General features: G+C 45.6%; 1 protein-coding gene across 1 annotated transcript; it reads right to left on the reverse strand.

Moving 5' to 3' along the window:
• Positions 1 to 23,736: 23,736 nt before the first annotated feature.
• LOC138289729 (streptococcal hemagglutinin-like) lies at positions 23,737 to 39,986 on the reverse strand. The gene is made up of 2 exons (XM_069230195.1): positions 39,972 to 39,986; positions 23,737 to 25,281 (listed from the first exon to the last, which is right to left on the reverse strand). Exons 1-2 carry the CDS (start codon positions 39,984 to 39,986, stop codon positions 23,737 to 23,739), a joined length of 1,560 nt encoding a protein of 519 aa, XP_069086296.1.
• Between the last annotated feature and the right edge of the window lie 32,103 nt (positions 39,987 to 72,089).

The raw sequence follows: 72,089 nt of genomic DNA on the forward strand, positions 1-72,089 counted from the left end.
TGCCCCCTCAGAGAGCACCCGCTAAACCTCCCATCCTCATCCAAAATCACACCATTCCCCTTTTGCACTTAGGAATATTGTTGTGATCTGTCAAGCGCCTCCATAGGTGCCCAGTTAGGACCAACAAATGAGCACACCACCTCTGACCTGCCGACCTGATTAACACTCTCACTGTGTGAGGAGTGGGGTGGGGCCTTGTGCTGAGAAGTACCTACCTGGCACTTTTGCCCCCACACCGCCCCAAGCCCTCTCCCTAAAAAGAAAATAAACGAACAAAAGCTTGCTGATGTTGCTGGTTTTTAACACCCAATAACCCCCTTCGCTGCCAGGCCTTTTTCCCCTCCTGTGCCAAGCCTGTTTTGGCTATTTGGGGTAGTCCGCGCTTAGGTGTTCATAACTTTTTGTCCACATAAACTACCCATGGCAAATTTGCATCCTTTTTACCGAAATCCTGGGGATTCTAGAGGTACCCAGAGGTTGTGGGTTCCCCTGGAGGAGACCAAGAAATTAGCCAAAATACAGCTAAAATGAATGCCTTTTTAAAGAAAATGGGAAAAAGGGCAGCAGAAGAAAGCTTGTGGTTTTTCCATGAAAATCGCGCGAACAAATGGTTTGTGGTGCTAAAATCAACATCTTCCCAGCCTTTAGGAACAGGCAGAGCAGATTTGAATCAGAAAACACCATCACAATTTTAGCATTTTACTGGGACAAACCCCATTTTTACTATTTTGTTTGTGCTTTCAGCCTCCTTCCAGTTAGTGACAGAAAGGGATGTGAAACCAATGTGGATGCCGGACAGCTAAACATTTCTGAAAAGTAGACAAAAGTCGGAATTCAGCAACTGGTGGTTTGTGTAGATCCTTCAAGGTTTTCCTACAGAAAGTAACAGCTAAAATAAAAAAAATGAAATTGAGGTGAAAAAAGAGCAATTTCTTTCCACATTTTCTTCTATAACTTTTTCCAGCTATGGCAGATTTTTTTAAGCAATACACGGTTACGTCTGCTGGATTCTTCTGGTTGTGGGGATTTTTTGGGCTTGTAGGTTCATCAAGAACACTAGATGGCCAGAGCCAATAAAGGAGCTGCACCTTGCAGCGGGTTTTCATTGTATATGGGGTGTACAGCAATTCATTTGGTGAACTATAAAGAGTGAAAAATAGGTATCAAGCAAACCTTTGTATTTCCAAAATGGGCATAAGATAAGGTGTTGAGGAGCAGTGGTTATTTGAACATCTCTGAATTCCGGGGTGCCCATACTAGCATGTGAATTACAGGGCATTTCTCAAATAGACGTCTTTTTTACACACTGAATGTAAAGAAAGACAAGGGGCAATAACAAAAAATGTTCTATTCTGTATTCCTCCAAGTCTCCCCAAAAAATGGTACCTCACTTGTGCGGGTAGGCCTAATGCCTGCAACAGGAAACACAACATGGACACATCACATTTTTGCATTGAAATCTGATTTGTTTTTTGGCAAGTACCTAGCTGTGGATTTTGGCCTCTAGCTCAGCCGGAACCTATCAAACTTTTGCATTTTTGAAAACTAGACACCTAGGGAAATCCAGGATGGGGTGACTTGTGGGGCTCCCACCAGGTTCTGTTACCCAGAATCCATTGCACACCTCAGAATTTGGCAAAATAATTACTTTTTCCTCACATTTCAGTGAAAGAAAGTTCGGGAATCTGAAAGGAGCCACAAACTTCCTGTACCTCACTTGTGTGGGTAGGCCTAGTGCCTGCAACAGGAAATGCCCCAAAACACTACGTGGACACATCAAAATGATCAAACACAAAACTACCTATTTTTGCGGGGGACACCTGCATTATTGGTCCTGGGCTCAGCAGCCATCTAGGGAAACCCCCCAAACCCAGACATTTCTGAAAACTAGACACTCGAGGGAGTCCAGGGAGGTGTGACTTGTGTAGATCCCCCAGTGTTTTCTTACCTAGAATCCTCAGCAAATCTCAAATTTAGCTGCAAAATCACATTTTTCCCACATTTCTTTGTGGGATCCCCGCACCAGTGCAAATTTCCTACCACCCAAAGTTCCCCTCAGGCTCCCCGTAAAAATGATACCTCACTTGTGAAGGTGGCCAAGTGCCTGGAAGAGCCAAGAACTTGTCAAAATTGAGGGAGCACCAAAGTGGGTCCAAAAGGGCAGTTTAAAAAAAAAAAAAAATGTATGCTGACAAGTGGGGCAGAATTTTTATTGGTGTAGATGTGACAATGCTGGGTGGTAGGAATTTTGTGGATTCATGCAGATTTTGTTAAACCAAAGCCCAAAATAATCAAAAGACCCTTGCTTGCCGTGGGATAAGATGTTTTAGTGTGCGGGGGGAGCTGAAAGACTGTTCCCCCTCAGTTAGGGTGGGGGCATAACTATGCCCATACTAGTTGGTAGCCACCAGCCCACTATTTTTTTTTAATTCCCTGGCATCTAGTAGGCTTTCTGCCCCCCCCCCCCAGGGAGTGGATCAGGGGTAACTGCCCTATCTGCCCACCGGTGGGCAGAACAACTTTGTCCCCATTCATTCAGGGTGGGGGTATGGCCCTACCCCCACCCTCTTTTTCTGAAAACAAATCTTCACTGGTCTCTGGTGGGCTTTCTGCCCCCTTTGGGGGCAGATGGGCCTTATGAAAATAGGGCAGAAATGGCCTAAAAAAAATTGCTCCCCAGGTGAGCGACCCTTGCCTGATGGGTCACTCCCCATCTGTAAAAAATAAAAAATCCCTGGTGCCTGGTGGTTTCTGCCCCCCTTGGGGGCAGATCGGCCTAATTAAAATAGGCCGATCTGTACTCAAGGGGTGCAGAAATGGCCTAAAATAAATTTGCTCCCCCAAGGGATTGACCCCTGCCTAAGGGGTCGCTCCCCTTGCGTGAAATTGGTGCAAAAAAAAAATCCCTGGTGTCTAGTGGTTTCTGCTCCCCTTGGGGGCATTTTGGCTTAAGAAAAATAGGCAGATCGCTCCCCTTCATTGTAAACAAACAAAACTTCTGGTGTCTAGTGGGCATTTGATGCTCAGAAAGACATCAAAGGAAAGGAAAGGCATTTACTTTCCTTTTATGTCTTTCTGCCATCCCCCACCCCCCAGATAGGAAGAGAAATGGAAGCATTTCTCTTCCGATCGCGCTGGAAGCTGAGCTTCCAGAGCGATGGGGGTGGCCTCTGATGTCACCGGGGGGGGTTGAGGGGATCGGGGTTTAAGGTGAAGCAGTTCTCCTTCCATACCTGCCCTGAGTTGGGTGGGTGCTAGGCTCTTGGGGGGAGTGCTAATCCTGCTTCAGAGGACCGGTACCAGGACATAATGGTTATGTCCGTGGCACCTGAATGCTGCACCACCGGATGTAATCATTATGTTCTTGGTGGTGACGGGGTTAATGAACGTTGGCAGTTTAAAACCTCAGAAAACAAGCTGAAATCCACCACTTACAGTGTTGTTTTTCAGCTTGTTTTCTCAGCCAATGTGTGATATTGTCTCCTCGCCGGTGACCCTGTGATGGGAGCTAATATGACGTGTCACACAGTGGCACTGTGTGAGTTGGCAGGTACAGCTACCTTCCTCATCCCAGGAAAGCAGAGCTGGCTACTCGGATACCCCTTCTACACTGATAGACCATACCCTGACATGTCAAGCCCCTCTAATGGTCAATGAACACATTCATACTTTCCCTTCTCCTTGTAGTGAAGACACTCACTTCCAACCGATCCACCACCTACTTCTGCTTCAGCAACGTAGCCTTGTCTGTCGTGCTAGGTGATGTATGAATCCAAGCCACTAAGGTGGGAGACCTGAGGCCGCCCGAGCAGAAGTTGGGACAATGGTGGGACTCAGAGGGGCTTTACACCACCGGATTGTGCATTGATGTAATTGCACAGAATATGTATGTGGTTTTGAGAAAGTGGTTCATTAATTTGAGAAGGGTTGATCCCATCAACTTCAAGCACTGTCTTGGTAGGTTACCACACAGCCAAGTGAGAAAACTCTGCTCTACTCCTGGCAGCTATGGCAGAAGCCGCAAGCTTTAGCCCAGAGGAATATGTTGCATGTTCGAGCAGTATCTGACATTATTAACGCTGAGAAAAACAAGAAACTGTCCAGTTGTTTCTCCCACACAGGATGGAGTTCTTCCTTAGATTTTTATGTCCCTGGCACAAAAAACAAGGCTCATGGCAGAGAAAGAAGTGCAAAGAAAAGGGGACATGTGAGAGTGAGGAGAGACGAAAGGAAGAAAAGTGTTTGGCCAGTTACAAAAATGTAACTTAGATACATGTGCTGCGTTACCATGAGGAGGTCCATCTCAGCAGGTTGGATGGTCCTGGAAGACTTAAATCTCTTAACGTTTCCTCTTTATACTCTTACAAGGTTTGCTCTCCACCTACCGAGGGATAGTTGGTGGACCTACGTGCACTCTATTCAGGTTTCTGCTATTTTTCCTACTTTAAAAAAAAACTTATTAACCACCTAAACAAGATGGGCACGATAGTTGAGAAGATGTTACGTCTAGCTTTTCCTTTTATAGACCTCTTAGAATCTGCCCAGAAATCTTGTCCTTAGACCCCTCCATTTCCGTCAGGACAATAGCAAATGTGGCTCTGATTCCACCTGTTGATCACCACACAAGCAGATATTGGATACATTTTTATTTCTTCTTTTCTTGATCTCACTGTGGGTAGCCGGATGTGCACCCTGAATATCAACCCACAGAATTGTTGAAACACAATCTCAAAGGCGGAATATAAAACAAATACCGACAGATGCGTCCAGCTCCACATATTTCTACCTATGAGGTACACATATCTTCAAGGTATGTGGATGTAGAGTTACTTATAGGAACTCTGAACTTTCCTATATGCAGTTATCCTTCAAAATGTTGTCCCTCGATATTCTGTCCTTGACTTTCTTCCACCACAATATTGTGAGGGTAGATATTCAGTAGTATAATTTGAGGTTGACAAACCTTTTAGTATCTTACTGCGCATGGTCAGGAGGAAGCCATGGCTCAACCAGAAACTCACCCAGAGGAAGTAGGCTGAAGGATGCAGGAGAGAACCATCTCCTTTCAAAGCTCTTCCGCACTATGGTCAAACACTTCACACCAAAGTACATTTTTAGTCAATGCTAGTTTTCTTTTCCTCGCTTCAGCTCCAATATTCAGATGCACTATGTCTTGCTGCTGATTTACGGATGACTTGGGGGGCATATTCGATGTGAAGCCACTCTAGCAGTCCAGGTTCCTCTTTGATAAGTTGGCTGGATGGTCAGATAAGAAGCTATCATTTCAGAGGAGTGTTTGTCTTTTATCTTATCTCCTTGTTGGGTGCTTCTCTTTAAGGTATAATGCCTTGCCCACCTCCTATCTGTAAAAGATAGTGCCTCACGACCACCACATCCCACCTCCAGAGGACCTGATGAGGTTCAAGAATCAAGCGCTGTAACTTGTTTCCAGAGTTTCCGTTGTGCGGCAGCTACTTGGCTGCAGTGAATAGCTGACCCTAAATCTCAGCTCTAGATGTTATTATGGCACCACACTTGGCTTGATAGGTTTTTCTACATACTTGAGCATTTTGAAATGTATTTGGTCTCACACCGCTCAACAATATGGTGATTCCTATATATTGGAATTATTATTTTTACTAGTGGGTCCCATAAGTAAAACCTCTGACTTGCCTTGTTTGACAGCCCCATGGTAGGGTTTGGGTAGCTGGTTTTGGATTTCTCTTTGCTGTTGATTATTCTCAAGTTCTTGAAGAGCTCTCCACTGGATTCAGCAGCAGCCAGAGTGTGTTCCTAGTTCTTGTTAAAAGGACTGAATCATCGGCCTACGGCAGTGCTTTCATTTGATGGCCTCTGTTTCGTCTCTCGGTACATCCAGAAGGTCACCGGCGTACAGGATGAATAGCAGCAGGGCTAGCAAGCATTGTTCCTATATTCCAGTGTTTGTCTGGAAATCTACCTTTAGAGTCACATGAGTGGGTGGTGTAAATGTACCCTGTGGCCAATTTGTCAAATTCTATTTTCATGCCACTGGGGTGCCTCCTGCACCAAATGACCATGGCTTTACTGAAAAGTTAAAAAGTTAACAACACTAACTGGCGGTAGCCACTTTTACCTCAGATTATAGGGACATAGTCAAGTGCCATGAGACTGAACAGCTGTATTCCAGTGCGCAGGACTACTTAACACTAAAGCCCATCCAAAATGTGCAAGAAAACTAGGGAGGGAGGAAGACCACACGGAAAGGCAAACTTGCTAAATTAGTGCAGAAGCATGACTGACAGTCAGAGCAGCCTATCCATTGGCAGCAAGGCTGATTGTTGAGCAATTGTACATAATGTAAAGACAGAAGTTATCATACCCTTTGTCTCTAAAGAAACGCAATAATAAAAGACAACTTGAGGGCACACATCCCGGGTATGATGGCGACTGTAGATCATCGTAAAGATCACAACTGTGTGCAGTTAACCAGAGGTGATAAGAAGAGGTTATGCGACTCTGTAGGGTTTAAACAAAGTTTTGAAGAATAAGAAATCTGATTGGGTTCTGCAGCAATGGTCCGAGATATTGAAAGCCTCTGAAGCTAGAGGTTGACAAACCTTTTGGAATCTTATTGTACCTGGGCTACCAGGAAATCACTGCTCCCCCAAAAACTCATTATGGTATTTGATTTAAACTCTAGGAATGATCTGAACCCAATGATAGTTGAAGGTGAGCTTCAACTTCTAACATACCAGCTTTTAATTCTGTTGTCTGCACCATTTCCACTGGGTGAATCTGGACAGCCATTTCCAAGCCAAAAAAGTGGGAGGGTCCCTTGTTCTGATAAGGTACCCACAGATCTGTACATTTGTACCTGGGGTTGTTCTATTTTGTTGTTATTTAACGTGATCCCAATGGCTTTATCCCACTTATGCGGCTGGGTTTGAAACTTCTTTACTGAGGATGCTACAGTGATACAGAGACTTAGCACCCTATTAGTTTACCTAATAGACAAACTCAATGTTGGAGGTTGTTCTGCACATGATTAGAGACATGGGTCATGATAACTAAGGGCCTGATTAAGAGTTTGGGGGATGGTTTACTCCGTCACAAACATGACAGATATCCTGTCTGCCATATTACGATTTCCATAGGCTGTAATGGAATCGTAATATGGCAAATGGGTCCGCCAAACTCTAAATCAGGCCCTATGATTTCTCTGACTATCAGGTGGGGATTTAGAAAACAGATCACCGCAGCGGGCAAGTTACATTTATTGGTGGATAACAAGCCAACCTTAAAGAAGAGTCCATTCACGACAACATACCAAAGCATCTTTAAAGATGGTTCTTGGAGCCACGAGGGTTCATTTCAATTTCTTAGGGCCTTGTTATGAGTGTGGCAGTCCGAAGACCACCACACACACATTGATGGTCAGACCGCCGCACTCCAGGTGGTCCGACCACCCAATTACAGCTTTGGCAGGCTGACGCGGCTAAAGACCGCCGTCCCCACCAGGATCATAGATCCCTACGGGGTGATGTGGTCGGGCTTGTAACAAGCCATGGCAGAGATGAACTGAGCGCCGCCTGGCTGTTTACAACCCCACTTTCCGCCAGCCTTTTCATGGTGGGGACCCGGCCGCGGTGGAAAGCCAGTGCCAGGGCTCCCCCTGCCCGGCACCGTCGGAATGCGCACTATCTGCATTGCAGACAGTGCGCATTCCAAGGGTGCTGGAGTGCTAGGATATTGGCCTCAACTCAATTAAAGGAGCTGAGGCCAACATCCTAGCACTGATGTTGCTGGTCAGTCCAGCTGGAATGTGTATTAAAATGTTCCCACTGGTCAGTCCAGCTGGAACATTGTAAAACATTCGGGGTGATGCCCCATGAGTATGGCGGGCCTATGGTGGGACTGCCAAACTCATACTGAGCCCCCAAGTATTTTGATCCATGTGTGTAATTTTACTTAGGTGTGGGAGGGGCAAGTGGGCAAATTACGAATACTTTTTCAGAATCCTTGCGAGTACATAGGGGTGTGTGTTGGCCCCAACACTCTTTACATGATATATTACGTGGTGGTTGGTTTTGAAGATTGTGCTAATGATGTACCAAGGTCAGGGGACACACAATTGTCTTCTTACAGTTTGGGGTTGATACACCCAGAGTTTCTCAAACACCATCTGGACTACAAAACTTATTGTTTATTGTAAGACAACTAGGCATATTGTAAAGCCCAAAAACAACAAGTTCATGAGCTGCAACCAAATAATTCATTCTGGAAAAACTGACACTGAATGATGCTCCGCTAGAAAAGGTGAGAGATATTGATTATCTAGGACTAAGGATAAGTGCTTGTTCGAAATAGGATAAGCAGATCTCTAAATGCAATACATTACTATTTCAGCAGACTAGGGATACATTGAATTTTGCAAAAAAATTTGGAGGAAGGTCAGTGTCAGCAGCACAGGTCTCAAGTGAAATTATCTGCTGCGCATGGGACAGGAATTTGGGAGTACAGCAACATGTTTTTTTGGTGACCTCAGACAAAAATGTTTTTGGAAGATTGCCAGAATATTACTCCAGGCTTTGAACTAGGTCTGAAGAACATCAGTGCTTTGGTATGGTTCAAACCAGTATTTTATTGGGTGCAAATTTGAAGTACAGTGGGACTGGCATCGCTCAAAGAAGCATTCAGATAGGCACTGAGAAAAAGGATTACACTTATGTTAGAATTACTCAGATGCAACTAAAACAAAGTATGTATTGTAATATTTCCAATAAAAATATGTTTGCAGCGTCAAGGATGATGCTGATGTTGAGTGCGTGGTCGGTCGGTGAGGGCAGAGCGCCAGAGGGCTGCGAGCCGCCAGGAGTCTTGCCAGGCATGGGGGGTGGAGCCCAGAATGAGGACCTCAGTCTTGTCAGAGTTGAGCTTGAGACAATTGTCTTTCATCCAGGCGGCGACTGCCTTCATTCCAATGTGGAAGTTGTTCTTGGCTGCTGTTGTTTTGTCGGCGAGGGAGAGAACACCCTAGTCGGTAATGAGCCTGATGTAAAATTCTTGACTGATATTTTGACACTAGATTCATTGACATACATTGTGATTTGTGGGAAACTGTGAATACTTTATCATTACTTATAGTTTAAGGAAACAAAGGCACACTTTTTTCTGTCCATTGTTCTGCAAAAATATCTATCACTGCTATTGAAGAACATATTTATTTACACTACCAGGTAAGTCTAATGCTAAGCAAAACTATCACAGCTCAACAGCTGTAATTTGGAATTTCTCTATTTTTGCTTCCAGCATCTAAAGTTTGATTAAGACACAAACAAAAGCTTCAGTTTCCTATGTCTCATAACAATATTGTTATCACAGTTAATGATTAAGAGTGACACTTTCTGATGTTCTTTAGCCCAAGGATCTACAGCTCTGGTGTGTAGAACTTCATAAGGGTGTGCTTTGCATTTTATTTGTAGCAGTAATCAAATAGTAGTGCTGTAATTCTTTGTGAAATATTTTTTTATTTTGTATAACTTATGAATTGATACCTACCCTAACTAAACATATTTTGCATTGTAAGCAAGCTTGAAATGTTGTCCAGACAGGGCTTATTGAGTCATGGGGTAATCTCATGTTTGTCAAACCCAGTGCCAGAGCGCATTGGATTTTTTTGTTAACAAAATGTTAAATAGTCATTATGAGATCATTATACGTGGAAGTGGTATGCTTATAAAGAAGGCCCTGTAGGAAAGAAGGAGGTTTTTAGATAGTAATTTTTCTGTTGATGCACAATGTCCAATTGCCTCAAGTTTGGATACATGAGCCATGCATCACAAAAGATTCTGAATGGCTTACAGAAAACAGTTGTTCTCAATTTTATCATTCGTACCTCTGGCATACACTGTATCTATCGTCTGCATCCAAAATTACTCTCTTTGGGAGAATAGGTGCCAAAATCTCCACCCGTTTGTTTTCTCCTCTTCCAATATCTGAGACTGACCTAGTTGACATTGTGTTTTCCTCTAACCAATGCTCTGCAAATTATGTTTTGGATTCTTTAACCTAAAATGCTTTTATGTTGAAAAATGTCTTCTTGGCTTTCAGATTTATTTTTCCAACATGACCCATTTCGCATATTTCATGAGGTAAATACAGTCTGATCTATAACATGTTCTATGCTGTTTTAATCTGATTTTTTTCAGCAGTTTAAGAGGCTGTGTCCATGGGCCTTTCACGATGTTTCAGCAAGGAACACAACAATGAACACAGTTCAAATAAGGACAGGGTAGTTTCTTGTGGTGTCTGCTTGTATTTATACATCCATGATATCCATCTGTCTCTTAGAAACAAACATTTGATGTGTCTTGACCAGGTGTTTCCATCCTTCGCAATTCTTGTTTCTGACTTTGTGTCTTCAAAAATATGTTTTCTTTCAAACATCTTATGCAAAGATTTGCACAGACAGGTGCTGATAACAACCCCATAGTTGTGATTGATACCTGCAGCCAGAATTACTCAGTTATTCAAATGAAACTGAAATAAACTATGTATTGTAAGAATTCAAAAATAATACATCTTAACTCTAGACTAAGGTGAAATTTCAATGAAGCCGGCATTAGGAAAATCTCTAAATTAGCCCAGAATGTCAAGTCGTGTAAGTCTAGCGCAGAGGGACGTGGAACAATGTGAATGTCACCCCTGGTACTTGTGTTCTTGGTGCTATTTTTTAGAGCAAAATACATTGTTGCGTCCAAGAAAATACAAGAGAATGCATTTCATGCTAAAATATAGGGCAAAGTGCCATATATGGATGGATCATAATCAGGCATGGCAAGAAAGCAAATTACCTAAATTGTGCACACCCTTACATAACACCTAGAAACTCTTGTCCTAGTAGCATTAGTCTAGTTCAATACCTCCTTAATGACTTTACTGACTGTTTTTTTATGTCCGACAGCGTCGGATGACAAGATGTCCTGCTTCTAATAATGTTGTTCTTCCAGCACATTATGAAATACTATGCGCAGAACTAAAGAGAAGCGACCATGAAAGTGAGAGAGAGGAGCGACAGCCAGGAATACTGACTCTCTCTTGGTTCAGGTCTTTTGGTCGAGGTTTTCCCAGGTTGATGTTCTCACACAGTCTAGGTGACACTAGAATGTAAAGGAAGCACACGGATCTCCATCACTATGAATGGACATGAATGTATGCGCATTAAGAAGACGTAACAACAGGATGCACTTATTGACCTAATGGCGGGCCGCCGGGAACTAAAGCCACAATGCGCGGGGATGACAATATTATGGATATTAAGATCCCAGGTCACTCGCAATCCTGGAATTAAGGTAGGTAAAGGGAACAAGGACAAACAACAACTCCAAAATATAATTCATGATCAAGGTCCTTAGAACAAGCAATAGTCAGAAAATGAGGGAACCGTAAATGTGAGAGAACACAAAAGGTGAGAGATGAAACTATGGTGAACGAACTAAGGGCCTGATTTAGAAATTGGCGGATGGGTCACTCTGTCACAACGGTGATGGATATCCCATCTGTCGAAACCTAAATCCCATTATATTAGATGGGGTTTAGATTTCGGCAGATGGGATACGCGTCACCATTGTGGCAGAGTGACCCATCTGCAAATATCTTAATTAGGCCCTAAGTCGGTGATCAAAAACAGCAATACAATGCGGTAAGTTTCACTTCTTTGTGAAAGTTAACATCTTAAATACTGCAGCTTCCAACATTGTCCTGGAAGTCCCACCCCTTGGTCTCTATTCAGTCTAGGACTCTCAGAGCCCTTGTTCCGTCCCTCACTATCTTGTGTGACAATGTTCCACATTCTTCTCTTCCACATCCCAAGAGAAAAACCAAGACCCAGAAGCCTCTTGCTAATTCCTGACATGTAAGTCAGGTCAACAACCACATGTCCATGTTTTCTTCTACCTTTTACATAATGTAGTTTTGGTAATACATGAATAGTTAATCTTATGTGCATTGAGTATTCTGTGTGAGTAGATTTCGAGTACTCCTCTACGTATTTAGGCAGGGGCTTTTTTTAGACCCGACTTCTGCGATTACAGATTGTTCTGGTGGATCATTCTAGTTCATATGTATTTTTGAAAAAAGATAAAAAACAGTATATTTGGATACATTTGCGTTAATAAGTTTTTGTATTTTAATTTATCCATTTATGTTTGTCCATACTGCCCAATAATTTGTCTATAATATTTCTTTATTCACAGGTAAGATACCTAAAAGTAGAAAAACGTATGCCCTAAACATGTTTGATATTTATCGTTTCATTGAAGGTGGTTTTCATGATCACGGCTGCTGAACATTTAAATCTGTCTTCATGGTAATATCATTCAGACTTTGTGTAAGCAGTCATGCGGTCTTTTAGTTACACTCTGTCTTCTTTGGTTCAGTGCCTGGTTCACTTTCTTCAGATCTACAAGAATCAAATTCTCAGATAGATCCAAGACTATGGCCATGATTTAGATATTGGTGGAGAAGTTACTCCGTCACAACGGTGATGGATATCCCATCCACCGAAATCTAAATCCCATAAGATTTAATGGGATTTAGACTTCGGCGGACAGGAAATCTGTCACCGTTGTGATGCAGTAATTTGTCCGCCGAAACCTAATTCAGGCCTTGTAAGACTCGTTAGAGCTTCAGAGGTGGATTTCGACTTGCACTCCTTATATTCATGTGTTATTCCTTTATCGTTGAGAAAAATGTTTCAATCTGAGTGCTTTTCATGTGTCCTAAAAATTAACAGAGTAGGAAAAATAATGTACTTTTTTAAAATTATGACAATTTTTAATCAGAAGTATTAATCACAAGTTTCTTGTCCTGCTCCTTAAGGCTCATGGCTTTTTCCCTTTGGGGTGGCTCGTTTCTCTTGGTGAAGCTTTAAGAAATTGTCCTGCAAAGTACTAGGGGGCATATTTACAAGAAAGTAGCGCATCACTCCTGATGCGCCACTTGTGTTGCGTCAAAATGCCCCCCTTATGACACCATGTGTGCATCATACTTACAATATGGTGCACCATGGCGCACATTAGGACAATAGAGTCAAAAGTGTTGATGCTATTCTGCCGCTTTACAGTATTAGAACCACAAATTATGGCACTAATCCCTGCAAAGTCAAGGGAGGCCCATAGAAAACAAGGGCAGCGTCACTTTAACGCCACAAAGGAAGCTAAAAATAGTTCAGTGAACGCTTGTAAATTTCACTGGGCATTTTTGCGGGCCTCCCTGCACAGGAACACCCCCTTGCATACATTATGCCTGGTGCAGGCATAATGTGGCGAAAGGGGTTGCAAAGAGGGCCAATGCATGCATTGCGCCTCTTTGTAAATATGGCACCGGGAAATGGGCTCCTTAACACCACATTAAGGTAAAAAGATTATGCTACAAGAGGCGCTAGGGGCTTGTAAATATGCCCCAAAGTTGGTTAGTTGCTACTTGAACAGTAACCTGAGGCCTTGGCTCTGCTATTGTCGACTGGGTACACATATTTTTGTTTTTGCTTATGCTTGTCTATGAAGTTACACCACTTTATTTTCAGCTTCTGTGCCTATTGGTCACCCAGCACTCTGGATTTATGGATATTTCTGTCTATATGTAGTCGTTGAAATAGTTTTTTGATTGCATCTTCACTGCTTGTATCTCTCAAGGTGGAAAAACCTCCTGTTGATATATTCCTTATTGGTTAGTATTCCTGCTAACTGTATACTATATCAAATGTATAGTCTAATGTACCCCTTTTAAAATGGCTTCATTTGTGTTGATCAAGATATTTTCTGCTTGCATCAATCGTTAACATTTTAGAAGAAATGGGTCAAACCATCATTTGATCTCTAAGGTTTTCAGTGTCAGATTGGAAGGATACATTAACTGTGGCCAGTTACTCAGTGGCTCCTTAATTTGGGGCAGAGGAGTGACGACACAGCCGTGCACTGTAGAGTAGTTTATTATTCGCCATATTGGCCAGGGAGAAGTTGAATTAACTAAACGCGGTACCCTGAGAGAAGGTGTTCATTTACAATACCTGAGAGTTAATTGCCTCTTTACAATTGTGTTCCTTGTTCAGGTACACACAAGATGGAGCTTATTCTCCACCAATGTTTAATGGTCATTGTTTTAGATGTTCTGTTCCTGGTGAAGTCTTTCCATCACAAAAAGAATGGAGCAGTTTATACATGTAAACAAGAGTACATGGAAAGGTTGCAAGTTAAGAGAAAAGAGCACATGGTTAGGTGTAATGTGTGGGACTGATTACATTTATAGTCAATCAGGAACAAACGTATTGATTGCTGGAGAGTATGAGAAAGGGTGTATTTTATAATCAGCCTAGAGCATCATCCCACGAGATGTTGAGAGTTCCTGGCACGAGCCTATGCAAAGCTGAACCTAGATAATGACATCAGATCTTCAAGCGCTCTCTTGTGGTGTTGTCTGCCAGGACACTCAGCACTTGGCAGCGCCCTCATCTTCCTCGCACTGAATGCTCAACTTTCTTAGGGAAACCTATCACAAAAACATCATCTGCTCGGTGATATAAACAAAGAAACCAGCATAAAATGTTTAGTTTTTCTAGATGTGCAGTATTAGATGTTCAGCCATAGTGCTTTAGAGGTTGTTGGGCATAATTACCAAAAAATCAAGCAGCCCAGCACGGCGCAGCGCGGCACAGCACAGCACGTTACCTTGCTGCGCTGCGTGATAAGGAAAAGGGCAAGAAAACATTGTCCAGCACAGTCCTGTCTTTTCCCTGCACTGGCGAACAATCTAGCACCCAGCGCCGATGGAGGCACCCTTGCACCACGGTGCAAGGGTGCCTGCATTGCAGATGCAATTGTTTTTGGGCAGGAAGTTGTATCTTCCTGCACAAAAACAGCCCTGGGAAGCATTTTCCTCTTCCTGCGCGTCCTGCAGAATGCAGCAAACATAGAAAGAGGAAGTAACGAGAAGAAATAAAGATAATTCTCCTCATTACGGCTCTCCTGGGGAGGCGCTGGACTCTAATGCATTCCCAGGTCCACCAGTAATGGTACATCTGGGAATGTGCCAATGTCCATGGATGGATGCATGGGAACACCAAAACTCCACACATGGAATGCCTTTCCAGGGCAACTTGTGCTGCATTGCGTTACTCTAGATTTATCAAGCAAGGTGGCCTTGCGTGGCTTTATAAACCTAACTTAAGAGTTGTGTCAATCTTGTGCCCATTTGTGGTGCAAAAGCAACACAACTCTTTGTGTTAACTATGCCCCTGCGTTTGCAATCTCGACAGGGAGGCACTGGAAAGAGGCGCGGTGGCGGCCCAGGCTCAGGCAGCCAGGAGCAGACATGTGCGATTTGCGCAGCCTCCTGGCTGTCTGAGCTGAACTTTGCTGGGCTGAGGAGGTCTCGGCTGCTATGGGCGTGACCTCCTTGGTTCAGCAAAGGTGCCTCGAGGCCCTTCCCTGGGTGACGAGGAAAGCATCACCCATTGACATTCTCCCTGGGCGCTTCAGGTTTAAGCCCTGAAGCGCCCAGGGCGAGTGTCAATCAGTGACACTTCGTCACAGAGTGGGGGGGGGTCAGCAGTCTCACTGACCCCATCCCACTCTGTGACGGGGCTGGGACTGCTGCCTTCCCTCATTGGCTGAGTCAGCCAATGAGGGAAGGCAGCAGTCCCAAACCTCTGGGGACCTGAAGGTACGTGTGTGTGTGTATGTGTGTGATGTTTTAAATTGGATGTTTGGTGCGCACGTGCATGTTTCAGTGTTATGAGTGTTGTTAATGGATGTGCATGCGTATGTGAAATAATGAGTGTGTGTGATCTTTTCAAATGAATATGTGGTGCGTGCGTGCATGTTTGAGTGTTATGAGTGTTGTTAATGAATGTGCGTGTGTGCGTGTGTGTGAAAGAATGAGTGTGTGTGTGATCTTTTAAAATGAATGTTTGGTGTGTACGTGCATGTTTGAGTGTTATGAGTGTTGTTAATGGATGTGCTTGCGTGTGTGAAAGAATGAGTGTGTGTGTGTGTGTGATCTTTTCAAATGAATATTTGGTGCGTGCGTGCATGTTTGAGTGTTATGAGTGTTGTTAATGAATGTGCGTGCGTGCGTGTGTGTGAAAGAATGAGTGTGTGTGTGATCTTTTAAAATGAATGTTTGGTGCGTGCGTGCATGTTTGAATGGCATGAGTGTTGTTAATGGATGTGCGTACGTACATGCGTGTCTGTGTGTGAAAGATTGAGTGTGTTTGTGTGTGTGTGTGTGTGTCCCGCCCGCCCCGCTCCCTCCTAAAGCTGCCGGCCGCCACTGAAGAGGAGCCGTTTATTGATTTAATAATGTTGAATTTAAGGAACACCTTGGCGATAAGGGCAACTCCCACTACTATTTTCACATCACATTTGGCTGATATTGGCGTGAAAACATGTTAGGACCACAATTCACATTTTCATGCATAATCACACTTAGGTTCAAAACACATTTAGGTGAAAAATCACCCTGTGTGCGACAGGCAAAATGTTTATTAGCACAAATCAAATATTGAAGTAAAGCCAAATGTAGGTGAAAAATCCTTTTTAAGAGCAAAATTAAGTGGAGTGTGGAAAACCTTCTAGGAACAGAAACCACATCAAAGTGTAAATTCATCTTTTATGCAGCATCACCGAGAGTGTGGAACGCCTTGTAGGAGCACAAAAAGCAGTTTGTGAGCAAATAACTCATTGGGATACAAAGGCAAAATCCCATTTAGGTACAGGATCAGCCTTGGTGCAAAATCTCTCTGGTGCAACATCCCCAGGACTGTGGAAATATGTTCTATGAGTCAAATTCTATTGAGGAGAAAATTCACCCTTGATTTAAAGTACCCATGATTAAGGTGTCGCATGTAGGTGTAAAATCACATACAGCTGAAAAATCAGTCTATGAACAACATCAACTGAGTTGTGAAATCACTTTCAGGAGCACAAATCACATTTAGAAGCAAAAGCACAATTAAATGCAAAATCATGTTTAAGTGCAGATCACAGTTAGAATTAAAATCAACATTGATGCAACGTCACTAAGAGATTGGGAATACTGTAAGAAGCCCTTAATCATATGTAGGAAAAAAACACTCTTGGGTGTAAAATCACCATTGTGTAACATTAAGAGGAGATTGTAAATGCTTGTAGGTGCAAAATTACCTTAAGGGGCAAATTCACATTTATACAAAAAATCAGCTTGGTGTCTCCATCAACAGGAATGTGGAAGCACTTTAAGTGTAAAACACACTCAAAATGAAAATCACATTTGGGGCAAATTCATCTGTAGTGCAACATCAGCAGGAGCACACATCAAATTTAGGTGCAAAATGAATGAGTACAGAGAACAAATGTGGTACTAATGTGCCACATTAGGTGCGAAATGGACACTTTATTATAACATTGGTTTTTATTGATGGCACATTGATATTAAAAATCATTCTTGATACAAATAAATCAGTGTTGTGGTGTCACCTTCTGGAGCAAAAGAAAAAATTACATTCAGGTGCAAAATCACAGTCGCTGCAACGCAAGCAGGAGCATGGAATCTCTTTTAGGAGCACAAATCTCATTCAAGACCAAAGGGAGAATTAAATGCAAAATCATATTTGAGTGCAAACTGACATTTAAGTGCAAAATCACCATTGGTGCACCATCACGAGGAGCGTGAAAACTATTGAAGGAACAAAGATCACATTCCAGTGAAAAACACATTTAGCTGCAAAATCACTTTTAGGACCAAATAACATTTAGGTGCAGAATCACTTTTAGGACCAAATAACATTTAGGTGCAGAATCACGCTTGGTGCGACATCAACCGTAGAATGGTGATGGGTTTAGGTGAAAAAGCACTTTTAGGTGGGAGAAACATATTTAGCAACCCAAACATATATAGATGAAAACGGAGTGCCCTATTACGAGTTTGGCAGTCCGAGGACCACCAAACCCGCGGTGGTAGTCAGACCACCGCACCCTGGCGATCCGACTGATGCTGCCACTGCCAGGATCATAGATCCTGACGGGATGGTAGCGGTCAGAGTCATAGCCATCCATGGTGGCGCTGAGTTCAGCGCCGCCGTGCTGATCAAGAGTCCTCTTTCCGCAAGCCTTTTCATGGCAGCCTTCAAAATGATGCACTCTTATGGAGTGCTACACTGTAAAATAAAACAACCAGGCAAGACAAGCAGCAACGGGAAGGAGGTGGCGAGAGGGACAGGGCAAGCAACAATGGAATGCATGCCTGGTGGGAGGAGCGGATAGAGACAGCCTGCAAAATAATGCACATGTATGGAACTATAAAATAAATATAAAATAAAAAAGACACCTCTGCAAGCATGTGTCCAGTGGAAAGACACTGGCCACAGACAGGAAGCTGCACTTGGCCCATGCTCCAAAGAACCCTACATGGACAGCAAGAGATCGGGAAAGCAGGGGGCACTCACCAATAAAAAACAAGGAGGCGAGAGTGACATCAAACCCAACCAATAGTAAGTAAAAGTAACTAATGGGCAGGCGCTAAGCCGTCTTCAAGTTTTTTTTGTTTGTTTACCGCAGACTAATAAGCAAAAGCTAAACAGGCTACAGTTGTAACCTCAGTTGATCCCAAGATGACATGTCAATCAGTTACTGAGCTTCAGAATATCTGCTCTTCAGTTCCTTACTGTTCTCTGTGGGCTTTATTGGCACAGGAAATGGTTGCTTGTGGTGTACAAAATGACCATTTGTGGCTCTTAGTCGCAAGACAATTATCAACACTTTTCAACCAAAAGGAGTTGGATTTTAAGGTAAAGTAGGTTTTCGCTACCATGACATCACACCAACGCACACAGCATTTGCTGTCTCAGGTATGTATTAGATGCGGGCTGCAGTTTCCTAACTTTCATGACAGGCCCATTATAAACAAGGAGTGGGCAAAGTTTTATCTCGTGTGCAGCTCGCCAAATCGCGAGCAAGAAAACTGAGCGCTAGACTGCCTCTCGGCTCGCGTTGAGAAAGCCTTCGCTCGCATTGAGAAAGCTGCAGCTCGAGTAGAAATTCTACTCGAGCGGCAGAAAGATGTAACGCTACCTGGCACACTGCGGGCCGCCGCTCACGCTGATTCTACAGCGTGGGACAAGCGCCCAGGGCAAAAAAACAGCACGAGCAGCGGCACGTGGTGATTTCCGCAGCTCGCGGAACTCTGCGGAATCACGTGGAGTTTTTAGGTAACTCTGCGGAGTTCCGTGGAGTAGAAGTCGAGGGCTACACCCACCCTTACAAGCACATGACTGGGGTTCATCACAGAAGGGTTCCAGCCACAAAGGATTCGGACACTATGGAAGACCCGACTGCTAGGCCGGCCCACGACAACCGGCCGGGCTGTTGAAGATGTCACGATACTCGCGATACAAAAGGCGCTGACGGAAACCTGGGACTAGGAATGTGCTTTCATACCCTCCCCTGGCCACCAGAGGCTGCGGCTTCTGTTTCTCAGCAGTCAACAAAGTGCCTTTTCTTGAGCGCTCAGAGTGCCAACAATCAGAAAGCCATTAGTAGGCGCTTTCACAGGCTGGAGGCCTCTTGGGACTTCCCTGTACCCAGGGAGGCCTGCCAGGGATAATATCCTCGCAAACCTCGGACTTGCAATGCGAGCCTAACCACCACCACATGTGAGAGGGCCGGGGAGCCCAGGAGGAGGGGAGCGGACACGAAAGGAGGGGGCAGGATGTTTGAGGAAAAGGGAAAGTTGTTATAGAGCTGAAGAATGATGGATTTAGGGGGGCTGGGGTGGGAGGGTGGGCCCGCCTGGAAGCCTTCCAATGCTGTTTTCACAGCTGGTTTGGCTTCTGGCCTGTTGCTGCAATAAAATAACATCCAGGGCGAGCATTAAAAAACGAGAACTTGGTACATCATACTTGGCAGCCCGGCCCCATAAACACCTAGTTATGCTGATGGGAACCTGAGTGGGAGAAGGGCGGGGTGTGCAGAGACAGGGGTAACCAGGAGCAGCAGGTCCAGAGGGGACAAGATGGCTCCCAGGAGGCCTGGCACGGGGCGGCCAGCTGCATGCCAAGGACTTATCATAGCCTCACTTATTTACTGCACAACACACCTTCCGGGTATGAGCAAATATATCACATCAGAAATATCTACTAGGTGAGGGTGAAAGATCCAGGCCCACTTCACTGAGGCTTAAGTGCAAGCTACTACTTTCTGGTATTCACAAAGGAAATGTACTACTAGTAATTCTACTAGAAGTAACTTAACTACTAGGAAGTTTACCAGTAGTAAAGCTATGAGTAGTAAGTTACCTTTGCGACCACCAAAAAGTAGTAAACTTAGACTTAAGTTTAAGTTTACTAGTATTTGGTATTCACAAAAGTGAGCTACTGGAAACTTTACTACTAGTAAGTTTACTAGTAGTAACCTTACTACACAGAACTTTACTACTAGCAAGTTTACTACTTGTAATTTTACTAGTAGTCACTTTACTGCTAGTACCTTTACTACTGCTAAACTTACTAGTAGTAATTTTACTACTAGTAAGTTTACCTATCAGTAAAGGTATTAGTAGTAACTTACCTTTGTGAATGCAAAAAGTAATAAACTTACTCGTAACTCTAGGTTCATCTTTGTGAATCAGGCCCTGAGTGACTAAACAGGATAGTAGCCTATGTCTTGCAAGGTGCACACATCTCTCTATCACTCATGCAACAGGTATAAGCCCATTGAGCAGTTACACATTTAAGTTGGAATCTGTCATGGAAGCTCAGCAGAGATCCCTGTGTGTGAAGCAATGGTGGGGTTTTGGCGAGGTAGAGTTTCAGGTGATCTGTCTATGACGTTGTGATTTAGGGTTCCTCTTTAACCCCAGGATTTTGTTGAGATGGAGCTCACCATGTCAGCGCACTGTTATGAGGATGCTGTCCCCCTAGGACTAGAACCCGAGACATGCAGATAGCTGCAGGAGGTGGAATATGTGGCCTCTAGGTTACATGCACATCAACCCACTGAGATGTCCCCGTGGGAGTAGACTATGTCATCTGCAGGAGAGCCACAGGCCTCTTCAGCAGGTATTGTCATCCACACCTTTATGAGTAACTTCAATCTTTACAAAGATCACCGCAGTCGGTGCATTAACCCACTGAGCTGTACCACAAGGGTTGGAAGCAGAGATGCATCACAGACCTCTTCAGCAGGTATTGTCAGAGATGCATCACAGACCTCTTCAGCAGGTATTGTCAGAGATGCATCACAGAGCTCTTAAGGAGGTATTGTCAGAGATGCATCACAGACCTCTTCAGCAGGTATTGTCAGAGATGCATCACATACCTCCTCAGCAGGTATTGTCAGAGATGCATCACAGACCTCCTCAGCAGGTATTGTCAGAGATGCATCACAGAGCTCTTCAGCAGGTATTGTCAGCGATGCATCACAGACCTCCTAAGCAGGTATTATCAGAGATGCATCGCAGACCTCTTCAGCAGGTATTGTCAGAGATGCATCACAGAGCTCCTCAGCAGGTATTGTCAGACATGCATCACATAGCTCTGCAGCAGGTATTGTCAGAGTTGCATCACAGAGCTCTTCAGCAGGTAGACTTCTTTATCAGGTATTGTCAGAGATGCATCACAGAGCTCTTCAGCAGGTAGACCTCTTTAGCAGGTATTGTCAGATATGCATCACAGACCTCCTCAGCAGGTATTGTCAGAGATGCATCACAGACCTCTTCAGCAGGTATTGTCAGAGATGCATCACAGACCTCCTAAGCAGGTATTGTCAGAGATGCATCACAGAGCTCTTCAGCAGGTATTGTCAGAGATGCATCACAGACCTCTGCAGCAGGTATTGTCAGAGATGCATCACAGACCTCTTCAGCAGGTATTGTCAGAGATGCATCACAGACCTCTGCAGCAGGTATTGTCAGAGATGCATCACAGAGCTCTGCAGCAGGTATTGTCAGAGATGCATCGCAGACCTCTTCAGCAGGTATTGTCAGAGATGCATCACAGACCTCCTCAGCAGGTATTGTCAGAGATGCATCGCAGACCTCTTCAGCAGGTATTGTCAGAGATGCATTGCAGTGCTCTGCAGCAGGTATTGTCAGACATGCATCACAGAGCTCTGCAGCAGGTATTGTCAGACATGCATCACAGAGCTCTGCAGCAGGTATTGTCATCCACACCTTTATGACTAACTTCAGGCTTTACAAAGATCACCGCAGTCGGTGCATTAACCCACTCAGCTGTACCACAAGGGTTGGAAGCAGAGATGCATCACAGAGCCCTGCAGTAGGTATTGTCAGAGATGCATCACAGAGCTCTTCAGCAGGTATTGTCAGAGATGCATCGCAGACCTCTTCAGCAGGTATTGTCAGAGATGCATCACAGACCTACTCAGCAGGTATTGTCAGAGATGCATCGCAGACTTCTTCAGCAGGTATTGTCAGACATGCATCACAGAGCTCTGCAGCAAGTTTTGTCAGAGATGCATCACAAACCTCTTCAGCAGGTATTGTCAGAGATGCATTACTGACCTCCTCAGCAGGTATTGTCAGAGATGCATCGCAGACCTCTTCAGCAGGTATTGTCAGACATGCATCACAGAGCTCTGCAGCAGGTATTGTCAGAGATGCATCACAGAGCTCTGCAGTAGGTATTGTCAGAGATGCATCACAGAGCTCTGCATTAGGTATTGTCAGAGATGCATCACAGACCTCCTCAGCAGGTATTGTCAGACATGCATCACAGACCTCTTCAGCAGGTATTGTCAGACATGCATCACAGAGCTCTGCAGCAGGTATTGTCAGAGATGCATGACAGACCTCTTCAGCAGGTATTGTCAGAGATGCATCACTGACCTCCTCAGCAGGTATTGTCAGAGATGCATCGCAGACCTCTTCAGCAGGTATTGTCAGACATGCATCACAGACCTCCTCAGCAGGTATTGTCAGAGATGCATCACAGAGCTCTGCAGCAGGTATTGTCAGAGTTGCACCTGCAGCAGGTATTGTCAGAGTTGCATCACAAAGCTCTGCAGCAGGTATTGTCAGAGATGAATCACTGACCTCCTCAGTAGGTATTGTCAGAGATGCATTGCAGACCTCTTCAGCAGGTATTGTCAGACATGCATCACAGACCTTCTCAGCAGGTATTGTCAGACATGCATCACAGAGCTCTGCAGCAGGTATTGTCAGAGATGCATCGCAGACCTCTTCAGCAGGTATTGTCAGAGTTGCATCACAGAGCTCTGCAGCAGGTATTGTCAGAGTTGCATCACAGGGCTCTGCAGCAGGTATTGTCAGAGATGAATCACTCACCTCCTCAGTAGGTATTGTCAGAGATGCATCGCAGACCTCTTCAGCAGGTATTGTCAGACATGCATCACAGACCTCCTCAGCAGGTATTGTCAGACATGCATCACAGAGCTCTGCAGCAGGTATTGTCAGAGTTGCTTCACAGAGCTCTGCAGCACGTATTGTCAGAGATGAATCACTGACCTCCTCAGTAGGTATTGTCACAGATGCATCGCAGACCTCTTCAGCAGGTATTGTCAGACATGCATCACAGACCTCCTCAGCAGGTATTGTCAGAGATGCATTGCAGAGCTCTGCAGCAGGTATTGTCGGAAATGCATCACAGAGCTCTGCAGCAGGTATTGTCAGACATGCATCACAGAGCTCTGCAGCAGGTATTGTCATCCACAACTTTATGACTAACTTCAGGCTTTACAAAGATCACCGCAGTCGGTGCATTAACCCACTCAGCTGTACCACAAGGGTTGGAAGCAGAGATGCATCACAGAGCCCTGCAGTAGGTATTGTCAGAGATGCATCACAGAGCTCTTCAGCAGGTATTGTCAGAGATGCATCGCAGACCTCTTCAGCAGGTATTGTCAGAGATGCATCACAGACCTTCTCAGCAGGTATTGTCAGAGATGCATCGCAGACTTCTTCAGCAGGTATTGTCAGACATGCATCACAGAGCTCTGCAGCAGGTATTGTCAGAGATGCATCACAGACCTCTTCAGCAGGTATTGTCAGAGATGCATCACTGACCTCCTCAGCAGGTATTGTCAGAGATGCATTGCAGACCTCTTCAGCAGGTATTGTCAAACATGCATCACAGAGCTCTGCAGCAGGTATTGTCAGAGATGCATCACAGAGCTCTGCAGCAGGTATTGTCAGAGATGCATCACAGAGCTCTGCAGCAGGTATTGTCAGAGATGCATCACAGAGCTCTGCAGTAGGTATTGTCAGAGATGCATCACTGACCTCCTCAGCAGGTATTGTCAGAGATGCATCGCAGACCTCTTCAGTAGGTATTGTCAGAGATGCATCACAGAGCTCTGCAGCAGGTATTGTCAGACATGCATCACAGACCTCTTCAGCAGGTATTGTCAGAGATGCATCGCAGAGCTCTGCAGCAGGTATTGTCAGACATGCATCACAGAGCTCTGCAGCAGGTAGTGTCAGAGATGCATCGCAGACCTCTTCAGCAGGTATTGTCAGAGATGCATCACTGACCTCTTCAGCAGGTATTGTCAGAGATGCATCACTGACCTCCTCAGTAGGTATTGTCAGAGATGCATTGCAGACCTCTTCAGCAGGTATTGTCAGACATGCATCACAGACCTCCTCAGCAGGTATTGTCAGAGATGCATCACAGAGCTCTGCAGCAGGTATTGTCAGAGATGAATCGCAGACCTCTTCAGCAGGTATTGTCAGAGATGCATCACTGACCTCCTCAGTAGGTATTGTCAGAGATGCATTGCAGACCTCTTCAGCAGGTATTGTCAGACATGCATCACAGACCTCCTCAGCAGGTATTATCAGAGACGCATCACAGAGCTCCGCAGCAGGTATTGTCAGAGTTGCATCACAGAGCTCTGCAGCAGGTATTGTCAGAGTTGCATCACAGAGCTCTGCAGCAGGTATTGTCAGAGTTGCATCACAGAGCTCTGCAGCAGGTATTGTCAGAGATGCATCACAGACCTCTTCAGCAGGTATTGTCAGAGATGCATCACTGACCTCCTCAGTAGGTATTGTTAGAGATGCATTGCAGACCTCTTCAGCAGGTATTGTCAGACATGCATCACAGACCTCCTCAGCAGGTATTGTCAGAGATGCATCACAGAGCTCCGCAGCAGGTATTGTCAGAGTTGCATCACAGAGCTCTGCAGCAGGTATTGTCAGAGTTGCATCACAGAGCTCTTCAGCAGGTATTGTCAGACATGCATCACAGAGCTCTGCAGCAGGTATTGTCAGAGATGCATCAGAGCTCTGCAGTAGGTATTGTCAGAGATGCATCACAGAGATGCATCACAGAGCTCTGCAGTAGGTATTGTCAGAGATGCATCACAGACCTCTGCAGTAGGTATTATCAGAGTTGCATCAGAGCTCCACAGCAGGTATTGTCAGAGATGCATCACAGACCTCTGCAGCAGGTATTGTCAGAGATGCATCACAGAGCTCTGCAGCAGGTATTGTCAGACATGCATCACAGAGCTCTGCAGCAGGTATTGTCAGAGATGCATCAGAGCTCTGCAGCAGGTATTGTCAGAGATGCATCACAGACCTCTGCAGTAGTTACTCACACACGTGGGATTTCAGTCACCTTTTGATTGTACAAAGTCCCGTTTGTACCACCTTCGTCTACGTCCAAGCTTCTTCCCTTCTTTCTTTTTCCTTTATTCACTTCTCTCTTTTGTGTTCTTTTCCTGTAGCTATATTGTGTTCTGTCTGCTTGATGTTCTCACCTCCCTCTTATTTTGTGTTCTCTTTGTTTTTCCACTTCTGTGTTGCATTCAGTTTTTCCGAGCTTTGCATTGAAACGGTATGTACATTGTAAGTGTGGGGTGAATGGGTGCCCGGGGTTGAAAGGAGGTTAAAGGTCATCGCAGGTGATTGTGGTGGGTATAAAAACCCATGCACAAGTAAGTTTAGAGCGAGTTCTCCTGGTGGGGGCAGCTTGAGGGGGAGTTTTCTTTAGGCCACTGTAGTCACGTGTGCTTGTGTATGTGACAATGATGGGTTAAGGGACCAATGCAGTCAAAGTTTTACTCCATATTTATCAGTTTTTGTCCTTGTGCCTGCTTCCTTGGACTGATGGTTGGTCACAGGAGCTGGGAGGGTGGGCATAGAGTTCGGATACTGGGGTGCAGGGGAAGGTTTACTAAAATGCTGATTTATTGTCCCAAGGGTCTACCTGTCATCTTAAAATGTGATTCTGTTGAAAGATTTCACTCTTCTGGATCAATCAATCAGTCGGTACTTGTATAGCGCTGCTAATCACCTGTAAGGGTATCCAGGCGCTTGGTAGCAGGAATCAGTCAAAAAGCCAGGTCTTGAGTCTCTTCCTGAAGTTTTCCAGTGAGGGTGGTGTCCAAGCGCCATTCCAGGACTTTACGGTGAGGTGGAAGGAGGAACGTCCTCCGCTATGGCTTCGGCAGACGTGTGGTGTCTGTTTGAGGGTGATGGTGGTGGAGCCGACGCCTCTTCATCACATGTGAAGCTAGCAGAAAGATTTTGGGTTTTCCAGTCTTCCCTGAAGCCCTTAAGAAAGCTGTGACTTCCCCCGTGATTTCTGGGTGGTAGTGCCCCAGGCATAGTGTGAGGTTGGTTTTTGGTCTTTCATGCGCACTTGACTTGTCAAGTTCTTTAAGAAGCTTACTTCCTGCATTTTTGGTGCCATCCACATTTGAGAAGGATTTGGTCCATGCATTCAACTGAGTTCACCTTGCAGAGACAGCCTGGGCGTAAAGTCCTCTGCCCTCTGTGGCTTCACTCCTGAGAGTCCAAAGGTTGAAATCTTCCTATTGCAAAGGGTCTGGACTCATCCCTGTCTGGCAGATTCTTCAGGGAAGGCTGAGGTTGTAGGTGAAGTTTGAATGCCTTGATCTTGTTCTTGTCATTCTTTCCAGCCAAGGTCTAACTACTGTTTTATTGATCGGGTTTTGTGGGGTACCAGCCCTTGAGGGGTTCAGTGGGCAAGGGACGACTCATGTGGACACCCAGTTTCCTTGCTTCCTGTGCTGTTTGCTCTTTCTTGATAACTCTGTTGTCTGGATTGACAAATCCCTTCCAGGGTTCGTCAATCAAGTGGGATGAGAAGCTTTGCTGCACTTGGCCGCATAGATTATTCGTTTTTTACGGCATTGTAGCTCAACAGGTGTCAATGCAAAGTCTGCTTGGAGAGCTGCTGATCGAGGATCGCTGGATCTGAAGCAGGGGTGTCCACAGTTTACTCTGCAAGCTGTCTATCCCTGAGGTGATCTCCATTGCTGACAATGCTTCAGCTTTTTAGGTGGAAATCAAGTCCATTTTTAGGTGGCAGCCACCATACAAGACTTTCAGAAAATTGACCTGGGAATGCATTTTGTGGTTTGTAACTCACACTTTCTGGCTTCCCTTTTGATGGCTTTATTTGCTTTAGGCTCCACATGTTCAGTTCATCCCCTGTTGCCTAAATCGTGTTTTCTGTATCCCTCCACAAACTTGCTTTCTGTAAATAGGTCTTTAAATCTTGTTCTTATCTTGTCACATTTACTGTGCATTCAAAGACTGAGGTCAAATGCCAGGCACTGTCTTGCAAAGGCGCTTGTTTACTTTTCTTTCTCTGGCTTCAAAGTGAGAGGATTTAGGTGACAATCTTGCTGGATACTTGTGGTAGGAAAGATATTTTTAGCACACAACTTTTAAATGAACTGTTTAAGTTTTTCAGAATATATCAGAATTATGAATGCACAAATGAAGCACATTATTTGTTATTTCTAAAGCTAGTTGGAAACAAATACCTTAATATGATCCAAACAAATCATTAAACTAGGTGATGCAATTTTCCACACATTTTCATCTGTGCACTGTATAGTTTTATTACGAAAACTGTATGTCTGTGCAAAGGTAATGGTCATTTCAATTGAAAATGTGTTGTCTGTATTGGCAGTGCGCTATCACAACATGAATACTCCACTCTACGCCACTCCACTCTACACCACTCCACTCTACTCTGCACCACTCCGCTTAATGTCACAGCACTGTGCATTGCTCCGCTCTACGCCACTGCACAACCATGCTATGTCTCTCTACTTTGCACTGTACTACGCTACTCTACGCCAATGCACTCTTCAACTCTTCACCACTCTACTCTACACCACTGCATTCTTTGCCACTCCACTCTACACCACTCCAGTCAATGCCACACCAATCTACTTTGCACAACTTCACTCTTCACCACTGTACTCTATGCCACTCTGCAACACTGCACTTTACGCAACTGCACTCTATGCCAATCCACTGTACGCCACTCTAATCTAATCTGTACCACTGTACTCTATGCCACTGCACTCAACACCACTGTACTCTATGCCACTGGACTCTGCACCACTGTACTCTATGTCATTACACTTGATGCCACTCGTCGCAACTGCACTCTACCCTGCATCACTCCAACCTATGCCACTTCACTGTACTCTGAAACAATCTACTCTACGCCACTTTACTCCACTCTGCTCCAGTCCACTCAAGGCCACTGCAGTCTACACCACTCTACTCCTAACCCCTGCACTCTGTGGCAATGCACTCTACACAACTGCATGCTATGTCACTTTACTCTATGCCAGTGCACTGTACCTTGCATTACTGCTCTCTACCCCACTCCACTCCACACCAATGCACTCTGCAGCACTGCACTCTCTGCCACTACACTCTGCACTACTCCACTGTGTGCCACTGTACTCTATGGCACTGCACTGTGCACCACTCTACTTTTAACCTCTGCACTCTGTGCCAATGCACTCCACACAACTGCACGCTATGTCACTTTACTCTATGCCAGCGCACTGTACCGTGCATTACTGTTCTCTACCCCACTCCACTCCACTCTACACCACTGCACTCTGCAACACTGCACTCTCTGCCACTCTACTCTGTGCCAGTGTACCCTATGACACCGCGCTGTACCTTCCATTACTGCTCTCTTCCTCACTCCACTCCACTCTACACAACTGCACTCTGCAACACTGCACTCTCTGCTACTCTACTCTCTGCCAATGTACTCTATGACAGTGCACTCTACAGCACTCTACGTTTAACCACTGCACTCTACGCCCATTCCCTCTACACATCTGCACTCTATGCCACAGCAGTCTAAGCAACTGCACTCTACTCTGCATCAAAGTACTATACAGCACTGCTGTCTGTGCTACTCTACTCCAATCTAGACCACTGAACTCTGACACTCTACTCTTAAATGCTGCACTCTCCACCACTGAGCTCTACGGCACTCTACGCTGTTCTACTGCACTCTATGCCACTGCACTTTATGGCACTATACTCTACTCTGCACCACCCTATGTTGCTCTACTCTGCATCACTGTACACTACTGCACACTATGCCAATGAACTGTACAATCAACCCTACTCTGCACTCTATGCCACTCATTCTATACCAGTCGACTCTCCTCTACGCCACTGCCCTCTGCATCACTCAACTCAATGCAACTCAATGCCACTGCACTCTATGCCTCTCTGCTGTACTCTGCACTCTATTCCACCGCACTCTATACCAGTCTGCTCTACTATGCACCACTCCACTCTGCACCAGTCTACTCTACTACACACCACTCTAATCTACACCAATGCTTTTTGCAACACTGCATTGTACACAATTGAATTCAATGCCACTGCACTCTGAAGGGGAGAATCCAAATGTACGCCACCCAAAAGAATTGTCAGAGTTTCCAAAGGAGTGGTCTTTATTGATGGGAAAGGTTGGTGGAGTAGACGGGACTTAGTGAAAATGTCGACGGAACAAGCCCATATTTTACTACATTCTAGACTTGATTACGGTCAAGGTGGTCGTGATCAAGTTGAGTGCTCTTGGTGGATTGGCACGCATGACGGTAAAGGGTGGTTCGTCTATAATAGAACCGTCTAATGCTTCAAATGTGAGACCCACTATCTGTACTGATAAGACCCTGCACACAGGTCTCATAGGTGCAGAACTGAATAATGTACAGGACCTGATGTTGCAATCTTCAGACCCGTACGCAAAATTTACTTACCTGTCAGATTCACATGCGTTAACTTTGCTTCCCACATACCTTTAGCATGTAGTTTGTTCTGCCTATTTACTATATTACTTTGGTTTCATTTTTTTTTTTTTATTTGGGCAAAGAGGGGGAGATGGTGTAGCATCATACTAATGCACATACAATGTATGCGTGACGATGATTCCCTGTAAGAATGTTATTTATTCAAGTTTAACTTGAGTTCCACCTTCTCGGCTGGTACCCTGCGGTCGCTGGGTTCCACTGGTTAGCAGTTGGAGCTGGGTGTCCTTGGAGTTGCTGGCACTTGAAATGGACTCCCTTTTACATGGAATACGCCTGGATATTTCTACGCGCCTGTCACCACCTACTTTCCTGCCAAGATGAAGCATAAAGCAGAGGTGGTCATTCTGAGGTCCTACAGATTGTAGTCGAGTTTTTATCAGAAATAAAGAAGTGACACAATTCTAATAATTATTGAGTATATTTATAAGTAAATAAAATACATCCTGGAGTACAGCACAGTTCTGCAACTGAAGCCAAACTCAACTCAGTTCTTACAAACAGAGATTTTTATACACTTGGTGGGCACCTAGGTTCCACCTCCTTCATACATTTACAATTAACAAAGGCCCTCCATAATTCTTTAAACGCTATCTGACTGCTTGTTACAAAAATACAGTTATAACAGATATAATACATATATATCTTTCTGTGTACACAGTGACCTTCGATCCTACCCTTTGAACTCTATCAGTATGTCCTCTCTAGTTTGTCTCCCACTTACTGCCAACCTTGAAACACAAACATCTAGTGCGGTGTCTCCCTTTCAGCCTGTCATGATTTACCCCTTCTCCTAACCCTGGTATCAGAAAGTGGCTCAGACTCTCCTTTGTGTATGCGTCCTTCTAAATTATCTGTGGCATGCGAGGTCGGACTGTGACTGCTTTTGAGGCCTGTACGTATCATACACACTTCTGCACATTTGTTTTCTATGTCGTGTATTGACCAGAGTAGGCTTTCTGACGTTTTCTTGAGGCCTATTACAAGATTGAGCTTGACAGTGCTGAAGAGGCTCCTGGGAGTATAAAGCCAGGACCACGACTGGAGTGCTAACTCTGGTCCCCTTGCATGGTGTCTTCTGGCCACCTTGTCCAATTGTAAGTCTGCTTATGAGACTGGGCATTTTTTAAAGTTCATTGTTAGTAGCATAGGCCACTGAGAGATCTCAGTGCTCACTGCATCCACTATGAAATGACACAAGATGAGGAAACCTAAATGCTGTCATTTACTTTTCTTTGTCTGCGTTGTAAGTTCAGTGAGAGTCAGAAGCAGAGATCTGAAGTAGGCACGGATAGTGAGTCTGCATCCCTGCCTGCACTGGACGAGTTTAAGGTGAGAGGTGTTAATATAGCAACACAACAGGATGATGGACGGAGTCTTGAAACTTCTCAGACCCTCACCCCCAGTGTCAGATCTGGGTTAAATTCATTGTTCTTTTGCTTGCTATCTATCTATCTATCTATCTATCTATCTATCTATCTATCTATCTATCTATCTATCTATCTACCTGTCTCTCTCTCTCTATCTATCTATATACAAATCTATATATCTCTATCTATCTGTCTGTCTCTCTGTCTGTCTATCTATCTATCTATCTATCTATCTATCTATCTGTTGGTCTGTCTATCTATCTAACTATCTATCTATCTACCTGTCTCTCTATCTATCTATCTATCTATCTACAAATCTATATATCCCTATCTATCTGTCTGTCTCTCTGTCTGTCTATCTATCTATCTATCTATCTATCTATCTATCTATCTATCTATCTATCTATCTATCTATCTGTTGGTCTGTGTATCGATCTAACTATCTATCTATCTACCTGTCTCTCTATCTATCTATCTATCTATCTATCTACATATCTATATATCTCTATCTATCCGTCTGTCTGTCTATCTATCTATCTATCTATCTATCTAAATATCTATCTATCTATCTATCTATCTATCTATCTATCTATCTATCTATCTATCTATCTATCTATCCATCTATCTGTTGGTCTGTCTATCTATCTATCTATCTATCTATCTATCTATCTATCTATCTATCTATCTATCTATCTATCTATCTATCTATCTATTTGTTGGTCTGTCTATCTATCTATCTATCTATCTATCTATCTATCTATCTATCTATCTATCTATCTATCTATCTATCTATCTATCTGTCGGTCTATCTATCTATCTATCTATCTATCTATCTATCTATCTATCTATCTATCTATCTATCTATCTATCTGTCTATCTATCTGTCTATCTGTCCATCTATCTATCTATCTATCTATCTATCTATCTATCTATCTATCTATCTATCTATCTATCTATCTATCTATCTATCTATCTATCTATTTGTTGGTCTGTCTATCTATCTATCTATCTATCTATCTATCTATCTATCTATCTATCTATCTGTCGGTCTATCTATCTATCTATCTATCTATCTATCTATCTATCTATCTATCTATCTATCTATCTATCTATCTATCTATCTATCTATCTATCTATCTATCTGTCTATCTATCTGTCTATCTGTCCATCTATCTATCTATCTATCTATCTATCTATCTATCTATCTATCTATCTATCTATCTATCTATCTATCTATCTATCTATCTAACTAACTAGCCCAAACTGCCCTCCCACCCACTGATCCATCTACTGGAGCCATTTACAACTTGATTCTGATTGATAAAAGTTACACACATACATCCGGGAACTCCTCAGTTGTCATAGATCTCACGTATACGCTTGTTAACCAAACCCTAGTCTCGCAGAATGTGGCCAGAAATTCCTTCACATAATGATAGGGAAATTGTTCATTTGTCTAGTTTTTTTTAATTTTCCTATTTCCTTCTGCTTTTCTGTGTAAAGGAGCCCCTTCCCTGAAATCCCTTCAACGATGGGGGGTTAGGGGCAGTCACACACGCGCTACACATCCCTCTGCTTCGTTTAGAGGAGAGACGCGGAGACAGCATCCTTGGGAAGGTCATTGCAAATGTTTGTGAACACCAACTAAGTTTCAACTTCTAGGCGCTCTGATCGACACACCCATCTCTCACAGTCCTGGCTGCAGGATATCCAGCTGGATGTGCACTTTAAGAGCAGAAGTGAGTACAATCCGTGCTTGGAAGTACTCTAAGGGCCACGTTTTGTGGGTCGGTGTCGGTCATTTCCTACGAGGGTGCCACAGTTTGCACGTAAAGGTTATACGTGCGTGTTTCCTGTCTTTGTGGTAAGCGCTAAACTCAGCCCAGCCAAGGCAGGAGAGATACAGTGGTAGGCCTGAGAAAGATTCAAACAAAACAAGAAGGAATTACTGAGAAACTAGGCCTGGCTGGGACTCGAACCAGTCAGGACAGATGAGATAGCGGGAGCCCTGGCTGGCAGCCACTGCAAGGAAGATGGAAGCCTTGTTACCACGGGAGTGTCCGAGACTCAAACCAGACGAGCCAGAGGTGCTACCGAAGTGTTAATGTCAGAGAATGAAATCATACAGAGAAACCCGACCGAAGGGCACATTTCACCCAGGCCTTAACTCAAAGAGTACACCCAGGGCCCCCTTCACGGAGCCAACCGCGTGCGCCTGTTTGTTCCACATACACAAAGCGCATTCTTTCAGCAAAACCACTTTTGGAATTCACTAAAGTTGTTTTTTTACTTGTAAAATGGTTTATGCTTTCAGACATTTTCACTGTGTAAATCTTCTCTCAGAGGAATGGGCTGAAAGTTCCAGGGTTGGAATAACCTGTGATGTCCCACAACCCCACTAGTGTGTGGGATTCAAAAACTCCTCTCTGACCCCTTCTTAGACAATGGTTGCAGGGGGGAAGGGAGCACCCCCAAAAGACTGGGAGTGAGGATATGACCACCGTGAAAAAGATGTCCCCAGTGGACAGTAAAGAAACATGTTAGTACATGTATTGCCACTTGCTGAGCAGACTTCCCACAGACAGTTATAGCTGTTTATTTACTCGGGCATGAATGGTCCTCTCCAACTGTTTTCAAGTGTTCCTGGAAAACCATTGTGAACTTCAGAAATGAGTAAATGTAACTCAGTGTGAGGCTGCACTCCTGCAGGTGTAGCACTCGGATGTCTACCTTGATGTTTTCACAGAATACTCTCATTCCCAACTTCTCATCTGTATTTTTCTGAAATGAGACGCCAGGCACCATATTCTGGCTAAGTGCAGGGGCATCAGAAATGGGATCTGAATAGGGGGTGAAGGGTCTTCAGTCCCCCACTAGCTGTTGCATTTGCCCCTTTTTCTTGGCCAAGGAAGGTGCCCCAGAAGAATCTGTTTTTAAGAGAACATGGGGTCTTGTGTAGAGATCAACGGGTGGGATGTTGTGTCACCAACGTGGCGGATATCTGGTCAACCTCATTAGAGCTGCCGTAGGCTGTGATGCACATTTAACATGGCTGGATGGACTCTATGCCCCAGGTTTGTGGCAGAGCCAAAGACATACCCAAGAGAATCAGTAACTCAGTTCCTTGGATTGCTAAAATACCACTTCAGAAGTTGCAGTCCGGAATGTGTGGTAAGAGATATCAATTTATCAGGATATCATAGCCAACATTTAGCAGACCACAATATTGGGGAGGTAAGTACACACAGGTAAGCATAGATTCACTATTCTTAGCCCCACAACTGTGGACCTTGACCACATATAGTGAACCTGTACTTACCTGCATGTATGTGTTGATATTTTGGCACAGATTTTGTGGTGGGTTAATATCCCCTACTCGATAGTTCGCACCTCCTCTCACATGAACAGGCACCCATTAAGGCCTGACTGAAGCGCAACCAGCTGAGGCACAAGCAAAGCTCCTAATCCCAAAGTACAATCCTCACCTTTTTACACTCTCTACAGATATTTGTGTTACCTTTTCTCAGGTACTCAGAGGGGGTCTCGAAGACACAAAACACTCACATATTTTCTGATAGGCAAAGGGGAGAGGAGAGACAACAACAACACCTCAGTTCTTCAGCTCTGTTGTTTTGGGGCTGCGGAGAGGAAGACAAAAGTACACAATATCACACATGATTCTCTAGGTCCCAGCTGTTCCTCTTTGGCAAGACACCCTGACTGCTGCCCTATATTTCGCAAATGTGTACACATCAGACTGAACCCTTCTTCTTGAAAAAGCATTTTACTAAACGTTTGAAAGAAGACACATTTTCCTGTTCAATCAATCAATCAATAATTTGTTAAGCGTGCTACTCACCCGGTAGGGTCTCAAGGCGCTGGTGGGGGAGTTGGGGGGTGGCTACTTCTCCAAGAGCCATGTCTCGAGATGCTTCCTGAAGGTCAGGAGGTCCGGGGTCAGGGACGTAGGTTGACGGGGAGGGAGTTCCAGGTTTTGGCGGCGGGGTGGGAGAAGGATCTGCCGCCGGCTGTGGTACAGTAGATGCGGGGGACAGTGGCGAGGGCGAGGTTGGCGGAGCGGAGCTGGCGTGTCTGTTGCTGCAGAGTGGAGCTGTGGAGCAGTTACATTGGTAATTGCCAACAGGATCCTTTATGTCTGTCCCCAGATTGAGGGTGCAGCGTTGGTTATTGTGATATTCAACTCATTTTGACCTTGTCGCTCATCCCAGTTTCATTTTATGACCTCCGGGTGATCTGAAGCATCTCCTAAGCTATCTTCCAAAGCAGTGGGTCTCATCCTGTCGTCTGCGGACGCCTGGGAGTCCACAAATATTCCTCAGGGGGTCTGAGACTGCTTAGAAAAGTAACTAATATTACCAGATTAATAAAGTGTACATAAATAAAGTGGCTAAATGTATTGTAAATGTCAGGGAATTAGAAATTAGAGGCTAAAAAATAAATGAGTATCCTCGGATTGATTAGTGGGAGCAGGGCAGGAGCATCAGACAGAATATAGTATGGATCATGTGTGGCTTCAGTTGAATTCAGAAAAGCTCCAGCCATCCTATTAGAACAACATTTGTAATTTTTTTATTTTGTTTGTTTGAAAATGAAATAAAATGTGTCCTCATTTGTGTATGTGTTTGATGAAATTATTCAGTTCAAATCATCAACAACATTTAGGCCTGCATCCCTGGCTTCCAATTATGGTTTAGAGGGGGTCCCCAGGTTCTAGTAATGATAAAGGAGGGGGTCCACAGAAGTCCAAAGGTTGGAAACCACTGCCCTAGAGGCTGGAGCCTGGAACCTGGTGCTGGCAGAGTTTCCGTGCTATAATCTCAATTCATTTAACTAGAGGTACCCACCCCTGGATGCCAGAAAGAGTATTGGCAGAGTCAATAAACCTGCACAACCATGGCTTGTGTAGCAGCAATGACACTGCACTGAATAAGGAAGTGAAGAGACATCTCTCATGTTACCCCTCCAGTGAAACCCATAAACAGGTCAAACAAGGGCGACAAATTTGTCTGGAAATCAAAATACGTTTTCATTATAGACCTGCTCCTGTCTCAGTCTTACAAACAAAACAGCAGTACAATGAAGGCCCCCGTCCAATAAGGCTTCCATTTACTTAGAAACAAACGCAGGACAATAGTGACGTTTCCTTGTTTTCTTAGCTTCAATGCACAAATAATAACAAGCATTGGTAAAGCCAATAGGCATGAAAACACGGCTGCAGAAGTGTAGTTTGCATGAATTGGCTCGTTCGAGACAGATCTGTTGACTTTGTCAGTGCTTCTTTGTTTTTGTAGTTCTGTACCTAGAGCGTGTCTTGATGGTTCCATGCTGCCTATATACTGTTTTTGTAAAGGGTTATTTCTGATGTTTATGTGTCCATGTATTGATGTTCGGGGCATATTGTTCTGCCTTTGTCGGTATTTTGCAGTTTGTTTCAATATTTGTTGCTCGTTTTCTAAAGGATGATTTAACTTTTCTAAAGATTTTAGCGAATGTTTGTTTCTGAGATTCTGTCCTAGGACTGCACTGATAATTTAGCCCATCGGTCAATCAGTCAATCAATCAACCAAGGATTTATAAAGTGCAGCAATTCACCTATGAGGGTCTCAAGGCGCTGTCACACTAAAACAGGGGAAAAAGCGGGAGAAAGCAGTGAAAATGGGGGAAAAGCAAAGAGAAGGCACAGGAAAACAAGGGAACAAGCAAGGAGAAGACAGGCGCAAGAGCAATGCAGCAGCACGGGAGAGCTGGGCCTGGGATAGAAGGCGTTTGGAGCCATTGGAGGCCGGTTCAGTGTCACCTCCTAGACAGCATGTGCGCTGTCGGTTGTAAGATGTATTGTTAGCTTCCAGTGGGCATAGAATCTTTCAACTGATTACCACTGGTTGGCTTTTTTGTTGCTCCTGTTTGCTTGCTTGTTATGGGTCAGCTTGTGTTGACTTTCCTCACTCTATCCTTGCCCTGGATCATGGATGCCTTCGTTGTCCCCCTTTCTCTGCTTACTTTCCAAGCACTACTTTTTTCTTTTTGTTTAAGAACTCCATGACCGTGCATGTGTTGTGCAGCTGTCATCCTCATCTAGTTCTCTCTCCCCTCCACTGCACTGCTTGTTACTCTCTGTTGAATGTGTGCTTCTGCCCGCCAGCTCCACATTGCTCTCTCTCACTAGTGCCCTCTTGTGTTGCATTCATGCCCTCTGTATTGCTTCACCCACCTGTGCCCTCTCTGTTGCTTCCGCTTCTCCCATGCCATTTGAGTTCCTTTCATCCCCCGCACACCCAGGTGTTGTTTGATCCCACCCAAGGAGTCTGTGTTGCCTCCCTCTCCACCTGCATCCCCGTTGCCCGCCCATGTGTCACTCCCCCCACCACTTTAAAAAAGGGTCTGGGGCAGGCCTAACAAATGGCATGGCCAGCTGCATGAAGGTCTTTTCTTTTACTCTTTAGCCATGTGGCACAGCATCGGGGATGCCGCACAACTTGGCTAAAATCATTGGCAAACACAGTAGTCCCAAAGGCAAGAGTTATTGGCTTTGCCAATGTTTGTTTTTAAAGGCCAGGACTGGTGCTGGTGCCTTTGTCACTTTCTCCAGCTTACCTTGGTTCATGACAAGAGACATAACGGCCTGGCGGGACTGGGGTCGAGGCAGTGTTAGAGAGAGGAAGAAAGATGGAGAGAGAAAGGAAGAGGAAGAGAGAGGAATGGCTCCTCTTTGCACCAGAGTGAACACACACCAACCATCAGGATAGGGTGAAAGAACCACATGACATGCACGCCGGAGTATTTAAGGGGTTCACTACTAAATATACATTGCAATCTTTTAATTTATTTTTTGAATGCGTTTTATGCCTGTAGTGCTTTTCTGAGTGTGCGCTCTAATACTTGTATGGAGTCTGGTGTTTTAGAAAATGAGAAGTAAGAAAGAAGAAAAGAAAGAAAGAAAGGAGAGACATAAAAAGAAATAAAAAGGATAGATGAGAGAGAAACAAAAAAGAAAGAAAGAAAGAAAGAAGCATAGAGAGAAAGAAAGAAAAAGGAAAGATATAAGAAAGAGAAAGAAAAATTAAAAAGAAAGAAGCAAAGAAATAAAGTGAAAGAAAAAGGGAAGATAAAAGAAAGAGAAAGAAAAAGAAAAAGGAAGAAAAAGAAAGAAAGAAAGAAAGAAAGAACAAGAGAAAAAGATAGAAAGAAAGAAAGAAAAAAAGAAAGAAAGAAAGGGAAGAAAAACGAAAATGAAAGAAAGAAAGTAAGAAGCATAGAAAAAAGGAAAAAGAAAGAAGCATAGAAAGAAAGAAAGAAAGAAAGAAAGAAAGAAAGAAAGACGAAAGAGAAAGAGAAAGAGAAAAGAAAAAGAAAGAAAGAAGCATAGAAAGAAACAAAGAAAGAAAGAAAGAAAAGAAAGAAAAAGAAAAAGGATAAAGAAAGGAAGAAAAGAAAGAAAGAAAGAAAAAAAGAGAGAGAGAGAAAGAAAGAGAAATAAAGAGGAAAGAGAAAAGAAAGAGAAAGTAAAGGAAGAAAGAAAGGAAGAAAGAAAGAAAAAGGAAAGAGAAAAGAAAGAGAAAGAGAAAAGAAAAAAGAAAGAAGCATAGAAAGAAACAAGGAAAGAAAGAAAGAAAATAAAGAAAAAGGAAAGAAAAGAAAAAGGAAAAGGAAAAAGAAAAAGAAAAAAGAGAGAACGAAAAAGAAAGAAAGAAAAAGGAAAGAGAAAAGAAAGAGAAAGTAAAGCAAGAAAGAAAGGATTTGCCGCTTCCTATTGATTCCCTCTGTTCCGCTGCCAGGCTGATCACGTCACCAGGGCGCTGTGCCGCGACGCCCCTCGCATCGGAAACAGAACAGACCCTTTCATAAAAGCAGAGCCGAGCCCTGAAAGGACGCGCGCGCATCTGGTGCGTGTATCCAGTTCGCTCGCACTGAATTAAATTTACTTGTTAAAATCAGTTTTCAACACACTTAGCACCGGGACAACGTGGAACCCGAGCCGCCTTTTCTCCGGGCCATGCCATCAGCACATAATTCGTCGGTAATTGGCCGATGATGTCATGAACAGGAAGAGCCCGGCTTGGATTTCATGGGCCGGGGTCTCAGAAAGGGATCTGAGGTGTTGCACTCAGGTCCTGCAGCCCACAGCCCTTTCTAGGCAGACCTACCCTTCCCACAGTAACAACACCGCCGCAAACAACATGACGCCATCCCTCCAATGACTCGAAAATGAGGGATAACACATGCACAAGATTTTAGGGCCAGGTGTACAAAGCATTTTTTCGAGTCACAAACAGCCAGATTTGCAAAATCCGTCCCTTTTGTGACCTGAAAAGTTATTTTTCAAATGTACTAAGGGCCAGGTGATCGAAATAATGTGTGTGCGATTTCATAATTGTGAATTTTTGCAATTCGCAATTAAGAAATCTCACACTGTGATGTACTTTGTCTCCGACACGTTTAGCGATTCCAAGTGGGTTGCAAATGCACTTACCTCATCAATATTCATGCCGCAGTTCGCAATTTGAGAGGACAGCAGACCACCATGTTTGTGATTGCTTTTTAAATATGGCATCTTATTTTTGGAAATGCAGCCTGTCTTCCTTAAAGGAAAACGGGATGCATTTCAGAAAAAAAAACTGAAAAAGTTTTCTTTACATTTTTCAAGAGTACCAGTGGTCTGTGTACCACTGCCTCCTCTTAGAAAATATTGCACCCACATTCACAAAGGGGAAGGGGCCCCTTGGGGTCCGCTTCTCAGTTGCAAATGGGTTATCACCAACTTGAAGTTAAACTTCAAACTGCAAATGTTTTGCGATCACATTTCAGTCGTAAAACATTCTTACATCCTACTGTGAGTCCCTACTAGGCAGTGATGCCCTTAACACACCACTTCCTAATACGGAATCGCACACCATATTTGCGATCCGGTAATAGGTGACTGAATCATAAATAGGGCTTTGTACATGCCAGAGTACTTTTTAGACTTCGTAGGCGGCCGATTCTGCGAACTGGACCACTTGCAACTGATAAAAGGTTTTGTACATCTGGCCCAAAATGCATTACCAAATTACAATTTTCATTTGTGATTCTGTATTTGGAAGGAGAGTGTTTTTGGTGTCCCTTACCAACTGAATAAGGTATGTAATACTGTTTTGCGACCAAACTCTAGTTGCAAAACAGTAATACCAGCATTTTAAAAGAGGCAGTAACACATTTGCCAATGGGAAAGTGTCCCTTTGAGAATGTAGAAAAAATATTTTTTGAGAGCACGCCGTGTCCCCATGGACCACAGCCTACTCTTAAAAAATTAAACTTCAATGTTCCATTTTTTTCTTTTTAAGTGCAGCCCGTTTTCCTGTAAGGAAAGCGGGCTGCATTTAAATAAAAAGATTGCTTTATTAAAAAGCAACCAGAGAAGTCAAGGTGGTCTGCTGACCCCAGCAAGCCCACACCCCTTTGATGGTTGCGATTCCTAATGGGTCGCAAATTGCAGCGTACCACAATAATATTCATGAGATCGACGGATTACTCAACTCACTGGGAATCGCAAATTAAGAAATAAACATTTCATACATTAGAATACTGATTACCAAATAGCGGTTCAGAAACAATTGCTGTTTGGAAATTGTTTCTCTAAAGGTTCATCCATCCGGCTCTTAGTGCCATATAACTGCTTTTTTGCACCTTGTTCTCACTGTTATTACTTGCGTACGTAGGTGGAAGGCAGAAGAAAATGGAGGAGAGTGCTATTTGCGTATCTCTACACATTCATCTGTGCTAAAAATGTGCTATTACCATTTGCGCCACTTTGAACACCAGCACTGGTGTCCCTGTTACGGCCCTTCGACCGGCTGCTTTTGTCACATACAGGAAGCGCTTCTTTGAATCTCTGTGTGTCCCACTCCCCGCATTCCATCCCATCTGAAGAGACGCTGCAGTGACACTTCTCTGCAAAGGATCATCACAGTCACTCTAGCTGCACCCAGTAAACCGCTTGAAGGCTCCTGTCCATTTCACCAGTGGGTATAAACAGGGATGGTGAACTCAGCACTGAGCTTTCTCCACTTATTGTATAATATTCGGCTGCACAACGAAAGATTTCAACAAAATGCTCAGGTTTCTAAGCAAAAGTGGTTCAAAAGTTACCAACAGCCTTATATGGAATGGACAGAAGGAATAAATGGTCACCTTTCACTTGTTGATTGCTGTGTTCAGTCACTAATCAGGTGATAGCTTTGCCAATATATTTCTATCGGCCAAACGATGGTCTAGGGATGGGATTTTATCATTTAAACTGGGTGGGCAGCAGGATTAATTCTGTATCATGAAAATACATTATTTGACTATTCAATGAAAAAATGTTTCCATAACCGTGTTTTATAAACAGCAGTTATTTTAACAGAGTCCTAGTAGTTCAAAAATGTTCTAACATCTAAAGTATCTATTGATTAAATGTTTTTAGAACAATAAGGTCATTTTAGGAAATATGTTAATTGCAATCAGAAAACCATTCTGTAGCCCATAACATTTGCTCTGAGTACCGGGTGTGTTCTAGTTTGCAAATGTTGATTATAAGAAGAAAAGTTAGTCTGTAAATCACGGGTCAGGTGATTAAGGGTTCCACTAGCTTTTTAAATTACACCAGAGTAATTTGCGTAATTTCGGGAATTTCATGTAACATTTGTTGAGGAAAATTCCCAAATTTGCAACATTACGCCACTTTGTGTCATTATGCACCGTTTACGAATGCACAAGGGCAACGGAACGCGAGCAGATGTTGCTTTGCAGTGCTCTTGTTTTTTTTAAACTATTTGTTAACACAAAATGCATCCTCACATCAAAATGTGATCCAAGGATGTGTTTTGCTCTAGAATATAGCACAAAATGATGGCTGTAAGAGATTGGGTTACTGGTTGAGAATGGTGAAACCCTACTGAAGCAGGAACCACAGTCCTTGTGAGGGTAAAGTCACAAGCAGACCTCAAATTAACCTGTCGCAACCCTCTGGTGGTCTGACTCAGAGCAGTCAGGCCTAGCTTAGAGGCAATTTGTAAAGTATGAATGCAGCACTTCAAACAGTAACAAAAACACACCACGAAAAGGGTCCCACACCAGATTAGATAACTACAGTGAACTTTAATAAATATCACAAGGCCAAAATGACAAAAGTCCAATTAGTATAACCAGAGATACACAATTTTCAAGATTTACGTGGAACTAGTGCAAAAAGCACAAAGCACCAACTGTGGATACTGTGGATATCTGGTTGTCCTGGACTGGGACAAAATTCCAAGTTCAGGCCGAATGCGATGGAGTGTAGGCAGGCTACAGGGACCCAGTTTGGTCTGCTGAACAAGAGTGCCTTAGATCCTGCTTGCGGAGTGTTGCTAGATCCTGTGTTGAGGTTGTGTTGCACAGCGTTGATTCCGAAGAGCTGCGAGGCTGCGATGCAAGGTCCTGCATCATTGCTGAGGATCCCATCTAGGTGGGCTTATGATGAGAAGTCCGCCATCGAGGACGCGTCACACAGATGAGGTGACGCATTGGTTCCGATGAGCTGTGAGGCTGCAACGCAAGGTCCTGGGTTGTCATCGAGAGTCCCGTCAACAATGGCTTTTGATGTGAAGTCCAGTATCAAGGATGCATCCTGCAGTCGAGGCGATTATGCCAGTTCCTAGGAGCTGCGAGGTTGAAATGTGGAGTTCTGGAACTTGGAAAAGTCCATGCAGTAGAGGCAATGTATTAGTTCTTCCTGCTGTTGTGTCACGCAGCAGAGGGGATGTGTTGGTTCTGCTTGATCCACAGATGGGTGGGCAGAGCACCTTCACACCCAATTTCAAGGGTCCAGGACAAGGGTGGTACCACTTAGCAGGGTAGGACTCACAGTTGCAGAGTCCAGATGCTCGTCACAAGACAAGCCCTTGAAGTCACTTTTTGTCCCTGAGTATAGGTTGCAGGTCCAATCCTTCTCACCCAGGCAAAATGGCGGCATGTAGCAGGTCAGCACAGAAGGCAACAGTCCTTTAGGGCAGCAGTCCAGCATAGCGGCAGTCCTTTCATCTTCACAGCAATTCTCCTTCCTGGCAGTCTTCCACAGTCCAGAAGTGTACTAAAGAGCTGGTGTCCCAGGTCCAAAGTATACAGCTGGTGCCTTCCTTGAAGTTAGAGAAGATTCTGGAGGTTTTCCTCTGAGGAGCACAGGTTTCCTGCCTCCCCTACCCTGACTCTAACCCTTTGTTGAAGGCAGGGCACAGCATGTTCAGGTGTAAGGGGGGCTGTACCTACCTCTGCCCTCCCATCCTGCTGTGATGGCCCATCCAGGCACACCTAATCCCTCTATTGTGTGTGGCTGTCTAGGAGGAATACACAAAGTCCAAATACCAACTACATACAGTCATGTGATCCAGAAACAGGGTGCAATCACAAAATGGCTTAGGCAGGAAAATGCCAACTTTCTAAAAGTGTAGCTAAACCCATGTTTCAATTGGTTTACAGAAGGGGTCCACACCTCTTTGGTAACCCTTATTCCCCTAAAATGGGGCATCTAGGAAGAGAGTGCCGGACCCTTCTTGGAATATATATATATATCAATGATATCAATTATCTCTTCATTAGCCCTTAAATTTCTCATGAAGTATTAACAATGGCAGATTATTGAAAACGTTGTGAATTAAGGGACAGCAGATTGAACCAAGTGTTTGATACCATGGGTGCTAGCTCAAGTCGCACCAATACGTGTAATCCTTTCTCTGCTAAAAACACCTTCCAGGCTCTCGAAAAAGCAGTGAAAAAAGAAACCTCCACATGGTGGGTAGCTGCTTCCCTCAAAAAATATATTGAACATGATCTTACACCTAGAGGCCTTAGGACCCTCATCTTTCTGCCCATTGAGACAACATCCCAGGAGAAACTGAAACAGTGGGAAGCAAATTTAGATACAGCTTCAAATAACATGCTGCATGTGTTGGTGGAAATAGCACAGAGGGAATACGAATCTTATCGAGAGGAAGTGGATACACTGAGCAAAATAATCGAAGAGGCTAATTGGGGTGACATCCCCAAAAAGAATTATGATATTCTTAACAGATTGATTGATGAATATGAGGAAGATATAATTCAAAGGAAAAATAGAAAATTCAGAAGAGATCTTACCGATTATCAACAGGTTAGGTTTATATACCTTCAGGAAGAAATATGTCAGTGTAAAGATTCCTACGCTGACAGCTGAGGCACCCAGCTGTTCTGAAACAATACCCTCATCTGGTGTGGAATCAGTCGATGAACCCGTAATACGACCTAACATTCACAAAACCTCGAGGCTAGGAGTAATGTTTACAAGGAGGCACGGAGACCTCACTTAGGCGTTTGCACATCACTAATGCACATTACATTGGCTTCCGGTCATCTATGTACTTCACAATAAACTACCTTTGGATCTACTGACCTGTTTGGATGTGCTGACTGTAGTTTGAACTGTGATAGTGAAGATATGAATTAATCAATTAACCAATTGAAACATGGGTTTACCTATACTTTGCTACTTAATTGTACCACCCAGAGGCTTACATAAGGGGTCCACACTTCTTTGGTAACCCATATTCCCCTAAAATAGGGCATCTAGGAAGAGAGTGCTGGATCCTTCTTGGAATATGTATATCAACTTTCTAAAAGTATTTAGTCTAACGTTAGCAAGGTTAGGCCACTAAATAACTAATACTGACAAGAAATACTATCACTGACCTCCTTCAAATCAATAGTTAATGAATGGGCAACACCTTCTCTCACTGCAACCACATATTTATTAATGCAATGGCTTCATATTTTATTTTATACTCTTAAAAGATTTTTTTTAAAAACATGTCATTCACTCCAGAGAGACTTCCAAAATTCCACACCACAATACAAGAAATAGCTTTACCACCTCATTGTCTTGATTGTACTCAAAACATTAATGTTAGATAAACATGAAGGGCCCGATTACGACTCTGGCAGTCCATTGACCACCATGGTCGCGGTTATGATTTGACCGCTGACAAAGCAGTGGTCCGACCGCTTTGGCGGTGGTCTGACCGCCACATTATGACTAAGGCGGTCGGACCGCCAGCACCACCAGTCTTCCTCCACAGGAGGGTCTAGCGGTGCTGGCGATCCTAATCTGCCAGGGTAGCGCTGCAAGCAGGGCTGCTATGGGAATTACGACCCCCCCACCACCAGCCATTACATGGTGGTAGCACGCCATGCGTGAAACTCGTGATGGGGCAGACGGTGTAAGCTGTCCGCCGAAGACATAATGACCCCCATAATGCTGACACGACATACAGACTGTTAGACAATAGACAGCGTTACAATGAAACCCAATTTAATGCCAGGTCAATCATAAAAAACAGGAGGAAAAACTTTCAAAATATTTTTTGATAAAAAAATACTCCTAACTCTTACACTCAGGGAATGGGTGGCAATTATCATTTTGACTTCAACAGGCCTATCTTGGGAGAGGGGTCAGACTAACCGAAACAATTCCTAAAGGTTCCCCTTATCCCAGCTGAATTCCTAACTAAATCCCTAGAGAAACACTGTCAATGTGTTCCAAGCCCGCCAATTCAGGGTTCTTGTCAGGACCGTGAACCGGATAAACACTCCAACTCCAATCCAAAGTGTTTCCCACATTGAAATAATTTTGTTTCACAAATTTCCCCATAAACTTGGGTTTATTCCAGAAGAAAACAGGAACTATTCAGTATTTCAACAGTTCTCTGGAAGTGCTAAGTCAGATTTCAAAATTGCCGAAAAACTTTCCAGTTTCAACTCATGTATTTCGGCAGTTGTATGGAAGCACAAGCCAGCTCCCAAATCGCTACGTAACTTTTTTCTCTAAACTCAACGGTATTCATATTGAAACAACCACATCATTCCCATCCTCCCTCCTACGCAGCGTATGTTTCTAAGAGTAGTATTTTCAAAATTGTAATAAAAAATCCAACATCAACATAAAAGAGTATTTTTCATTACAATTCCAAAGACACCAAATATGAGTTGTTACCTTATTAAATTTAATAGCTGTAACTCCCGAAAATTGGAAGTTACAGCTTATTAAATGTAATAAGGTAACTTCAGTGTTATCCTAGGTAAGAGGTAAGCCTTGCAATAGTGAAGAAATGATTTTAAGAGGACATGGAAAATTTAAAATTACTTGTTTGACTTTTTAAATACTTTGCACCCAGTCCTGTGGGCTGTTTGGGGCTTATCATAGGATTGGCTATTATATGTATTAAAAAGGGGAATTTAGGCCTCTCAAAAGGTTAAAACAGCACATAGAGGATACAATGGCAGGCCTGAATCATGTTTAAAAGGGCTACTTAAGTGGGTGGCACAATCAGCACTAGAGGCCCACTAGTAGCATTTAATTTATGGGCAGAAGTAGCACCACTTTGCTAGGGATTTATAAGCAAATTAGATATGACAATTGGAGGCAAGCCAATGTTACCATGTTTAAAGGAGTGAGCACAAGCACTTTAGCACTGGTTACAGGGATGGCCCCTCCACTATAGCAGAGGAGCGTCGCCCCACTGGATTGTGAGGAAAGGAAAAATAAAATAATAATAATGCAATGTTATTATCATTTTATTTTTCGTGGGAGTGAGGGGCGGGACTGGGCTGAAAGGAGGGGCCCGGAGGTGGGCTTTTGCTCCACAAAGTGCGCATGTCTGTTTGGCCGGCCGTGTTGGGCCGGCCAAACAGACATAGGCACCTTGCATGTTCTCTGCCCGGGCTGTATTGCACAGTGGAGAACATGCCCAGGCTCCCACTCCCAGTATGAGCGGCGAAGCAGGTCGCTCATACCAATCATGACGCTGGTGTCATGCTGTTGACAGCAGCGTTGTGATTGGTTGGGAGCGTGTGTGAGCCAGAAAGAGGACTAGAATGAGGATGAAGGGAAGACGAACAAGTCTCCCCCGAAAGTAAGCTTTTAAAAAATATATATATACTTACCCCCTCCACCTGTCCCATCCCACCTCACCACCCCCGTTGAGTGGCAGCCACCACTGTACAGTGCTAATGTGCACAGAGTCCTAAGGCCAGCAGAAACAAGACCAGAAAAATATGGCGGAGTGTAGGGAAGTGCCCTCTTTCTTGGCATGGTTATCCCCATTCTCTGCCTGATGTCAGTGTGTTTGACTGTCTTCACTGGGATCCTGCTAACCAGGACCCCAGTGATTATGCTCTCTCCTCTAAATTTGATTGCTACTAACCTTTCCTTCCCACAATTGGCATACTGGTGCCCCCATGTAAGTCCCTAGTATATTGTACCTAGGTACCCAGGGCATTGGGGTTCCAAAGGGTTTTGCACGCCTCCCATTGCAGCCTATGTGAACCGGGTGCATGCACCCGGTTTCACCACAGGTCACTGTAAGTCACCCCTATGGTAGGCCTTCTCAGCCCAGAGGGCAGGGTGCAAGTACCTGTGTGTGAGGGCACCCCTGCACTAGCAGAGGTGCCTCCAGGAACTCCAGCTCCACTCCATTTTACTGGACTTCGTGAGTGCAGGGACGCCATTTTACGCTTGTACTGGACATAGGTTACAACCTATGTCCAGCTACATAATGGCAATGCCGAACTTGGGCATGTTTGGTATCAAACATGACGGAATCATACCCCAATACTGTTGCAAGTATTGAAAGTATGATTCCATGCACTCTGGGGGTTCCTTAGAGGACCCCCAGCATTGCTACCACCAGTCGTACAGAGTTTTCCCGGGCAGCCCAGCAGCTGCCACCCCTCAGACGGGTTTCTGCCCTCCTGCTGCTTGATCTGATGAAGCCCAGGAAGGCAGAACAAAGGATTTCCTTTGGGAGAGAAGGTAACATCCTCTCCCTTTGGAAATAGGTGTGACTGGCTTGGGAGGGGTAGCCTCCCTAAGCCACTGGTTTTGCTTTGAAAGGGCACATTTAGTGCCCTCCATGCATAAACCAGTCCACACCGGTTCAGGGACCCCCAGTTCCTGCTCTGGTGCGAAACTGGATAATGGAAAGGTGACCACTCCCCTGTCCATCACCACCTCAGGGATGGTGCCCAGAGCTCCTCCAAAGAGTCCATGGGTTCTGACATCTTGATTCCAAGGTTGGCAGGGAAATCTGGGAGCATCTGAGTGGCCAGGCCACACAGGGGACGTCCAAGGCACCCTCTGATAGGTAGTTATCTGGTTCAGTGACAGAGTCCCCTCTTTGGGCTATATAGGGTCTTCGTCTGGGGTGGGTCCTCAGATTCAGCTTGCAAGACTCCAACAGGACTCCTCTGAAACCTCTCCTTCGACTTCTGGCCTCAGGAACCACAACTGGGCCCTCCAGGAACCTACAAGCTGCAGATCCACGAGGAGGACTCTTCTGCAACATTGTATCCGGAACTCCTGCCAGCTTTGCAACATTTCGCCAGCTGTGCATCCTAAGAAGAGTGCAACTCTTCAGCCTGCACGAGAAGAAGAAAGAATCTCCCTTGGGGTGAAGGCATCACTCCCCTGTAACCACAGGTACCGGGCTGCATCAATGACCGGCTGCGTGGATCTCCCCTCATCCTGAGTGACTTGGGTCCTGCACCACAGGTGGTGGTCTGGAGAGTTGCCATTGGTCCTCTCTACCAACTGTCGCACTTTGGTGTTGGTAAGTCATTTCCACTACACGCAAGACAGTACCCCCATGCACCATGTCCTTTGCAGCTGCCAAGGCTTGTTGCTTCACTTCAAGAGGAACTTCAGGCTATGTGTAGCTCCAGCCCCCAGCACAACTATTGGACCTCTGCTTGGTCCTCCGTCGACGTGGAAGCAATTTCTGTGGTGCTGCCTGGGCTGCTTCAGCAACTTCTGTGTCCCTGTCCTGTGGGACACCTGTAGGTGCTGTCTCTGCCCCTGAGGGCCTTCTGCGATGTGTAGGGTCCCCTGTGACTCCCCCTCCTGGGTAGAGTCCTCCTGGACCTTGCTTGTCCCCAAAGCACCTCTTTTCCTTAAACCAAGGCTTGTTTGTGGAAATCCTTTACCAAAACCCATCTGCAATCCAGCTTCCAGCGTACGACACCTTTTGCTTGCATCAGGAACTCTTCTCCAGCTTCTGTGCTGCAGTGCTGACCTGTCTTCCTTCTTTGGTTAACAACTCCTAAAGGTATCTCTGGGTGGGTAGTATCTCCTACTCCCCCTGGACTCCACTTACACTTCTGGAGTTGGTCCCCTCTCTCCACAGGTCTCCATCTTCGGTTTTCTACTGCTGGTTCCTCGCAGGCTGTTCTGGGTGTCTTCATTTTCTTCTTTTCATCCTTTGGGGTGGTTTTCGGAAAATCCAGTATTTTACTCCTGCATTCCTGGTTGCTGGGGGGTACTCCATTACACACCTGTGTGGTTTCCTAGTACTCCCAGCTCCCTTCTACACGATTCTCTTACCTAGGTGGGGGCCCTGTGTTCGCATTCCACCTTAGTATATGGTTTGGGCTCCCCCTAGGGCTATTATTACATATTGCTATTTTACACTGTTTTCTCACATTTATATGCCTCTTACTGTTTATTATTGTGTATATATATATATATATATATATAGTGTATTTACTTACCTCCTATTGGAGGATTACCTCTCTAGTATTTTCTGATACTGTGCTCCAAAAATAAAGTTTTGTACAATCAAGTGTTTCCTTCCTTGTGTGTGAGTACTGTGTGACTCTAGCGGTATTGCATGAGCTTTGCATGTCTCCCAGATAAGCCTTGGCTGCTCATCCAGAGCTACCTCTAGAGAGCTCGGCTTCTAGACACTGACTACACTTCACTGAGAGGTGATACCTGGACCTGGTATGAGGTGCAAGTACCATAGGTACCCACCACACACCAGGCCAGCCTTCTACAAGGTGTAAGGCAAAACATTTGGGGGAGACTATCCTAAGGCTGACAGGTCTAACAATGGATAGGCGTTTTGGGTAGCTGCACATAATGTTGCATATAATTATGCGAAGGCAAGTTTCGTACACCCCTCGACCTTTGGTACTAAGCAAGCAGTAATTTCTGTCCTACAGTCTCAGGCATGAGAGCAAGGCTTTACACATCAGAGATGGGCACAGCTTGGAGACATTCCCAGTGCAGAGCAGAAGGATGGCTGCATCAGTTACAACTGTGTAAGGCACTATTTTACATTTCACAAGCCCCACCTTTTTCACTATTTAAATGTGGAACCTTCAAAGTAAATAGGTATCATTAATCGGTTTACTTCTTGAGCTCCATCATCATTAGCATAGTCAAGTGAAACATTGTGAGATTGTTCGTGTACATGAGTTTCAAATATTTTAAGTGAGAAAGAAGATGACTTTTTGGTCTTCAGTGAGGTGAGTAATGGAGGCTCCCACACTCTGATAATGATATCAAGAAATATGAGGACAGCAAAGGCCTCTAGGATCAATTATCCTCATGCGAACTTCCATAATAAGCCTTCAACCAAGAAGAAATGCTGCATTGGTTTTGTGTAGTTCCTTGACACATTCCGGGATATGGCCAATCTGATGGTTTCCGCCCGCCGGCTCACAGAAATGTTCATTATCTGGCTGGCGGGGTTCCGGGGTCGCTGGCGGTCAGTGTTTTGACCGCCAGTATGAACACACCGTTTTTTTCTGCAGTGTTCATAATGATCACTGTAGGAGGCTGGCCTGGCTTATAGTGGGTACCTTGTGGTACTTACACCTTGTGCCAGGTCCAGTTATCCCTTATTAGTAGATTAGAGGTGTTGCTAGCAGTTTAGGCTGATAGAAGGTAGCTATGGCAAAGCAGCTTAGGCTGAACTAGGAGACATGCAAAGCTCCTACTATACCACTTATATCACTTAGCACTATATCATAAGAAAACACAATACTCAGAGTTACTAAAAATAAAGGTACTTTATTTTAGTGACAATATGCCAAAAGTATCTCAGAGGATATACTCCCTTAGGAGGTAAGTAATATACACAAAGTATACACACACACCAAAATCAGGTAAGTAAACAGTTAGCAAAGTAGTGCAAATACTGTAGAACACAATAGAATGCAATAGGAGAAAATAGGCCTAGAGGCAACACAAACCATATACTCCAAAAGTGGAATGCGACCCACGAATGGACCCCAGGCCTAGTGTAGTGTGTAGAGGGTCGCTGGAAGTGTAAGAAAACACTAAGGGTGTCCAAGATACCCCACCCCAAGACCCTGAAAAGTAGGAGTAAAGTTACCCTACTACCCCAGCTACCCCGGAAAGTTAGTTTGGCAGTAACCGGTCTCTATGCTGGAGACCCGGGGATGCATGGAATTGTCCCCCAAATACCAGAATGGTATTGGGGTGACAATTCCATAATCCTAGACATGTTACATGGCCATGTTCGGAGTTACCATGCTGACGCTACATATAGGTATTGACCTATATGTAGTGCACGCGTGTAATGGTGTCCCCGCGCTCACAAAGTCCGGGGAAATTGCCCTGAACAATGTGGGGCACCTTGGCTACTGCAGGGTGCCCTCACACTAAGTAACTAAGTCACTAAGTGAAGGTTAGACGTATAGGTGACTTATAAGTTACTTAAGTGCAGTGTAAAATGGCTGTGAAATAACGTGGATGTTATTTCACTCAGGCTGCAGTGGCAGTCCTGTGTAAGGATTGTCAGAGCTCCCTATGGGTGGCAAAAGAAATGCTGCAGCCCATAGGGATCTCCTGGAACCCCAATACCCTGAGTACCTAGGTACCATAAACTAGGGAATTCTAAGGGTTTTCCAGTATGCCAATCAGAATTGGTGAAAATGGTCACTAGCCTGTAGTGACAATTTTAAAAGCAGAGAGAGCATAAGCACTGAGGTTCTGGTTAGCAGAGCCACAGTGACACAGTTAGGCACCACACAGGGAACACATACAGGGCACACTTTATGATTACTGGGGTCCTGGCTAGCAGGATCCCAGTGAGACAGGCAAAAACAAATATACACACAAGTAAAACTGGGGGTAACATTCCAGGCAAGATGGTACTTTCCTACAGCCACCTAAGAGTTTTTTGGTCCTGCCCAAAGAAGTGCAAAAAGGTGTTTTCACTGGAGAAAGATTTTTGATCTCAAAGGTGGCCGCAGGCAAGGTGCTGTTGACTTTAGGATGCAGAACATCTTGGCTTCTACACAGAGCTACACAGTCACCCGAAAAACAAGATTTGCCGAAACAAATACCAGTCAAGCAGCTGGAAGGCTTTTCTTCTCTGCCTAGGCTTTAGGTGGTACTTGTGGACAAGAGGGGGTCTGCATCGCGACTAGAGTAGGCAGGTGTAGATTGGTAGAAGGATCTCCTCCTTGTGCTGAGGAAGGACAGCTGTCCACTGGGGGAGGACTGGAGGAGTACGAGCACCTTGGCTGGCAGGCACAGAGGCAGCAGAAGTCTTGGAGTTCCTTGGTTGGGAGGCCTGTTGCCAACAGGTGGCATGCAGCCAGGCGGGCAAACAGCAGTGTTCGTGGTGAGCAAAACTTGGAAAGGACAACGCCAACAGAGCTGGAGGGATTACTTTCGCTAGCTTGCTCAAAGAGAAGTCCAGTCCCCTAGTTCTAAGTTGTCACGGGCTCCAGAGACAATTAGGTAAGCCAACTCCAACCTGAAAACATGAGCTGTAGAGGCAGTGAGTAAGTTGTTTGCAGTACTGAATGGTCTCATTATATTGTAAGTGCCAGTCACACCAATGCTTTAGATGGAAAGGTCCAAGTGTAGGTACTCACTCTTCTGAGTACCTCTTTGCTCTTCAGAAGTGCCAGTACTCTCCCATTAAATGTATTGCAGCAGTGCTGAGAAGTGCAGGTACTCTCCCTTCCAAATTAAAGAAGTGCAGGTACTCAGTACCGGACAGCACCTGCCCATTTAAAGCACTGAATCAAACCAGCTGTAGACACAAAATGGTTTAAAAAAAGCCAAATTAAGTACCCCACTACTATCTGATAGGTGCCTAACGGGATGGCTCTGAGTACCATGGGCAGGGCTCTGAATGCCAAAGGCAGCACATGGGACCACTTGAGTCGCTTTTCAATCAAACTCTTTAGAATTTGCTTCTTTAGGGTGTAGCTTTCCCACACAAGCCGGGGGGTATCCACAGTGAAAGGACTGCACTGCATAGTTCCCGAATTATAGAGGGCACATAGTGAGTACTTTTTCACTTCCCATCTGAAGGAGGTCCCAAACCTAGGGATGAACTTCCTGATCAGTCCTTTCTCAACCTTAATCACATCAGCAAGGGTGGAAGGTTAGGTTCAGTCCCCCCAAAAACATACAGACTAAAATTAGGGCATATGTGTAAGTCCAGCCTTTGGGCATTTAGATGAATCCATCTAACTGTGAATAAAGGGGCTCATGGTGGTTGGCGGGCAGGGAAATGTTTTGGTTCCCCTGGAGTGGTAACATTATTGGGCAACAGAAGAAACAAGCCTTGGCAAAACCAATAGGTTTCATCTTTGTCTTTTTTTCAAACATTTGTAGGCTAGTTACATAGAAAAAAAAAGACAAAGGTGAAACATAATGGCATGCATGTTAGGAGAAAGAAGACGGAAAAAGACAGAAGGCAGAAGACGGAAGGTGTGGCAAGACAGACGCCTGAGAAGAGAGAACAATGAAGAAGAGAGAAGACTATAGAAGGGCAGAAGATGGCAGAAGACAGAATGTGGAAGAAGACAGAAGGTGGAAGAAGACAGAAGATGCCAGAAGGCAGAAGAAGACGGAAGGTGTGGAAAGACAGACGCCTGAGAAGACAGAAGAATGAAGAAGACAGAAGACGGAAGAAGACAGAATATGGGAGAAGAAAGAAGATGGAAGAAGACAGAAGATGGAAGAAGACAGAAAATGGAAGAAGACACAAGATGGCTGAAGCCAAAATACGGAAAAAGATCGAAGCCAGAAGAAGACAGAAGAAGACGGAAGGAGTGGGGAGACAGAACACGTGAGAAGACAGAAGATTGAAGAAGAGAGAAGACGGTAGAAACAGAAGACGGCAGAAGACAGAAGGTGTGAGAAGACAGAAGATGTGAGAAGACAGAAGACGGCATGCGGTAAAGAAGTCGGCAAAGACAGAAGCATCTATGCAGAAAGAAAAATGAAGACGGACGTCAACGAAGAAAGAAGACAGAGAAGATAGCAGTGAAGAAGTACCTTAGCGTCGCAGCCAGAGGAAGGACACTGGCCAGTGACCAATAGGAAGAAGATGAAGACGACAACAGGAAGGGACATGAAGACGAAGTGCTGGCCAATCCGAAGCAGGTAAATCAGAGCAACGTTGGAGTAAGCCAATGGTAAGTTCAGGTAAGGAAGGGGCTTGTTCCAAGCCCCTTTACATTTTTTGTTAGTAACAAAAGATTTTACAAGCATGCGCGCAAGCGTGCAGGTGAAACCTAAAAGGGAGTAAATCATTGGGTTCTTGTTGCACGAATCATGCTGCCCCTGCTGATTTAGGCAACAGCGTGATAGAGTCAAGTACGTTTAGGGAGGAAGGATTACAGGACAACCACTGCCTCAGTGCTGTCCCTCCACACTCTATCATGATCCTTTCTCAGTTCTGTTTGATGCAAGCCTGCTTCTCTGAGGCACACTCCTGGCCTCAGGCACATCCTTTGAAGTAGGCTCAATAAACTTAACAATGTGGGAGACATACATAGTTACACCAGAGTTCAGAGACAGAGCCACTCCTTCAGCAGTCTGATCTTCAAATGCTTTTCCTCTATATTCTTCATCTTGAGAGGACTAGTGTGAAGCACATGTAAAAATAGAAATAGTGGAAGGCAACAAGGGTGCGTGAATTAATACTTTAACGTAATTGCATTCTTGATCAGGGTCCCCTGGGGGTGAGGAAGTCCTGCTGCATTCAGACGAGTCAGAAATCATGGGCCACTCCAAAAGCATAAGTCAGTAAATATAGTTACAATCCCTAAAAATCAAGAATACAGGAAATTACGAGAGCGATTTATTCAGCTACTTGAGCAGAGTGCACTTGAAATAAACATAGGCTCTCAACTACTTCATACAGTTTATATGCAGAGGCTGATATTAATGGGCTTTTGGCGCTGAGTGAAAGGGAAAGAGCAGGAATGTGACAAATCTATAGCATGACGCGCAATCGGCTACCTAGTGCCAACGCAGGCTCCCTTGCACCATGGTACAAGCGTGTCTGTGTTGCATGGAGGATTGTTTTTGTGCAGGAAGAGGCGCCTTCCTGCACAAAAACAATCCTGGGAGGCCTTTTCTTCCTTCCATGTGGGCAGCAGAATGCACACACACATAGAAAGAGTAAAAAACGAGGAGAAATAAAGAGATTTCTCCCCATTGCGCCTCGCCTGGGGAGGCGTAAGGTTTTGACGCATCCCCAGGTTTACTTGGCCTTATAAATCTGGAGATGTGTCAAAATCCATGGGTGTTGCTTGGGAACACCCACCACAACATCCATGGAACACCTCCCTAGCACAGAGTAAGGCAACACAGTGATTTTTCTGGCTTGTCTCACTCCATATCTATGAGGCCATTCAAAGCCACCCAAAGTGGATTTTCTTCGCTTCATAGATATGATATCAAGGTTTGTGCTGTCGTTGTGTCACAAAAAGTGAGCCAATGGTTGCGCAAGAGGCTCATAATTATATCCCAGAGTATACAGTCACTAGTGAGTCACAGTCATTTCTAAAGTGAGAACCATCAACATAGTTTGCAAGATCACAATTGGATATTGGTGCATGAGTGGTCCAATGCCCGTTTACGATGTGATGTTCATTCAGTTCCCTGTCGCGAGCAGAGCGAAGCAAAGTGGCTTGGTTCAGTACCGGACCTCAGATCAAGGCAGCAAAATAATTTCATACTGCAACAGTCTTGCCATGGCCGAGTGTTGGGCTTTGTTGAGGGGCAACAGGTCAACTACAACATGGTGGACTGCAATGGTAAGGCTAGTGCCAAGGTACTATACACACAGAAGATTCCAGAAGGTGGCCAGATGCCACCAAAGCCCACAAGCATGGTAGCCATCGAGCCATGACTGCATGATGGGCAGCAGAGTAATATGTAGTGAGTTCCTCTTGATCTCCATGGTCTTGCACCAAGAACCCGGACGCAAAACCAGAGAGATGGTGACCGGTTCGAGGCCTCTTCCCTATTGAGATCTCATGACCTAGATAGTGAACAGAGGAAGACAGAATTGTAATTTTCCTTTAGAAGCATTGTTCCCTTTCTTTGCTAATTAAATGGTAAGAGTCATGTATCAGTCTTACATTGGTCTAAGGAGTCAGATGCAGTTAACAGAAGGAACCTAAATGTTGAACTAACTCAGTCATCCAAGGAGGGTCTTTCTTGCATGCTTGTGAGAAGATGGATGGTGGCTTAGTGAAGGATATCAGCAGCTGGCACCGTGTCAGCTGCCCTTGTACGTGAGAATATGAAACGGGATTGTCTGTCATGGAGTATAGGAATCTGGACAAAGCTGAGATGCGCCACTAGCAGCCATGCTGTGGATGACATACCAGAGAACATGAAAGTGGGGAGAGGAGTGCCAGCAAAACCAAGGGGCCTATTTAAGAACACCTAGCGCCATTCCAACGCCACATTAGAGTCATTTTGTGACGCTAATGTGGCATTAGAAGGCCAAAAATGCTGCCCCATATTTACAAAGGGGTGCAAAGCATGCATAGATCCACTTTGTAACCCTTCACGCTACATTATGCCTGCACCAGACATAGGGGGTCATTCTGAGTTTGGCTGGCGGCGGGCGCCGCCAGCCAAACGGGAACCGCCTGAATACCGCTGCGCGGTCAAAAGACCGCCGCAGTTATTCTGAGTTTCCCGCTGGGCGGGCGGGCGACCGCCAGAAGGCCGCCCGCCCGCCCAGCGGGAAACCCCTTCCCACGAGGAAGCCGGCTCCGAATGGAGCCGGCGGAGTGGGAAGGCTGCGACGGGTGCAGTTGCACCCATCGCGATTTTCAGTGTCTGCTATGCAGACACTGAAAATCTTAGTGGGGCCCTGTTAGGGGGCCCCTGCAGTGCCCATGCCAGTGGGCCCCGCGACACCCGTTACCGCCAGCCAGGTTCTGGCGGTCAAGACCGCCAGAGCCAGGCTGGCGGTAAGGGGGTCGGAATCCCCATGGCGGCGCTGCCTGCAGCGCCGCCATGGAGGATTCCCCAGGGCAGCGGGAAACTGGCGGGACACCGACGGTTTTCCGTTTCTGACCGCGGCTGTACCGCCGCGGTCAGAATGCCCATGGGAGCACCGCCAGCCTGTTGGCGGTGCTCCCGCGGTCGTTGGCCCTGGCGGTCCATGACCGCCAGGGTCAGAATGACTCCCATAATGTATGCAAAAGGGTCATTCCCCGTTAGGGGGGGGGGGGGCAAAAGAATGGCGCAAGAAAATCTAAGAGATTTCCTTGCACAATTTATTTGGCACTTTTAACGCCTGCTCAGAGCAGCCTTTGAAAGGAGGCTCCCATTGGTTTCAATGGGCCTCTGGGTGCTTTGCAGGATTAACGTCAACATTTTTTACGCTAATCCTGCAAAGCGCAAGACAAGCGTAAAAAATGTTGACACTAGTGCCATAACAACCACTATGGTGTGCCGTATTTTAAATATGCGCACACATGGTGGCGTTAGGGGGCCACTAAGGGGTGCAAGAACAGTGCAGCGCCACCTTTCTCAAATCTGCCCCTATGTATTACAAAAGAATGAATGGGTCGTAGGTCCTGCACAGTCCTATGCAGGTCTTTTACCAGGTTTTTAGATTTACAAAATGGGGGTGATGCGGGCGCTCATGGGGTGTATGAGGACCCCTTATATTATCAGCACACTAGAGGTAGAGGCGGGGGCACTTGATCAAGTACATCAGATATAGATTTCAGTAAAGTATTTTCACAGCCATCAGCAACAATATATTCAGTAGCTTTAACAGAATTACTGAAACCTTATTTTCCGTACTTTTCGGTACATTCACTAGGCACCATCACTCACACCTCCAACTCGCACTAACCTACCACTCCTCCCACCTACCCAGACCAGGTTATCCAAGTTACACCAGTTCTTCGGGTTTTATAATCATCAAAGCAGTCAGACTTCATGTTCCATGCATTTTCGAAGAGCATTGAGTTGCTCAGTGAGTTGATTGCCGGGCAGTTCTCCACTCAAGTCCCCTCTCCTGTCCCTGGAGGAATTGCCGACTTACGTGTGACGCCGGGGGTCATCATGTGCAGTACGGTCCAGCTCCGCTCTTCACTTCTGGACAGGCACAGGCACATCCCAGCCAATGCACGGGTCTGTGAAAGAAAATCTGCCCTCGCACATGGTTGTGTGTCGGAACAACGCAGGCATTTACGACACCTGCCTTAAGAACGTGGCCCAAACCACAAATGCGTCCCTACAACGCATTTTTTTACCACGCAAGTCATTACAGCGACTTGTCTTGGGGAAAGTGCTGGAGTTTGGAATACTATAATTTACTATTCTAACTCCAGTCTGCGCCACAGTAGGGAAAGTGTTGGGCATAAAGTCCAACATCAGTCCAACAACACTTTCCCTAAGGCAAGTCGTTGTAATGACTTGCGTGGTTAAGGAACGCGTTGTAAAGACATATTCGTGGTTCGGGCGTCACTTTAAAGGCCCAGGGGGATTTGAGCCACATTGTTGAGGCTGTTTCCACTCGCACACAGTCTGCAAATGTGTATTAGCAGAAGATACGTTAATCTGTGGAGAACAAAATTGGGCGACAAAGAGATCCCCCAACACAATGAGCTGTCCAAGCAGAGACAACGCACACATGCATACGTGTTCACACAGAGACAACGCACACATGCATACCTGTTCACACAGAGACAATGCACACATGCATACGTGTTCACACAGAGACAATGCACACATGCATACGTGTTCACACAGAGACAATGCACACATGAATACATGGAGACAATGCACACATGCATACGTGTTCACACAGAGACAATGCACACATGCATACCTGTTCACACAGAGACAATGCACACATGCATACATGTTCACACAGAGACAATGCACACATGCCTACGTGTTCACACAGAGACAATGCACACATGCATACGTGTCCACACAGAGACAATGCACACATGCATGCATGTTCACACAGAGACAATGCATACATTCATACATGTTCACACAGAGACAATGCACACATTCATACATGTTCACACAGAAACAATGCACACATGCACACGTGTTCACACAGAGACAATGCACACATTAATACGTGTTCACACAGAGACTACGTGTTCACACAGAGACAACGCACACATGCATACATGTTCACACAGAAACAATGCACACATGCATACATGTTCACACAGAGACTACGTGTTGACACAGAGACAACGCACACATGCATACGTGTTCACACAGAGACAATGCACACATGCATACGTGTTCACACAGAGACAATGCACACATGTATACATGTTCACACAGAGACAACGCACACATGCATACATGTTCACACAGAGACAATGCACACATGCATACGTGTTCAAACAGAGACAACGCACACATGCATACCTGTTCACACAGAGACAACGCACACATGCATGCCTGTTCACACAGAGACAATGCACACATGCATACCTGTTCACACAGAGACAACGCACACATGCATACCTGTTCACACAGAGACAATGCACACATGCATACCTGTTCACACAGAGAGAACACACACATGCATACCTGTTCACACAGAGACAATGCGTGTTCACACAGAGACAACACACACATGCATATGTGTTCGCACAGAGACAATGCACACATGCATACCTGTTCACACAGAGACAATGCACACATGCATACGTGTTCACACATACGTGTTCACACAGAGACAATGCACACATGCATACGTGTTCACAGAGAGACAATGCACACCTGCATACCTGTTCACACAGAGACAATGCACACATTCATACATGTTCACACAGAGACAATGCACACATGCATACGTGTTCACACAGAGACAATGCACACATGCATACCTGTTCACACAGAGACAATGCATGCATACCTGTTCACACAGAGACAATGCACACATGCATACATGTTCACACAGAGACAATGCACACATGCATACGTGTTGACAATGCACTCATGCATACGTGTTCACACAGAGACAATGCTCACATGCATACATGTTCACACAGAGACAATGCACACATGCATTCGTGTTCAACAATGCACACATGCATACATGTTCACCCAGAGACAATGCACACATGCATACGTGTTCACACAGAGACAATGCACGCATGCATACGTGTTCACACAGAGACAATGCACACATTCATACGTGTTCACACAGAGACAATGCACACATTCATAAGTGTTCACAAGTGTTCACACAGAGACAATGCACACATTCATACGTGTTCACACAGAGACATGGCACACATGCATACGTGTTCACACAGAGACAATGCACACATGCATACATGTTCACACAGAGACAATGCACATATGCATAAGTGTTCACACAGAGACAATGCACACATGCATACGTGTTCACACAGAGACAACGCACACATGCATACGTGTTCACACAGAGACAACGCACACATGCATATGTGTTCACACAGAGACAATGCACACATGCATACGTGTTCACACAGAGACAATGCACACATTCATACGTGTTCACACAGAGACAATTCACACATTAATACGTGTTCATACGTGTTCACACAGAGAAAATGCACACATGCATACGTGTTCACACAGAGACAATGCACACATGCATACATGTTCACACAGAGACAATGCACACGTGTTCACACAGAGAAATGTACACATGCATACGTGTTGACACAGAGACAACGCACACATGCATGCGTCTTCACATAGAGACAACGCACACATGCATACGTGTTCACACAGAGACAACGCACACATGCATATGTGTTCACACAGAGACAACACACACATGCATACATGTTCACAAAGAGACAACACACACATGCATACGTGTTGACAATGCACACATGCATACGTGTTCACACAGAGACAATGCATGCATACCTGTTCACACAGAGACAATGCACACATGCATACATGTTCACACAGAGACAATGCACACATGCATACGTGTACACACAGAGACAACGCACACATGCATACGTGTTCACACAGAGACAATGCACACATGCATACGTGTTGACAATGCACACATGCATACGTGTTCACACAGAGACAACGCACACATGCATACATGTTCACACAGAGACAACGCACACACGCATACATGTTCACACAGAGACAACGCACACATGCATACGTGTTCACACAGAGACAACGCACACGTGCATACATGTTCACACAGAGACAACGCACACATGCATACATGTTCACACAGAGACAATGCACACATGCATGCATGTCTACACACAAGACTTCCATGGAGATCATGTGATGAAACAGAAGCGAAAGGCGCAGATATGAAGTCTTGGGAGAATCTGCAAAGAGTTTCATACAACTGCCGTCATGTCAGCAAGCTTCTCTGAAGCGTCCACCCCAGCGCCGGCCCGAGAGGAGGCTTTACACATCAGAGGGGGAGTCATGGTTAACCATGAGCGGAAAGGCGAGAGTGAGGAATGGGCACACACCTTTTGCATCTGTTTTGTAAGTAAAGTTTGGGGTACGTTTAAAGACAAAAAGGAGAACTAGAGCACTTTGTGCTCAGCTGCTACCAGGCCTTAGTGGCAATAGCACCTGCCCTACCCACATGTGTGCCAGTCACTGCCCAGGTCTCCAAGGCTTCACCGCTGTGTGACGCACAGCGCAGTCCCAGAGAGTCCTGTCTTACTGGGGAGAAAAGCTCCCAGATCCCAGCAGAGAACGGAAAAACTTCCAGCCAAGGAGCAGTAGCGCAGGTCTTAATCAGCTGGAAGTGAAAAAATAAAGGATGCGCTCGTTGTGCTGCAGGACGTGCGTGCACATAAAGCTGTGTTCTGCTGAGTTCAGCATTGTCTATCTTGTGCACAAAATACTTTTCTCTCGGGAGAGAAAGGACAGCGCTAATAAAAACGCGTTGCTGCACCTCAATGGGAGACAAACTCACTAATGGTTGGTAAATAGCAGCTGTGCTGTTCCTTGTCTGGCTTCAGTCCAGAGATATGAAACAACATGTCCACTGCAGAGAGGCGTTCGCCATCCCATCTACCTTTTAAAAACAGAGGGGCTCCTTTACAAGCCCCAAGGTGCAGGGCGGTGCAGCGCGTAAGCTTCCTGCGCTGCCCTGCGCCGCAGGGAGGGGGCAGAAGTGCACCGTATCTACAGGATGCAACGCGTACTGTCCTCTCCCGCTGCGCTGCCCTGCGCCGCAGGGAGGGGGCAGAAGTGCACCGTATCTACAGGATGCAACGCGTACTGTCCTCTCCCGCTGCGCTGCCCTGCGCCGCAGGGAGAGGGCAGAAGTGCACCGTATCTACAGGATGCAACGCGTACTGTCCTCTCCCGCTGCGCTGCCCTGCGCCGCAGGGAGGGGGCAGAAGTGCGCCGTATCTACAGGATACAACGCGTACTGTCCTCTCCCGCTGCGCCGCAGGGAGAGGGCAGAAGTGCGCCGTATCTACAGGATGCAACGCATACTGTCCTATCCCGCTGCCCTGCACCACAGGGAGAGGGCAGAAGTGCGCCGCATCTACAGGATGCAACGCGTACTGTCCTCTCCCGCTGCGCTGCCCTGCGCCGCAGGGAGGGGGCAGAAGTGCGCCGTATCTACAGGATGCAACGCGTACTGTCCTATCCCGCTGCCCTGCGCCGCAGGGAGGGGGCAGAAGTGCACCGTATCTACAGGATGCAACGCGTACTGTCCTCTCCCGCTGCGCTGCCCTGCGCCGCAGGGAGGGGGCAGAAGTGCGCCGTATCTACAGGATACAACGCGTACTGTCCTCTCCCACTGCGCTGCCCTGCGCCGCAGGAAGGGGGCAGAAGTGCGCCGTATCTACAGGATACAACCCGTACTGTCCTCTCCCACTGCGCTGCCCTGCGCCGCAGGAAGGGGGCAGAAGTGCGCCGTATCTACAGGATGCAACGCGTACTGTCCTATCCCGCTGCCCTGCGCCGCAGGGAGGGGGCAGAAGTGCACCATATCTACAGGATACAACCCGTACTGTCCTCTCCTGCTGCGCTGCCCTGCACCACACGGAGAGGGCAGGAGTGCACGGTATCTACAGGATGCAACCCGTACTGTCCTCTCCCGCTGCGCTGCCCAACGCGTACTGTCCTCTCCCGCTGCGCTGCCCTGCGCCGCAGGGAGAGGGGAGAAGTGCGCCGTATCTACAGGATGAAACACATACTGTCCTATCCCGCTGCCCTGCACCACAGGGAGAGGGCGGAAGTGCACCGTATCTACAGGATGCAACGCGTACTGTCCTCTCCCGCTGCGCTGCCCTGCACCACACGGAGAGGGAAGAAGTGCGCCGTATCTACAGGATGCAACCGGTACTGTCCTCTCCTGCTGCGCTGCCCTGCGCCACAGGGAGGGGGCAGAAGTGCGCCGTATCTACAGGATAAAACCCGTACTGTCCTCTGCTGCTGCGCTGCCCTGCGCCGCAGGGAGGGGGCAGAAGTGCGCCGTATCTACAGGATACAACCCGTACTGTCCTCTCCTGCTGCGCTGCCCTGCACCACACGGAGAGGGCAGGAGTGCACGGTATCTACAGGATGCAACCCGTACTGTCCTCTCCCGCTGCGCTGCCCTGCACCGCAGGGAGAGGGCAGAAGTGCGGCGTATCTACAGGATACAATACATATTGTCCTCTCCTGCTGCGCTGCCCTGCACCACACGGAGAGGGCAGGAGTGCACGGTATCTACAGGATGCAACCCGTACTGTCCTCTCCCGCTGCGCTGCCCTGCACCGCAGGGAGAGGGCAGAAGTGCGCTGTTTCTACAGGATACAATACATACTGTTCTCTTCGTCTGCGCTGCCCTGCGCCGCAGGGAGGGGACAGAAGTGCACCGCATCTACAGGATACAACGCATACTGTCCTCTCCCGCTGCGCTGCCCTGCGCCACAGGGAGGGGGCAGAAGTGCACCGCATCTACAGGATAGAACGCATACTGTCCTCTCCCGCTGCGCTGCCCTTCGCCGCAGGGAGAGGGCAGAAGTGCGCCATATCTACAGGATACAACGCATACTGTCCTATCCCGCTGCCCTGCGCCACAGGGAGGGGGCAGAAGTGCACCGCATCTACAGGATAGAACGCATACTGTCCTCTCCCGCTGCGCTGCCCTTCGCCGCAGGGAGAGGGCAGAAGTGCGCCGTATCTACAGGATACAACGCATACCGTCCTATCCCGCTGCCCTGCACCACAGAGAGAGGGCGGAAGTGCACTGTATCTACAGGATACAACCCGTACTGTCCTCTCCTGCTGCGCTGCCCTGCGCCGCAGGGAGGGGGCAGAAGTGCGCCGTATCTACAGGATACAAAGCGTACTGTCCTCTCCCGCTGCGCTGCCCAACGCGTACTGTCCTCTCCCGCTGCGCTGCCATGCGCCGCAGGGAGAGGGCAGAAGTGCGTCGTATCTACAGGATACAACGTGTACTGTCCTCTCCCGAAGTGCACCGTATCTACAGGATACAACGCATACTGTCCTCTCCCGCTGCGCTGCCCTGCGCCGCAGGGAGAGGGAAGAAGTGCGCCGTATCTACAGGATACAACGCATACTGTCCTCTCCCGCTGCGCTGCCCTGCGCCGCAGGGAGGGGGCAGAAGTGCACCGCATCTACAGGATACAACGCATACCGTCCTCTCCCGCTGCGCTGCCCTGCACAACAGGGAGAGGACAGAAGTGCACCATAGCTACAAGATGCTGCGCATTCTGGGGCAGATTTAAGAAAAGTGGGCCCCTTAGCACCCCCTACTGTCACCATGTGTGCGCAGTATTTAAAATACGGCGCACCATGGCGCAGGATAGGAGGTAATAGTGTAATTTTTTATGAAGCTATTGATGTACTCTGCAGGAGTAGCACAAAAATATTGGCTCTACCCCTGCAGAGTATATAGGGGCTCATTATGAAGAATTCTCTTCTCAAAAAACCCAAAGCAGACCCTGAAGACCTTACAAACTTACGACCCATTTCTCTTCTTCCCTTCCCCGCAAAGGTCGTGGAGAAGATAGTAAACGTACAACTGTCTCGCTTCCTAGAAGACAACAACATACTCAACGTCTCCCAGTCTGGATTCCACAAGGACCACAGCACTGAGACCACCCTCATCGCCTGTACAGACGACATCAGGGCCAGAGTGGACAAGGGCGAGACCGCCACCCTCATCCTCCTAGACCTCTCTGCAGCTTTGACACTGTATGCCACCAAACCCTCCGCGCATGCCTTTTCAACGCTGGAATTTGCCACAAAGCCCTGGACTGGCTCACCTCCTTCCTCTCCGAAAGAACCCAAAGAGTTTGCCTCCCTCCTTTCCGGTCTACAGCCACCAAGATCATCTGTGGGGTCCCCCAAGGATCCTCCCTCAGCCCCACCCTCTTCAATATCTACATGGTTCCTCTCGCCAACATCCTCCGCCCCCACGGCATCACCATCATTTCATACGCTGACAACACCCAGCTCATCCTCTCCCTCACTAGGAACCCAGCTACCACCAAAAATAACCTGCTCGCCGGACTCCTCGACATCGGCAACTGGATGACAGCAAGCCACCTCAAATTGAACTCAGACAAAACAGAGATCATCATCTTCGGCCCCAACAAGGCAGCATAGAATGACTCTTGGTGGCCCACCACCCTGGGACTACCCCAACACCCACCACCCACGCACAGAACCTTGGCATCATACTGGACTCGTCTCGTCAGCAAATCAGCGCCATATCATCCTCCTGCTTCAACATGCTACACAAGACTTTCAAATGGATTCCTTTAGAAACATGAAGAACAGTCACCCACGCCCTCATAAGCAGCAGACTGGACTACGGCAACACCCTCTACGCAGGGACCACAGCCAAGCTTCAAAGAAAACTCCAGCAAATCCAGAACGCAGCCACACGTCTCATCCTCAACCTCCCTCGCCACGAACACATATCCACCCACCTCAGATCCCTACACTGGCTGCCCATCAACAAAAGGATCATTTTCAAAATCCTTGTCCACGTTCACAAAGCCCTCCACGACACTGGACCGGCCTACCTCAACGAACGAGTCAACTTCCAAATACCAACTTGACAGCTCCGCTCTGCCGCCCTCGCTACAGTCCCCCACATCCAACGCACCACCTCCTGTGGCAGATCCTTCTCCCACCTCGCCACCAAGACCTGGAACTCCCTCCTCACCAACCTGCGCAAAACCCAGGACCTCCTAACCTTCAGAAAGCACATAAAAACCGGCCACCCCCCCTTCCCCTCCTAGCACCTTGAGACCCTACCGGGTGAGTAGCGCACTTAAGAAATTTATTTGATTGATTGATTGATTTACCGCCTGCTCTTGAGCAGGCGTTAAAAGTGTCATAATTAATGGCGCAAGGAAATCTCTTAGATTTCCTTGCACCATTTTACCGGCTCCCCTAATGGGGGAATGCCCCCTTTGCATACATTATGCCTGGTACAGGCATAATGTAGCACAAAGGTTTACAGAGTGGCGCAATGCATGCATTGCGCCACTCTGTAAATACGGCGCAGGGATTTTGGCCTCGTTGGGCTACATTAACTTCAAAATAAATGACGTTAATGTGGCACAAGGTGGCGCTAGGGGCCTATAAATATGCCCCATTGTCCTCTCCCCCTATGCAGGCACACCATGGGCTGCCAAGTGCTGATGCAGGCGCCCTTGCAGCATATGCAAAGATGCCTGTGTCGCAGACAGGACGGTTTCCGTACAGGTATGGACACCTTCCTGCTCAAAAACAATCCATGTAGGCTTTTTCATCTTTCTATGTGTCCTGCAGAATGCAGCACATATAGAAAGAGGAAAAAACTAGGTGAAAAAAAGATAGTTCTCCTCATTGCGCCTCCCTCATTCCTAGAAGTTCTCCCCCCAGCTGCCTTCCACTATGATCTACTTGACAATCACATTCCTTCAGAGTTTTTGTTCTCAGTTTGATATAGAGGGAACTCGAAGGTATTGAAGCACTTCACATGAGCACCAGTTACATTACACAAGGTCACATTCGTGTTTTTAGGGCACAGGAAAGATTAAGGGCCTGATTTACAGGTTACTCAGTAACAAACGTGACGGATATCCCATCTGCCATATTACAATTTCACTAGGATACAATGGGATCGTAATACGGCAGACAGGATATCCGTCACGTTTGTGACTGAGTAACCCAATCTCCCAAACTCTAAATCAGGCCCTAAGTGATTTGCCGAGAATCACAGGGTGGTAAGCCGAGGATACCAAGACTCAAACCGAGTTCCCCAGCTACAAGCTCGGCAGCTCAGGCTCTTACGCCACATCCTCTAGCCTTCTTTAGACTGTTAGATCTCCCCTTACCAAACAAGTCACCTAAAGAATGTGCCCTCCATCCTCCCTTTCACCCCTCCATCACTCACTGCTCTCTTGATATGGTAGGTGTTCCTTATGTCCATGCAAATACAAGTCCACAAATTCTATCTTACACTTTGGACCATGTGTAAGAGAGTGTCTGTCTTACCAAATACTCATTATCCAATTATATGGTTTTGACTTGATTACAGATTTTGTATAGCGCATTGTTACTCCAGAAAAGGCATCCTAGTGCTTTAAGGGAGCCAAAACTAAAGAAATCTACAACATGGATGCACGTAGGTGTGTTTTCAGGTGCCTGAAGAATTTCAGTAAGTTATTCTCAGCCTGCAAATTGGAGGGAAGAGTGTTTCAGGTTTTAGCTGTGACTACAGAAGGCCTGCGTTAATTCAGTCTGTACTTAATAAAGTTAGGAACCGCCACAAAATGGAGGGAACTAGAATGAAGGGTGCGTGATGGAATGTACCATGAATACATTGCGGACCTTCTCTGAGATACAAACGGATTTGTGACTAAGGGCCTGATTGAGTTCTTGGCAGAGGGGAATACTCTGTGACAAAAGTGATTGATATCCTGACTTCCTTATTACGAGCCCATTATATTCTACGGAGATCTTAATACGGCGTCAGGATACCCGTTGTGTTTGTGACTGAGTATTCCAGCCGCAGAGAACTAAACCAGGCCCTATGACACAAAGGGGCTGATTTAGAGTTCGATGGACAGATTACCATGTCACAAACACAATGAATATCCCATCCACCATATTACAAGTGGCATTGGATCTAAAGCACTCTTAACACCGCAGACGGGATAGCCACCATGATGGTGATGGAGTATCCCATCTGCCGAACTCTCAGTGAGGGCCAAAGCCTTAAATATACTCCTTTTAGAAAGTGGTAGACAGGTGTGAAGAACAGAGGAGCGACTATCTAGTCCTAGGAGCAGACGTACAGTGCTGTTCTGAACTACCTGTAGTTTTTGGGGGATGTAACAGGGAAGACCAACAATCAGGGAGCTATAGTAGTTAATCTAGACATGATCTAAGCTTGTACCAGGTGATTGCTTTACAATGATGGCAGATGTGATAGATTTGTTCCAATGCTGCTAAGCAGATTAAAACAAGTAGAAATTAAGGTGTTTATATCAGGGGTCTCCAACCTTTTCCAAAGTGAGAGCTACATTTGCTCAATGAAAATCCAGCTGAGCTACCAGCATACTTTATCAGTGTAAAATAGTGACAATGTGTTAACATTACACTATGACCATACTAAGTGGGATTATCAGTGGTGACCACCCAAGCATTGCAGAAAAAGTACAATATGGCCTCAACATCCACAGGGGACAAACCCCGATGCCTAACAGAGCCAGCACTGCAGTCACACCGGCAGGTGAGGCACTGTAAGCGGATGAGGCCTTCACCTACCTGATCAGTGAAAGAGACAAGCAGAGCGGCACATATGCCAATGCCATGGCTAGACTTCGCACAGCAAGGGCTGCCTTCATTGAGCTAAAGAAGATCTGGAGCTTCAAGGACCTAACGCTGCAAACCAAGATCAGGTTTTTAACACCAATGTAAAATCAGTCCCTCTGAATGGAGCAGAAACTTGGAGGACAACAGTGACCACCATCAAAAAGGTCCGGACCATCATCAATTTGTGTCTGAGGTAAATCCTCCGACCAAATACCATCAGAAACAACGACTTATGGCAGCAGACTTTCCAACTCCCTGCTCATGAAGACATCATGAAAATATGCTGTAAGGCCGCATCAAACACCACCAGGCAAGCCCTCACCTGGAACCCTCAATGGAAAAGGAAATGTGGAAGGCCGGGAAACACTCAGCACCAAGGCCTCGAGGCTGGCAGCAAGGAGATGGGTTATCCCTCGAATCAGATGGAAGAAAAAGCACAGGGCAGAGAAGGCAGGAGAGTCCTGGTTGATGGCATGGACCACAGGAGGGCTACCAGGCATGTGTACCTAGTAAGTAAGCATTCCAGGCAGGCTCACCAGAAGAAATGTTGGGAAAGCTCCCAACTCAGCTTGAATTGTCACTTGGCTATCAACTTTAAATGTACTGCAGAAATGCAATATGTTGTCTTCATCAGCATGATAGTTTTTGAAAATACACATTTTGTTTTAATTAAAACACCACTTTCCATTTTGGGCAAACAAATTCAATTTTCCAGAAGAAAAATATTTTCTGAAAAAACCCATAATTGTTGCCTTTAAAATATCAGTTTTCATTTTTAGAAAATACAGAATCCCGAAATATCGGTACTGTCAGGTACAAATGCCTCATACGGACAAATACTGCTTAAAGTGCCCAGGAATTGCAATCATAGGTCATGGATCTTCATCGTAACACCAAGGATGCCTATGTTTGTGCCAATAATGCACACCATTATACCAGGGCCACCAATGTGCCAAGGCTGGACACCATCATATCCAGTTTGCTCCCCGTATACCTGTCATGGCCATTATTATAGGAGGAACAGTCACCATTCTGTCAGGGGTGGCTAAATGTAGGCCAGCCATTCTCTTAATATGCTTTTGATGGCAGCCCGTATGGCACAACTAGACAAAAAACGCCCATAATAGTCAAGGATTACCATTAATATGCCACTGACATTAGTATGCCATGAACAGACATATTTGCTCCAGAGATAAAACCCTTATGATGTGGACACGTCTAACTGTCCTTGACACTAGGCACAGCCTCTGGGAAAGAACACTGTTTATTCGGGAGGGAGACAGTGTCAGGCAGACACACACATAAATGAATGCAGATGAAGCTATTATTTTTTGTTTTTGCTCTGGATCCAAACCCTGCTTCTCTCAGCTCTTGGACTGATCATGCTCCCATCTAAACACATGTTGGCTCCTGCAGTCCCACACTTTGTTGGGTCAGCACTGATTACTACTATCACTCTTCTTTGATTACACATTGTTCACATATGTGCCGTGACTGACAGCAGGCCCTATAACATGGCCAATCTCCTTGTGACTTAGATTTAGAGTGGATACAGATGGTTATGTGGCAGACCCCATAATGCAACACAGTTTGTGTTTGAGTGTTATTAAAAGGCTCAGCTATTTGTTTGGCTGGCTTCCACTCTAAGGGTTTTGAGGTGAACGGGGCTGCCTTGTTTAATAAGCATAGACTCAACTGAGATAAGATAGGATTGTCTTCACCCCTGAGAGCTACTTTCAGGGTGCTGGCAAGCTATCAGTAGCTCCGGAGCTACTCGTTGGAGACCCCTGGTTTATGTGATTCTGAAAGGGAAGCCTGGGTTCAAAGACGACCTTGAGCCATATGTACAAACTGTTTTTGTGTTCAGAAATGGCCAATCAGGCCGTTTCTGATTACAAAAATGCGTTTGTATATGTACAAAACACAAATTACGATTAATCACAATTAGTGTTTCCAATTTGGTGTTGGAATGGGGCATGTTTAGGGTGTCCCTTCCGAATACCGACTCTGAATGCAATGTATGAATGTATTGCAACCAAATTCCAGTTGCAAAACATTCATATTTTACACACACCTTTAAGGAGGTGGTAACCCATTCACAAATGGGAAGGGGTCTCCAAATGACATGACCCCTTACCCTTTGGAAATGGAAAGAAACAATTTTTTAGGAGCAGGCAGTGATCCCACGTACCACTGCCCACTCTTAAAAAAATGAAACTTCCAAGTTTCATTTTTTTCTTTTTAAACTCGTACCATTTTTCTTTAAGTAAAACGGACTGTGTTTAAAACAAAAATAAATGCTTTATGTATAAGCAATCACAGTCATGATGGTCTTTCCCAGCAAGCCTACATCACTTTGATGGCTGCGATTCCTAATGGGTTGCAAAATGCGACTTACCTCATTAATATTCATGAGGTAGGTCTATTTACGACCCACTAGGAATCACAAATGTAGCGCAAAAGAGTTTCACACATTAGAAATAGCGATTTCCTTTGCAGATTGCAGGAAATCACAATTAGGAAAATGCTATTTCTAATCTTAGTACATTTAGCCCCCTAAGATTTCCTACATGTTGGACTAGATTTGGAAAGTGTTGGAAAGGGTCCAGCCACCATTCAGAGGTCAACTGAGCGTGGCAGCTGGCTTTCAGAACCAAAGAAATG

Source organism: Pleurodeles waltl, chromosome 1_1 (genome assembly GCF_031143425.1).
Source record: "Pleurodeles waltl isolate 20211129_DDA chromosome 1_1, aPleWal1.hap1.20221129, whole genome shotgun sequence".
NCBI lineage: Eukaryota > Metazoa > Chordata > Amphibia > Caudata > Salamandridae > Pleurodeles > Pleurodeles waltl.